Source organism: Salmo trutta, chromosome 13 (genome assembly GCF_901001165.1).
Source record: "Salmo trutta chromosome 13, fSalTru1.1, whole genome shotgun sequence".
NCBI classification, from domain to species: Eukaryota; Metazoa; Chordata; class Actinopteri; order Salmoniformes; family Salmonidae; genus Salmo; species Salmo trutta.
The window spans coordinates 70,852,121-70,922,136 of record NC_042969.1 but is presented as its reverse complement, the minus strand read 5'-3'; the positions used below and the strand labels follow the sequence as shown (position 1 = coordinate 70,922,136).

Below are 70,016 nucleotides of genomic sequence, written 5' to 3'. Positions count from 1 at the left end.
ACCAGCCGTGATTGTGAGTCCCATAGGGCGCTGCAAAATTGGCCCAGCGTCGTCTGGGTTTGGCCGGTGTAGGCAGTCATTGTAAATAAGAATTTATTTTTAAGTGGCTTGTTTAGTTAAAAAAAGGTTCAATTAAAAAAACAAAGGAAGCTATATAGGTTAATTATTTTTTTGTTTTTAAACAAAAATCAGAAAGAAAACTTATCAAAGATACCAAAACCTTTGTCTTCATCAGACTCCTCCTCCTTATTCTTCTCCTTTTTTTCTTCCTCTGAAAGAAGAGATGAACAGATTAACATTCAGGAAAAAGTCTAGTCCACATGATGACCGTTCATTTCACAATTGGTCATTTAATTTATTTCCACTAGATGGAAGCAGTGTATAATGTAGCTGGGACGTGTTATTGGCAGGCATTTACCCCACACAGTGAAAACATGGAACCTATTTTAATGACATTCATAATCAAATAACTATTAAAGACCCACAAAACGTTATCAAATTAAGAAATTATGATGCAATTTTTTATGTTATATGTTATTTTAGTAAATCAATAAGACATAAGATATGGTGTTATTACTGTACAGGCCAAACATACTGTTTAAAACCTCTCTGGGATTTGTGGGACACTAGCGTCCCACCTCGATAACAGCCAGTGAAATTGCAGGGTGCCAAATTCAAACAACAGAAATCTGTTAATTAACATTAAAGTATTATACACCATTATAAAGATACATTTCTTGTTAATCCAACCACAGTGTCCGATTTCAAAAAGGCTTTATGGCGAAAGCACACCATGCGATCATCTGAGGACAGCATCCCATCAAACAAACACAGACAATCATATTTCACCCCGCCAGGCACAACACAAAACTGAGAAATAACGATATAATTCATGCCTTACCTTTGAAGATCTTTTGTTGGCACTCCAATATGTCCCATAAACATCACAAATGGTCCTTTTGTTCGATTAATTCCGTCATTATATCTCCACAGCATGATGCTGCCACCACCATGCTTCACTGTGGGGATGGCGTTCTCGGGGTGATGTGTTGATGTGGGGTGGTGAGGTGTTGGGTTTGCACCAGTCATAGCGTTTTCCTTGATGGCTAAAAAGCTACACTTTAGTCTCATCTGACCAGAGTACCTTCTTCCATATGTTTGGGGAGTCTCCCACATGCCTTTTGGCGAACACCAAATGTGTTTGCTTCTTTTTTCTTTAAGCAATGGCTTTTTTTCTGGCAACTCTTCCGTAAAGCCCAGTTCTGTGGAGTGTATGGCTTTAAGTGGTCCTATGCATTGATAATCCAATCTCCGCTGTGGAGCTTTGCAGCTCCTTCAGGGTTATCTTTGGTCTCTATGTTGCCTCTCTGATTAATGCCCTCCTTGCCTGGTCTGTGAGTTTTGGTGGGCGCCCTGTCTTGGCAGGTTTGTTGTGGTGCCATATTCTTTCCATTTTTTAATAATGGATTTAAAGGTGCATCGTGGGATGTTCAAAGTTTCTGATATTTTTTTATAACCCAACTCTGATCTGTACTTCTCCACAACTTTGTCCCTGACCTGTTTGGACAGCTCCTTGGTCTTCATAGTGCTGCTTTCTTGGTGGTGCCCCTTGCTTAGTGGTGTTGCAGACTCTGTGGCCTTTCAGAACATATATATATATATATATATATATATATATATATATATATATATATATATATATATATATATATATATATGTATGTATATGTGACCTCTGAAGGTAATTGGCTGCACCAGATCTTATTTAGGGGCTTCATACCATATGTACGCACCACTTTTCCATTTTTAATTTTTTATAATTCTTTGAAACAAGTTATTTTTTCATTTCACTTCACCAGTTTGGACTATTTTGTGTATGTCCATTTCATGAAATCCAAAGAAAAATCCATTTAAATTACATGTTGCAGTGCAACAAAATAGGAAAAATGCCAAGGGGATGAATACTTTTGTAAGGCACTATATCATATATTGGGCCAGTTTCTCGGCCCCAGATTAAGCCTAGTCCTGGACTAAAATGCGCTTTTAAAACCTCTATGGGACCCCTTCCCGTTGTCATCCCGTTAATGGGATTGAGTTTGACAACAGCCAGTGGAAAATCAGAGCGCCAAATTTAAAACAGCTAAAATCTCATAATTCCATTTTCTCAAACAATCAACTATTTTACACCATTTTAAAGATAAACTTCTCGTTAATCTAACCACATTGTCCGATTTCAAAAAGGCTTTACGGCGAAAGCATAAAATTAGATTATGTTAGGACAGTTCCAACACAAGAAAAACCACACAGCCATTTTCCTAGCAACTAGATGCATCACAAAAATCCAAAACACAGCTAAATGATGCACTAACCTTTGACGATCTTCATCAGATGACACTCCTAGGACATTATGTTAGACAATACATGTTTGTCTTCCTCGATAATGTTCATATTTATATCCAAAAACATCATTTTACATTGGCGCATAATGTTGAGAAATGTTTTCCCTCCAAACCCTCCGGTGAATCAGCACAATGAGCACACATAGTACGTAAATTCTCATCGTAAACATTGATCAATATAGAAGTGTTATGCACAGAATTATAGATACACTTCTCCTAAATGTAATCTCGTTGTCCAATTTCAAAAAAGGTTCACGGTGAAAGCATCATTTGCAATAATCTGAGTACGGCCCAGATGACACTAACAACTAGCAAACAGAAACCCGCCATCTTGGAGTCAATAAAACTAAGAAATTACATAATAAATATTCACTTACCTTTGATTATCTTCAGAAGGCACTCCCAGGTATCCCAGCTCCACAATAAATGTTCGATAAAGTTCATATTTATTTCCAAATAATCCATATTGTTCGCGCGTTAGGTTCACTATCCAAATCCACTACGCGCGTGCTTACTTAGTCCAGACGAAAAGTCAAAAAAGTTATACTACAGTTTGTAGAAACATGTCAAACAATGTATAGAATCAATCTTTAGGTTGCTTTTATCATATATCTTGAATAAAATTCCAACTGGACCTATCCATTCTCTTTAGGAGTGAATATGAACTCAGCTCGCTCCCAAGTCATTGCGCGTGACTTGAGCCCATGCCTTATAATGGGACACCAGTTTACCACAGCTGATATTCCCTTCAAATTCACCATAGAATCTTCAAACACCGTTCTAAAGACTGCTGACATCTAGTGGAAGCTTTAGGAAGTGCAAAATGAACCTTAACTCACTGTATACAGTCAAGGCAATCACTTGAAAGGACTACAAGCACCAGACTTCCCACTTCCTGCTTGGATTTCTCTCTGTAGGCCTATATCTTGCTAAAGTAGCCAATTAACACGAAAACAAACAACACACAAAAAAGCATGTAATAACACACAACTTTTTGGTGGCATTTACCTGTATTTGAAGCAGGTGATGATCGTTTATTTAGAAAATTACAGACTCATCAGTAATCCTTTCATTTCAAAATGTTCTTTAACACAATCTTATAATTACAATGGAGCAGCTGAGCACACAACATAACAGTATTCTGATTTACCATTAGGCCTTCCCATTGGAGGCAGGCGCAGGGCGCAGAGAGATAGAGAGGCACCAGCAAAGGGCAGCAAGGCACTGCTGAATAATGACAACACTGCCTGAGCCATGTTCCTGATCTAGGGTGGCCTAAACAGAATGTGTAACGTGACAGGTGAGTCACATGTTTTTCTGTCACAGAACATCATATGAAATATCATTCATGATCAGGTTTTATTTGGATTAGACATGAAACTTAGTGGACCAAGACCAGGTTGCACAAGATATGTATCATGTGGTTTTAAGATGTCATATTAAAATCCCCAACAGTAAACATTGTATATCTGCTATGGGTGTGGTTATGAAGCTACTGAGAATGGTTTGTTAGTTAATAGTATTTTGATAAAGTGGAGAAATTTTGTTCCAGTGGTGTAGTTTAATGTGATGACATTTTTATTTTGGTGGCAAGTGGTTAAAAGCAAGCTCCTGTGAGTCTGGTTTGTGCAATGTAAGCTGTGTGCTTAGGGTGTTTGCATACCCACTCTGTCTCATCTGCTTTAGGCTATGGATTGTGAAAGCCCTTAGTGGCAGAAAACATTCTGATTGTGAAGACATCAGAGGCACGACTGTGGGCTTTGTTCTTAGTTCTTACACATAAGCACTACACGTGCACTACAGTTTAAGGTCAATGAAACGCCTATGAAACTGAATGTAGAAACACAGTAATTTTATAACCGCCACCTCTGACAGACCATGAGAGAACTTTTACCCATAGGGATAGATTAGTAGACAAACCAGACAACCCACCACTACCCTCCGTATTATCGGCCAACATGCAATCATTGGAAAACAAACTGGACGATCTATGATTAAGACTATCCTTCCAATGGGGCATTAAAAACTATAATATCTTATAAATCTCCGAGACGTGGCTGAATGACGACACAGATAATAAATAGCTGGCTGGCTTTTCTGTGCATCTGAAGGACAGAGCAGCTACATTTGCTAAGACGAGGGATGGGGGTGTGTGTCTATTTGTCAATAACTGCTGGTGCACAATGTCTAATATTAAAGAAGTCTCAAAGTATTACTCGACTGAGGTAGAATACCTCATGATAAGCTGTAGACAACACTATCTACAAAGAGAGTTCTCATCCATATTATTCGTAGCCGTCTATTTACCACCAAAAACCGATGCTGGCACTAAGAAGGCACTCAACGAGCTGTATAAGGCCATAGGCAAACAAGAAAATGCTCATCCAGAAGCGGGGCTCCTAGTGGCCGTGGATTTTAATAATGCAGGTTGTCACATGTGCAACCAGAGGATAAAAACTCCAGACCACCTTTACACCACACACAGAGACACATACAAAGCTCTCCCTCGCACTCCACTTGGCAAATTTAACCATAATTCTATATTCCTGATTCCTGCTTACAATCAAAAACTAAAGCAGAAGTACCAGTGACTCGCTCAATACGGAAGTGGTCAGATGACACGAATGCTACGCTACAGGACTGTTTTGCAATGATACAGACTGGAATATGTTCCGGGATTCATCCAATGGCATTGAGAAGTATACCACCTCAGTCACCGGCTTCATCAATAAGTGCATCGATTTTACATTTTACATTTTTAGTAATTTAGCAGACGCTCTTATCCAGAGCGACTTACAGTAGTGAATGCATACATTTCAAGCATTTAAAAAAAAAAATTGTACTGGCCCCCCACGGGAATCAAACCCACAACCCTGGCGTTGCACACACCATGCTGGCATTGCAAACACCATGCTCTACCAACTGAGCCACAGAACGGGACCACCGAGAGCTGAAGCATGGAGCATGTAAAAATTGTCTGTCCTCGTTTGCAACACACTTCTGAGGGCCAAACTGCCTCTGGAAGTAACGTCAGCACAAAAACTGTTCATCGGAACCTTCATGAAATGGGTTTTCGTGGCCAAGCAGCCGGACACAAGCCTAAGATCACCATTCTCAATGCCAAGTGATGGTTGGAGTGGTGTTAAGCTCACCACCATTGGACTCTGGATCATTGGACTCTGGAGTGATGAATCACACTTCACCATCTGGCAGTCCGACGGACTAATCTGCGTTTGTCGGATGCCAGGACAACGCTATCTGCCTGAATGCATAGTTCAACTGTAAAGTTTGGTTGAAGAGGAATAATGGTCTGGGGCTGTTTTTCATGGTTCGTGCTAGGCCCCTTAGTTCCAGTGTAGGGAAGTCTTAATGCTTCAGCATACAATAGCATTGTAGATGATTCTGTGCTTCCAACTTTGGGGAAAGCCCTTTGCTGTTTCAGCATGACAATGCCCCGTGCACAAAGCGAGGTCCATACAGAAATGGCTTGTCGAGCTCGTTGTGAAATAGCTTAACTGGCCTGAAAATAGCCCTGACCTCAACCCCATTGAACACCTTTGGATGAATTAATACTCCAACTGCGAGCCAGGCCAAATCGCACAACATCAGTGCTCAACCTCACTAATGCTCTTGTGGCTGAATGTAAGCAAGTCCTCGCAGCAATGTTCATACATCTAGTGGAAAGCCTTCCCAGAAGAGTGGAAGCTGTTATTACATTTTGTATTTTTTATTTAACCTTTATTTAACTAGGCAAGTCAGTTAAGAACAAATTCTTATTGCAATGACGGCCTACACCAGCCAAACACGGACCACACAGGGCCAATTGTGCGCCGCCCTATCGGACTCCCAATCACAGCCGGTTTCGAACCAGGGTGTTTGTAGTGACGCCTCTAGCACTGAGATGCAGTGCCTCACACCGCTGCGCCACTCGGGAGCCATGTTGTACAGTAGGTGCAATGGGGGACCAACTCTATATTAATGCCCATGATTTTTGGAATGAGACGTTCGATGAGTAGGTGTCCACATACTTTTGATCATGTAGTTATTTTAAAGTGTATGTTTTTTAAATATAAAACCCAATCAATACAGAAATCATGCACTTATGCATTCTGCTGTCCTGCCATGGCAGCCTGGTCACATAGACCAGACGTAACATAGTAAATGGCAATCCATTTGGTATGTTTACATAAGACAGATGATTAAAAGTAGGGTGGTGGGCGTATAATGTGAGTGTCTGTCAACCCAATGGTTGCGAGTTCGAATGTTGTTGGGGACAATTTTAGCTAATTAGCAACTTTTCAACTACTTAAAACATTTTATCTACTTTGCAGTTACTTAGCATGTTAGCTAACCCTTCCCCTAACCCTAACCTTAACCCTTTTCGCTAACCCAAAGGCTGCGAGTTTGAATCTCATCATGGACAACTTTAGCATTTTAGCCACCTAGCTATAATCCGTAACATAGCATACATTTTGCAAATGTTTAACTTATTGTACGTTTTGCAAATTCTTAACATATTGTACATTTTGCAAATGTTGTAACATATAATACAAAATGGGTGACGGACATCCACACATTAATACATACTATACGAAACATAACATATCATACTAAATGGAGTGTCTCAGATTTACGTACAGAATAATACAAAATGCTTTGTGATCAGGTTGGCCACAGAGGGCAAAGAAAAATCCATGTAGGTAGAACGAGGATGTTGCCTGGCAGTGGAGTGTTGCTGATGCTCTAAAGCTCAGCTCAGACGGACCCAATCAAGCCTAATTGTAGCCTGAATTTGCCATGGCATCACTCAACCTACTGCAGGCATTCTGGTAGGCGGCCATATTCTTTTTTGAAGGCCCAAAGCCTACCACAGCTGCAACAGTTACAATTACAGGCAGTTTGAGTTGCTTTTTAGATGCTCTTTCATAGAACAGAGTTACATAGATTTGCTAAATCAGGGCAACAATTAACTTTAAAATTTATTTTTGGAGACACTGGACTTCGTTCGTTGACAGTACAGCTATTATAGTACCTATGAAGGTTAATAATTTCATTGTAGAAGAATTGCATTTTCTGTCTACTGGCAAATACATTCAGCAGATCAAAGGCTAATTGTGAAAACATCGGTTTTGTTCACTAATGCAGCAGTTTCATAATTTCTCTGGGGTTATCTCTGGGTTAGCTATTTATTACCCAAACTGTTGACATAAATGTTGGTCATAGGGACTTATCCACGTCACAACTTCAGCACAGTCATGGACATAGCTTGACAGAGATTATCCTCAAGGCCCAATCATGTGGTCAAAGTTAATGAAAACACTCCCATTTCTATCAATTTCAAAGGCCCAAGGGGAAAATATAACTTATGATTGATTATATGATATACATATTTCAATGAAATATTGCATTTGCCTTAATTTTTTATGCATTTTTTTATCTCCCTTTACTCCAACTAATCCCCTACCTAATTCCATACTGCTGTTCGAGGCTTTCTTGGCTTTGGCAGAGTCAGTACGACTCAAAACAACCAGTTTATTAACCAGCTTTCCCATTAACCAGGACTTGCTACTCTATGCAACCTAGCCCCACTTCAACCCTGTATGGTTACTATTAGAAATGCATCTTCTGTTCTGTTGGACCTGTGTTCTGGTCTTGGTTCTAACTGGTCCATGTTCTACAGCTCCTACAGCTATTCCTGAAGAAGAGGTTACTGCATTCCTCACAGGACAGACCCACAATAATCTGAAGCTGGCCACTGTAAGTGTACTGAATTCATTCAATTACAAAAGTATAGAAAATTGACAGTGACTGCATGTTACATTGTTTACAGTACATAAAAATGCAATTTTAAATAACATGTTACGTTTTTCTGAACTTATGACTGCGGATACGAAAAAACGTAGAGTAATCAAAAAAGGGTGCTTGCTATCAAGCTGTGTACTGTAACTGCACTGTGTGAGATATTGAGATAATCTCTTTTTATCCTTTTTATTGTCGTGGGCGAGGGTTGGAGGTAAACACAATTACCTCAGAATGTATGTTCCCTCACAATCAAGTACAGTATATGTTCCAAGTTTATGTCAAGGCAAGGCTCCTAAAAATAATTAAAACATTTAGATTGTGTAACGCTTGGACATCATGGGTGTGGAGTCAGGCACAGGAGGCAGAAAACATTTGGTACAATGCTTCTTTAATAAGTACCACAAAAGAGAATATGCCCAAAACAACAGGGCGTAACAAAACCCAAAGTCCAAAACACGATCCATTACTCAAATACAGTGAAACTGAACGTAACAAGCCCACACACAAAACAGGTGGGGAGACAGGCTTAAATAACACAACTAATCACCTAATTGACACAGGTGCAACTAATAAAGGCATAACCAACAGAAAAAGGGGATCGGTGGCAGCTAGTAGGCCGGTGACAACGACCGCCGAGCGCCACCCGAACAGGGAGAGGAGCCACCCTCGGTAGGAGTCGTGACAGATTGTAAATGTGATATGCTATCAGTGTCAGTATAGTGGAGGTGAGGAATAGAGTCAACCGCAGGACACCAAACTGAGTAAAATAACATAATTTACTCTAGAAAAACTCATAAGTCAAAATCCATGCAGGGATAAACAATTCTGACGAAACACAACTAACACAACAAACAGGAAATCAATAACGTACAAAACATCATGAGAACCAGAGGGTTTAAATAGGGAAATAATCATAACGAGATGGGAACCAGGTGTGAACAATCAAGACATAATAAATGGACAAAGAAACATGGATCGGTGGTAGCTAGAAAGCCGGTGACGATGATCGCCAAATGCCGCCCAAACAAGGAGAGGCACCAACTTCGGCGGAAGTCGTGACATATGCACTTTTGGACCATGCTGTAGGATAATTGTGATTATTTCAATGTTGCGTCTGAACACACCCTATCATTATTTGATGAGTTCGAGCAAACAATGCATTATTTGTGAACCACAGATGTAAATTATGCTTGAACATGAATGGTTCTGCTATGCCAAGTCTCATACTCTTATGTCTCTGTGGAGCACCAGTTGTGATGGAATCACAAACACCAGAAAGAAGTTAGAATGGGGAAAATATTATGAAGCCTTTGCCTCCAATTTCCTACAAAGTTAATCATTTATACAGGGTATCCACATGTCTAGTGTTTCCAACAAGAAGTTGTTACAAAGTGATTGAGTCATTGCTCAGTCAGCATAATATTGATTTATGATGTTACATTATATGATAGTGAGACACTACAGAAGCTTTCTTCTGTTCTCAGGAGTACCTCCGGCTTTATTACAACCTGAAGAAAGAGTAACCTTTGGGTCGGAGCAAGAGGTACCTGCCCTCGTTCACCTCCAAGGTGAAGGACATGAAGAGCTTCTTTGGCCTCGACACCACAGGTAGTCTGGACTCTGAGACCCTGGAGGTGATGAGGACCCCTCGCTGTGGGGTCTCTAATGTGGAGGACTACAGTCACAACAACCGAGTTAACCGCTGGAACAAGAACGTCATCACCTACAGGTAACAGTTATCCCTTTGAAATTAGATCCAAGGCAACTGGAAGGCATGATATCATCAGAGGATTTGTGTATTAGCTCACTTGGAGGCTGTGGTAGGTAGCCTAGTGGTTAAGAGCGTTAGGCCAGTAATCAAAAGGTTCCTGGTTCAAATCCTGAGCCAACTAGATGAAAAATATGTCTGTGCCCTTGAGCAAGGCACTTAACTCTAATTGCTCCTGTAAGTCACTCTGGATAAGAGTGTCTGCTAAATTAGTCACATGTAATTGTTTGATGTTGTAGTAATGAGAGGTACACCAGTGATTTGGCTCACAGCACTGTAGACTCTCTGATTGAGTCAGCGCTCAGTGCCAGGGCCAGCCCACAGAGGGATGACATCATGCTGGAGTTTGCTACCTTTGGTGGGTAACACCTGTTGGGGTCTTTCTGAGTAATACTTTACGTTAAGGTATACATTATAATGGGTTTATATACTTTATTGACTGTTTATAGATGGTTGGTTTACAGATAGTTATGAATCAATTATAAACAGTTAATTTACTGTTTGCTGCTCCTAATGCTCAGTTCCTAAACAAGGGAGTAGCAAAAAATAACTGCTTTAACTCTTGACAGTTTGTTGGAGTGTTTTCTCTGACTTCTGGGACATAAAGATAATGGTGATGCCTACCCGTTTGATGGGTCTAAGGGCACTTTGGCACATGCTTTTGGCCCTGGAGAGGGAATTGGAGGGGATGCCCACTTTGACGACGATGAAACTTGGATTGCAGGGTCAAAAGGTATCCATTTAAATTTTACAGAATCATTAGATTTTTTTATATATTTATTTATCAGTATTTTTGTTGTTTTTAAACAATGGAAAATGACCAAATAAACTGTTCATGCATGTTCCTGTTTATATGATTTCAGGGTTCAACCTGTATCTAGTGGCAGCCCATGAGTTTGGTCATTCTTTAGGCACTGATGTATCTTACATACAAATCCAGTCGCAGTACACAAAACCTGCTCTCCAAAGAAGACAGGTCAACAATCAACTCACTTTATGGTAAGGAGGAGACCATTCAACAAAATCTAATTCTGAATGTAAGATAAGATCATACAGTAATGGCCCATGTAGTGCTCTATAGTGCATAGTGTATACTGTACATACACTCTTAGAAAAAAGGGTTCCAAAAGGGTTCTTCGGCTGTCTCCATAGGAGAACACTTTTGGTTCCAGGTAGTACCTTCTGTGGAAAGGGTCCTCCATGGAACTCAAAAGGGTTCTACCTGGAACCAAAAGGGTTCTACCTGGAAGAAAAAAGGGTTATTCAAAGGATTCTCTCATGGGGAAAGCCGAAGAACCCTTTTACATTCTAGATAGCACCTTTTTTTCTAAGAGTGTAGGGAATTGCCATTTCGGACACAGACTAAATGTTTATTTTGGTGTGCCTTAGGTCCAAAAAACAGTCCTAAAAATATTACTATTCCAGGCATGGCTGGAGTCCACTTTATAACCCCTGGTTCCCTCTGATGATGCAGAATAAATGTTCCCCTGACCTGTCCATTGATGCTGTCTCCACGCTGGGAGACGCCACCTTCTTTTTCACCCTGTCACTTTTTCCACATTTTGTTACATTACAGCCTTATTCTAAAATGGATTAACATAACAAAATGTAGAACATATGAAGTGGTCAGAATACCTTCTGAATGCACTGTTGTATTGTTGAATGAAAAAAAAAGTCATTCAAATGTCCATTTTTTAAATCTTCTGAAGGTATCTATGGATCAAGCACAATCAGCAAAATTATATAAAATAAGGTCCTATCAACAACTTCCTGTCAAAGATTGAATCCAAAGTTGATGATGCCTTCTGGGTCCCTCGGAGATCCACTGCTTAGCTGATTCATGGTACAGACAGATTCCTACCATACTACCCCATCATGGTTAACAGTGTGCAACGAATGTACTAAGACTCATTTTCAGAAAATAAATGAAAGCCAAATGCATCAACTGAGATTGCGGTCACGCCTGCTCCCGCTCTCCCTCTCTGACGCTCGAGGGCACCAGGCTGCCCTTCATTACGCAAACCTGTCACCATCATTAGGCGCAGCAGCGCTCATTGGACTCACCTGGACTCCTTCCCGTTGTTGATTTCCCCGTCTATAACTGTCTGCTCCCCCATTTGTTCCCTGTGTCTGCATTAATGTTGTTATGTGTTCATGTCCAGATGCTGTCCTGTCCTGTCCTATGTCCGTTGATAATGAAATGTTCACTCCCTGTACCTGCATCTCATCTCTACCAGTGTTGTTCCTTACAATTACACTAATTCGATTTTTAAAATTGTATTTCACCTTTATTTAACCAGGTAGGCAAGTTGAGAACAAGTTCTCATTTACAATTGTGACCTGGCCAAGATAAAGCAAAGCTGTTCGACACATACAACAGAGTTACAGATGGAGTAAAACAAACATACAGTCAATAATACAGTAGAAAAATAAGTATATATGTCACGTATCTCAAGGAGCAGGAAATGGGTGAGTCAGGCGCAGGAGACTAAATATCCGTAGAATAAATATTTAATAAAGTCCAGAGTGAATACAACGACTAGGCAGGGTGCAAACCACAACCAAGAGGGAGAACAGCTCCAAACTAAAAAAACACACGGGGCGCAGCCTGGCAACCCTATAGCCTATCAAAAATGTTGTGTAAATAAAACACATAGGAAAAATCATCCAGCCCTTAACGTAACACAGAACAATCCCGCACAAATCCCAAACAAGAAACAGACAAACTAAATACTCTCCCACTAATTACAAACAAGGAACAGGTGCGTACTAAACAGACATAATCAACAGACACATGAAACATGGATCGGTGGCAGCAAGTAGGCCGGCGACGACGACCGGGGAGTGGCGCCACCTTCTGTGGACGTTGTGACACTATAAACAATGTGAGCAAATGAGGTGAGATAAGGGAGGTAAAGGCAAAAAAGGCCATGGTGGCAAAGTAAATACAATGTAGCAAGTAAAACACTGGAATGGTAGATTTGTAGTGGAAGAACGTGCAAAGTAGAAATATAAATAATGGGGTGCAAAGGAGCAAAATAAATAAATACAGTAGAGGAAGAGGTAGTTGTTTGGGCTAAATTATAGATGGGCTATGTACAGGTGCAGTGATCTGTGAGCTGCTCTGACAGTTGGTGCTTAAAGCTAGTGAGGGAGATAAGTGTTTCAGTTTCAGAGATTTTTGTAGTTCGTTCCAGTCATTGGCAGCAGAGAACTGGAAGGAGAGACGGTGAAAGGAGGAATTGGCTTTGGGGGTGACCAGAGAGATATACCTGCTGGAGCGTGTGCTACAGGTGGGTGCTGCTACTGTGACCAGTGAGCTGAGATAAGGGGGGACTTTACCTAGCAGGGTCTTGTAGATGACCTGGAGCCAGTGGGTTTGGCGACAAGTATGAAGCGAGGGCCAGCCAACGAGAGCGTACAGGTCGCAGTGGTGGGTAGTATTTGGGGCTTTGGTGACAAAATGGATGGCACTGTGATAGACTGCATCCAGTTTATTGAGTAGGTTATTGGAGGCTATTTTGTAAATGACATCGTCGAAGTCAAGGATGGGTAGGATGGTCAGTTTTACGAGGGTATGTTTGGCAGCATGAGTGAAGAATGATTTGTTGCAAAATATGAAGCCAATTCTAGATTTAACTTTGGATTGGAGATGTTTGATGTGAGTCTGGAAGGAGAGCTTACAGTCTAACCAGACACCTAGGTATTTGTATTCTAAGTAAGAACCGTCCAGAGTAGTGATGCTGGACGGGCGGGCAGGTGCAGGCAGCGATCGGTTGAAGAGCATGCATTTAGTTTTACTTGTATTTAAGAGCAGTTGGAGGCCACGGAAGGAGAGTTGTATGGCATTGAAGCTCGTCTGGAGGGTTGTTAACACATTGTAAAAAGAAGGGCCAGAAGTATACAGAATGGCTGTCGTCTGCGTAGAGGTGGATCAAACACTCACCAGCAGCAATAGCGACATCATTGATGTATACAGAGAAAAGAGTTGGCCCAAGAATTGAACCCTGTGGCACCACCATAGAGACTACCAGAGGCCCGGACAACAGGCCATCCGATTTGACACATTGAACTTTATCAGAGAAGTAGTTGGTGAACCAGGCGAGGCAATCATTTGAGAAACCAAGGCTATTGAGTCTGCCGATGAGGATGTGGAGATTGACAGAGTCGAAAGCCTTGGGCAGGTCAATGAATACGGCAGCACAGTATTGTTTCTTATCGATGGCGGTTACGATATCGTTTAGGACCTTGAGCGTGGCTGAGGTGCACCCATGACCAGCTCTGAAACCAGATTGCATAGCGGAGAAGGTGCGGCGGGATTCGAAATGGTCGGTAATTTGTTTGTTGACTTGGCTTTCGAAGACCTTAGAAAGGCAGGGAATGATAGATATAGGTCTGTAGCAGTTTGGGTCAAGAGTGTCCCCTCCTTTGAAGAGGGGGATGACAGCAGCTGCTTTCCAATCTTTTGGAATCTCAGACGACACGGAAGAGATGTTGAGCAGGCTAGTAATAGGGGTTGCAACAATTTCGGCAGATCATTTTAGAAAGAAAGGGTCCAGATTGTCTAGCCCGGCTGATTTTGCAGCTCTTTCAGAACATCAGCTGACTGGATTTGGGAGAAGGAGAAACGGGGAAGGCTTGGGCGAGTAGCTGTGGGGGATGCAGTGCTGTTGACCGCGGTAGGGGTAGCCAGGTGGAAAGCATGGCCAGCCTTAGAAAAATGCTTATTGAAATTCTCAATTATAGTGGATTTTTCGGTGGTGACAGAGTTTCCTATCCTCAGTGCAGTGGGCAGCTGGGAGGTGTTCTTATTCTCCATGGACTTTACAGTGTCCCAGAACATTTTGAGTTTGTGTTGCAGGAAGCAAATTTCTGCTTGAAAAAGATAGCCTTGGCTTTTCTATCTGCCTGTGTATATTGGTTTCTGACTTCCCTGAAAAGTTGCATATCACGGGGGCTGTTCGATGCTAATGCAGAACGCCACAGGATGTTTTTGTGTTGGTTAAGGGCAGTCAGGTCTGGAGAGAACCAAGGGCTATATCTGTTCCTGGTTCTAAATTTCTTGAATGGGGCATGCTTATTTAACATGGTGAGGAAGGCATTTAAAAAAAAATAACCAGTCATCCTCTACTGACGGGATGAGGTCAATATCCTTCCAGGATACCCGGGCCAGGTCGATTAGAAAGGCTTGCTCGCTGAAATGTTTCAGGGAGCGTTTGACAGTGATGAGCGGACCACTGACCCATTACGGATGCAGGCAATGAGGCAGTGATCGCTGATATCTTGGTTGAAAACAGCAGAGGTGTATTTAGAGGGCAAGTTGGTTAGGATGATATCTATGAGGGTGCCTGTATTTACGGCTTTGGGGTGGTACCTGGTAGGTTCATTGATAATTTGTGTGAGATTGAGGGCATCAAACTTAGATTGTAGGATGGCTGGGGTGTTAAGCATGTTCCAGTTTAGCTCACCTAGCAGCACGAGCTCTGAAGATAGATGGAAGGCAATCAGTTCACATATGGTGTCCAGGGCACAGCTGGGGGCAGAGGGTGGTCTATAGCAGGCAGCAACGGTGAGAGACTTGTTTTAAGAGAGATGGATTTTTAAAAGTTTTAGTTCAAATTGTTTGGGTACAGACCTGGATAGTAGGACAGAACTCTGCAGGCTATCTCTGTAGTAGATTGCAACACCGCCCCCTTTGGCTGTTCTATCTTGTCTGAAAATGTTGTAGTTAGGGATGAAGATTTCAGAGTTTTTGGTGGACTTCCTAAGCCAGGATTCAGACACGGCTAGGACATTGGCAGAGTGTGCTAAAGCAGTGAATAAAACAAACTTAGGGAGAAGGCTTCTAATGTTAACATGAATGAAACCTAGGCTATTACGGTTACAGAAGTCATCAAAAGAGAGCGCCTGGGGAATAGGAGTGGAGCTAGGCACTGCAGGGCCTGGATTCACCTCTACATCACCAGAGGAACAGAGGAGGACTAGAATAAGGGTACGGCTAAAAGCTATGAGAATTGGTCGTCTATGAGGTCCAGAATAGAGAGTAAAAGGAGCAGGTTTCTGGGGGCGATAAAATAGCTTCAAGGTATAATATACAGACAAAGGTATGGTAGGATGTGAATACAGTGGATGTAAACCTAGGCATTGAGGGATGATGAGAGAGATATGGTCTCTAGAAACATCATTGAAACCAGAAGATGTCATAGCATGTGTGGGTGGTGGAACTGAAAGGTTGGATAAGGTATAATGAGCAGGGCTAGAGGCTTTACAGTGAAATAAGCCAATAAACACTAACCAGAAGAGCAATGGACAAGGCATATTGACATTAAGGAGAGGCATGCTTAGCCGAGTGATCATAAGGGTCCCGTGAGATTCAGACAGCTAGCAGGGCTTTAGGTAGCAAGCTGGCAGAAGATGGAGGGAGGTCTGTTTTTAGCCACCTCATGCGTTTCCGTCTGTAGATTAGTGGGGTTCCGTGTGGTAGAGGGGACCAGTCCAATTGGCAAAATAGTTATAGTTATAGTGGCCCAAGGAAATTGTCCAATAGACCTATTCAGATAGCAGCCGATAAGACAGCTAACGATTAGCAGGACGCAGATGGGCTTTCAGGTTACGTCGCGACAGAGGGGCCAGTTGGATAACTCCCTCGGGCAGATAACGTCGGTAGTCCAGTCGTGAATGCCCGATGGGGCTCCGCATCGGCAGTAAAACGGGTCCGGATAGGTGACTGTAGCCCAGGAGTGGCTGATGGAACTCTTCAGCTGGCTAGCTCCGGAATAATTGATGTTAGCTCCGGGACCGACGTTAGCCAATAGTCACTCGGGTAGCAACTAGCTAGCTGCAAGATCCAGGTGTAAATGTCCAGAGCCTGCGGGAGACATCTGGGGATATGGAGAGAAAATAGGTCCGGTATGCTCTGGTCTGAGTCGCACTGTACAAAACTGCCGATAGCTTTTCGAGTTAAGGGATAGCCGATGACCGCCAACCGTGGCTAGCTGAACTCCAACGTTAGCCAGTGAACTGGCCAACCTCTGGCTAACCTCTGGCTAGCTTCTGTTGAGGATTTCAGATTTCAGGTAAATAATACTTTTTTTAAATTGGTGAGGCGGGTTGCAGGAGTGTTTTGAGGTTGAGTTTTTAGAAAAAAATATATAAAAAGATATGCGAAGAAAAGATGTAAATATATATATACATGGGACACGACAACGAAGGACAAAGACGTCTGACTGCTACGCCATCTTTGATCTTGAGATGCTAGTAATAATCACCCAAATCCTTGTTTGGAAGTCTATTAAGAGGACCATTTCTGCTCAAACATCCTGCTGCTAGTATGCGTTTGCTTCTTTTGCTCCAGACTCCAGCTGTTAGGTTCTGTTTTCCGGCTGGACGATTGGTATAGCTTACCACGCTCACTGCTTGTAACTCAATTTATATATTGACGGTTTGCTTGGGCGGTGAGCTACCCTGAAGGAGCATAGCCTATATAACAAAGACTTGCATTATTCATTCTTGAATACATCATTAAACATATTTCTACATGGTGTTTCCTTTCTGAATTACTACTAACTATGAGCCATCCTCTGTTTGTTCCAGAATCCATGTACTGGATGGTGAAGGGTTCCATTGTGAATGGCAAACCTAAACCCATCAGCAACTTTGGCTTCCCACCATGGGTTCAGGAGGTAGACGCAGCGGTACACATCGTCAAAACGGGACGCACCCTGATCTTCATTTACTACAGGTGAGCTTGAAAAATAGTGTTAAACAAATATAAATTTATTAGATTGCACTCCTTTGCACACTCTTGGCATTCTCATTCAAATCAAATCAAATTTTATTGGTCACATACACATGGTTAGCAGATGTTAATGCGAGTGTAGCGAAATGCTTGTTCTTCTAGTTCAGACAGTACAGTAATACCTAACAAGTAATCTAACAAAATCACAATGACTACCTTATACACACTAATATAAAGGGACGAATAAAAATATGTACAATTAAATATATAGATGAGCGATGGCTGTGCGGCATAGGCAAGATGCAGTAGATGGTATAGAATACAGTATATACATATGAGATGAGTAATGTAGGATATGTAGACATTATTAAAGTTGCGTTATTTAAAGTGACTAGTGAAACATTTATTAAATGCATTTATTAAATTTATTAAAGTGGCCAGAGATTTGAGTCTGTATGTTGGCAGCAGCCTCTATGTTAGTGATGGCTGTTTAATAGTCTGATGGCCTTGAGATAGAAGCTGTTTTTCAGTTTCTCGGTCCCCACTTTGATGCATCTGTACTGACCTCGCCTACTGGATGATAGTGGGGTGAACAGGCAGCGGCTCAGGTGGTTGTTGTCCTTTATGATCTTTCTGACCTTCCTATGACATCGGATGCTGTAGGTGTCCTGGAGGGGAGGTAGTTTGCCGTTGTGCAGACCGCACTACCCTGTGGAGAGCTTTGCGGTTGTGGGTGGAGCAGTTGCCGTACCAGGCGGTGATACAGCCCGACAGGATGCTCTCGATTGTGCATCTGTAAAGGTTTGTGAGTGTTTAACTTCTATGGGCTAGGTGGGACGTTAGCGTCCCACTCTATTCAACAGCCAGTGGAAGAGCGTGGCGTGAAATACAAAAACCTCAAAAATGCTATTAGGAGAGTACATAGACACAAATAACCACACAGCCATTTTTCAAGCAAGCATATATGTCACAAAAACCCAAAACACAGCTAAATGCAGCACTAACCTTTGATGATCTTCATCAGATGACACTCCTAGGACATTATGTTATACAATACATGCATGTTTTGTTCAATCAAGTTCATATTTATATCAAAAAACAGCTTTTTACATTGGCGTGTGATGATCAGAAATTTTATTCCCACCGAAAACTTCCGGTGAATTTACTAAATTACTCACGATAAACGTTGACAAAATACATAACAATTATTTTAAGAATTATAGATACAGAACTCCTTTATGTAATCGCTATGTCAGATTTTAAAATAGCTTTTCGGCGAAAGGACATTTTGCAATATTCTGAGTACATAGCTCAGCCATCACGGCTAGCTAATTTGACACCCGCCAAGTTCGACGCTCACTAAACTCAGAATTAGTATTAGAAAAATTGGATTACCCGTGTTGTTCTTCATCAGAATGCACTCCCAGGACTGCTACTTCCACAACAAATGTTGTTTTTGTTCCAAGTAATCCATAGTTATGTGCAAATACCTCCGTTTTGTTCGTGCGTTCAGGTCACTATCCAAAGGGTAACGAGCGAGCGCATTTCGAGACAAAACATTTCAAAATGTTCCATTACCGTACTTAGAAGCATGTCAAACGCTGTTTAAAATCAATTTTTATGGTATTTTTCTCGTAAAATAGCGATAATATTCCAACCGGACAATGCTGTATTCATTCAAAAAGGAAGAAAAAAAATGGCGAGGTCTCGTGACTCTGCCCGGAGATAGGAGATGCCTCAATCCACTTTCTGAACACTTTAGAGAGCCAACGGAAGCCTTAGAATGTGCTACATAACCCCACGGGCACTGTAGTTTCGATAGAGAAGCAAAGGGAGAACTACAAATTCGCAGACATGCCACTTCCAGCTTGGAATTTTCTCAGGTTTTTGCCTGCCATGTGAGTTCTGTTATACTCACAGACACCATTCAAACAGTTTTAGAAACTTCAGAGTGTTTTCTATCCAAATCTACTAATAATATGCATATTCCCATTTCTGGGAAAGAGTAGTAACCAGTTTAAATCAGGTATGTTTTTTATCCGGCCTTGAAAATACTGCCCCCTAGCCCAGACAGGTTTTAAGGTGACAAGCCAAATTTCTTCAGCCTCCTGAGGTTGAAGAGAAGCTATTGCGCCTTCTTCACCACGCTGTCTGTGTTTGTGGACCATTTCAGTTTGTCTGTGATCTGTACGACGAGGAACTTAAAACTTTCCACCTTCTCCACTACTGTCCCATCGATGTGGATGGGGGATGCTCACTCTGCTGTTTCCTGAAGTCCACCATCATCTCCTTTGTTTTGTTGACGTTGAGTGAGAGGTTATTTTCCTGACACCACACTTTGAGGGCCCTCGCCTCCTCCCTGTAGGACGTCTCGTTGTTGTTGGTAATCAAGCCTACCACTATAGTGTCGTCTGCAAACTTGATGATTGAGTTGGAGGCATGCACGCAGTCATGGGTGAACATGGAGTACAGGAGGGGGGCTGAGAACACACCTTTGTGGAGTGTTGAGGATCAGCGGGGTGGAGATGTTGTTTCCTGTCCTCACCAACTGGGGGTGGCCCGTCAGAAAGTCCAGGACCCAGTTGCACAGGGCGGAATCGAGACCTAGTCTCAAGCTTAATGACGAGTTTGGAGGGTGCTATGGCGTTAAATGCTGAGCTTTAGTTAATGAACAGCATTCTTACATAGGTATTCCTCTTGTCCAGATGGGATAGGGCAGTGTGCAGTCTGATGACGATTGCGTCGTCTGTAGACCTATTGGGGCGGTAAGCAAATTGGAGTAGGTCAAGTGTATCAGGTAGCTTCATGAGGAATGCTTTTCCAACAGTCTTGAAGGAGTTCCCACACATGCTGAGCACTTGTTTGCTGCTTTTCCTTCACTCGGCTGTCCAACTCATCCCAAATTATCTCAATAGGGTTGAGGTCAGGTGATTATGGAGTCCAGGTTATCTGATGCAGCACTCCAACACTCTCCTTCTTGGTCAAATAACCCTTACACAGCCTGGAATTGTGTTTTGGGTCATTGTCTTATTGAAATGCAAATGATAGTCCCAATAAGCGCAAACCAGACGGGATGGCGTGTCACTGCCGAATGCTGTGGTAGCCATGCTGATTAAAACCTCTCTAGGGTAGGTGGGAGGAAATCGTCCTGCACTACTGAACAGCCAGTGGCACATCAGAGCGCCAAATTTAAAACCACAAAATGTCATAATTCAAAGTTCTCAAACATAGGACTATTTTACACCATTTGAAAGATAAGACTCTCGTTAATCTTACCACATTGTCCGATTTCAAAAAGGCTTTACAGCGAAAGCAAAACATTAGATTATGTTAGGAGAGTACCCAGCCAGAAATAACCACACAGCCATTTTTCAAGCAAGCATACATGTCACAAAAACCAAAAACACAGCTAAATGCAGCACTAACCTTTGATGAACGGAACGACTTGATTAGTGTAATGTTAGCTAGTTAGCTACATAGTTGTCTTTGCATCAAGGATAAAGGTGAGGCTAAAGGTGTAGGTGTAGCTTTGAGAAACTAACTTTGAGAAACTAACAAGGTTAGCTAGCCAGCTGGCCAGCTGTATTCGTTCGTTCGCGCCGTTTTCCAAACGGCGTCAACATCACATCACCACAGCCACTGCTAGCTAGCCAACTTTACCAACTAGCGGTACTGTAGAAACTAAATACATTACAACGGAACGATTTGATTAGTGTAACATTAGCTAGCTACATAGTTGTCTTTGAATCAAAGATAAAGGTAAACGCAGCCACTGCTAGCTAGCCAACTCTACCAGCTACCAGCTAGCAGTGCTGTATCATTTTTAGTCGATAAGATTTTTGCAACGTAAGCTTTCGAGTTGTGTAGTCCACTTGTGTAGCTAGCAGGACTGACTTTGTGTTAGCTAGCCAACGTTTAATTACTTCTGTGTTATGAAAGGAACTAGAAACGGACACGAATGGTCCATTGATAGTTTGTTGTAACCAAGTATTGGTGCTAACCGTGTGTTATTGGATGCTAGCATGCTAGTTAGCTACGGCGTCATAAGACACGGTGCACTGGGTGGGTTTCATGGAAGAATACTGTACCAAGTTATCTAGCTGAATAAACTAAGTTTGAGCCTATTCCTGGAAACATTGAACCACTGTAGTTTACATCAATTATAATTTCTAAGTGGAAGTTGGAATAGTTATATTTGAGTGTTTCAGCGAATGGTTAGTGAGGGAGACCCTGCTCTCTTGCTTCCCCAGTTGTTTAGTTCATTTTCTTTCCAATCTCCTTTGCATTAGCGTAGCCTCTCCTGTAGCCTGTCAACTATGTGTCTGTCTATCCCTGTTCTCTCCTCTCTGCACAGGCCACACAAACGCTTCACACAGCATGGCCGCTGCCACTCTAACCTGGTGGTCCCAGGTCGCATGACCCACGTGGAGTTCCAGGTCTCTGGCAGCCTCTGGAACTGCCGGTCTGCGGCCAACAAGGCAGAGTTCATCTCAGCCTATGCTACCCTCTAGTCCCTCGACTTCTTGGCACTAACGGAAACATGGATTACCACAGAAAACACTGCTACTCCTACTGCTCTCTCCTCGTCTGACCACGTGTTCTCGCATACCTCGAGAGCATCTGGTCAGCGGGTTGGCGGGACTGGAATCCTCATCTCTCCCAAGTGGACATTCTCTCTTTCTCCTCCTTTGAATTCCATGCTGTCACAATCACTAGCCCATTCAAGCTTAACCTTTCTGGGCTAGGTGGGACGTTTGCGTCCCACCCTAGTCAACAGCCAGTGGAATCCCGTGGCGCGATATTCAAATACCTTAGAAATGCTATTACTTCAATATCTCAAACATATGACTATTTTACACCATTTTAAAGACAAGACTCTCGTTAATCTAACCACACTGTCCAATTTCAAAAAGGCTTTACAACGAAAGCAAAACATTAGATTATGTCAGCAGAGTACCCAGCCAGAAATAATCAGACACCCATTTTTCAAGCTAGCATATAATGTCACAAAAAACAAAACCACAGCTAAATGCAGCACTAACCTTTGATGATCTTCATCAGATGACACTCCTAGGACATTATGTTATACAATACATGCATGTTTTGTTCAATCAAGTTCATATTTATATCACAAAACAGCATTTTACATTAGCATGTGACTAGCATTCCCACCGAACACTTCCGGTGAATTTACTAAATTACTCATGATAAACGTTCACAAAAAATATAACAATTATTTTAAGAATTATAGATACAGAACTCCTTTATGCAATCGCGGTGTCTGATTTTAAAATAGCTTTTCGGTGAAAGCACATTTTGCAATATTCTGAGTAGATAGCCCGGTCATCACAGGCTAGCTATTTTGACACCCACCAAGTTTGGTACTCACAAAACTCAGATTTACTATAAGAAAAATGTTATTACCTTTGCTGTTCTTCGTCAGAATGCACTCCCAGCACTTCTACTTCAACAACAAATGTTGTTTTGGTTCGAAATAATCCATAGTTATATTGAAATAGCTCCGTTTTGTTCGTGCGTTCAAGACACTATCCGAAGGGTGACGCGCCAGCGCATATCGTGACAAACAAATTCAAAATTTTTCCATGACCGTACTTCGAAGCATGTCAAACGCTGTTTAAAATAAATTTTTATGGGATTTTTCTCGTAAAATAGCGATAATATTGCAACCGGGCTATGTTGTGTTCATTCAAAGACTGAAAGAACAAAATGGAGAATTCACATGAACGTGCATCTCCAGTGTCACTGTCCCCAGGCAGGCCAGTAACAAACTCTGCTGCTGTTCTTCACCCAGAGACTGCAGACATCTCATTACACTTTCTGGCGCCTTCTGAGAGCCAATGGAAGCCTTAGAAAATGTCACGTTACAGCACAGATGCTGCATTTTCGATAGAGAGGCTACAGAAGGACAATAAATTGTCAGACAGGGCACTTCCAGTATGGAATCTTCTCAGGTTTTGGCCTGCCATATGAGTTCTGTTATACTCACAGACACCATTCAAACAGTTTTAGAAACTTTAGAGTGTTTTCTACCAAAATCTACTAATTATATGCATATTCTAGTTTCTGGGCAGGAGTAGTAACCAGATTAAATCGGGTACGTTTTTTATCCGGCCGTGCAAATACTGCCCCCTAGCCCCAACAGGTTTTAAGTGTGCCTTGAATTCTAAATAAATCACTGATAATGTCACCAGCAAAACACCTCCACACCATCACACCTCCTTCTCCATGCTTCACAGTGGGAACCACACATGTGGAGATCATCCGTTCACCTACTCTGCATCTCACAAAGACACGGCGGCTGGAACCAAAAATCTCAAATTTCGACTCATCAGACCAAAGGACAGATTTCCACAGGTCTAATGTCCATTGCTCGTGTTTCTTGGCCTAAGCAAGTCTCTTCTTCCTATTGATGTCTTTAGTAGTGGTTTCTTGGCAGAAATTCATTCATGGTGGCCTGATTCTTTCATTCTCCTCTGAACAGTTGATATTGAGATGTGTCTGTTACTTGAACTCTGTGAATCATTTATTTGGGCAACAATATGAGGTGCAGTTAACTCTAATGAGCGTGTCCTCTGCAGCAGAGGTAACTCTGCATCTTCCTTTCCTATGGCGGTCCTCATGAGAGACAGTTTCATCATAGCACTTGATGGTTTTTGCGACTGCACTTGAAGAAACTTTCAGTTCTTGACATTTTCCTCATTGACTGACCTTCATGTCTTAATAAAGTAATGATGGACTGTTGTTTCTCTTTGCTTATTTGAGTTGTTCTTGCCATATTATGGACTTGGTCTTTTACCAAATAGGGCAATCTTCTGTATACCACACCTACCTTGTCACAACACAACTGATTGGCTCAAACAAATTAAGAAGGAAAGAAATTCCACAAATTAAATATATCAAAACCCTTGAATGAGTAGTTGTATTTGACTGGTACTGTATTTATATATATTTATTTTCAGTTATAATGAAAAACGAAGAGTTATGGATGCTGGATACCCACAGTACATCTCCAATGACTTCCCATGACTCAATACTACTATCGATGCAGCTGTCTAGAAAGATGGTAAGCTACTATTATATCACAACAACAAAGACCATGCCAGCTCAATTTGAACATTTCATTTTGTAAAACTCCTTTTAATTGTTCAGTTTTGGTTTATCCTAGACTTCATCTACTTTTTTGTTGGACCAAAGTTTTTAAGTACGATTATACCCAGAAACAAGTTGTTGGAACTGAGAAAGCAAATACCTGGCTCAGATGCTGAAGGATTTTGATATGAAGTGACCAAAAACATTTAATGGGAAATTAAATGTTTGTGACCATAATGCAATAAAGGCTATGCAAAGCTATATAAAGTTGTTGGCATAATTCTAACATGTTGAGTTCAGTCCAATGTATTGGGTTGCCTGTAAGGAAAACATTTTGGAAATATTTACAGGTTCATGAATCAATACCGTGAGAAAGGAATGTGTTACATAATACCAACATGCTCCCAGCACATCAGGCAGAAATTAGTGGGTGAGTTTCTATGGCTAATTTCATAAACATTTCCTAAATCACATATTTCAGTTCAGACATCTACAAGTACGGTTGAGATTGTAATGAAGATATCAAACCAGCCCGAGAGTATCTATGTTATTGGAGCTGTGTGCCAATTGACACATTACGACTAAGGGAGGACAACACTGCCTATTTGACACGTGCAATTCAACAGGTCAGCCAAATAACTCCAGTATAATAAAGTTATTCCAAATACCTCTAGTCTAATCCAATTGTTGTTTAAAAATCATGGCCAACATAAGGCCATATGTCATTTGGATATTTTAGAAATATTAGAAAGACGATTGACGTGCAAACGTCTAGCCTGCTTGCAGGAAACAATATACTTGGTAACCAAAGTAACAAGCCCAGTGTTGACAGATAGGGCTATAGGACATCCCTTTATCCTGTTTCTCACTCTTAAGACCTGAATTGAGGTAAACAAGATATAGTTCAGGGTTTTCCAAAGAGTAATTATTCTTACCACACACCTCATGGTAATAGCTGCAGGTAGAACTGCTGCAACTGCATGATTGAGGGCTTGGAAACCATGTGATTCACCACAGACCTTAAGCATGCTCTTATCTATAAAGCCATGGGCTGTGAAGAGCTTGTTCGTTTAAAGATGGAGTGGCTCTGGCCCTGGATCCAAGTGCTGTGCTTTCTAGTGCTCACAGACCTGTTGTGGACTTTACCCATCTCTAAGGAACAATGGCCAAGGCTTGAGGACATGGAACTGGCTGAGGTTTGTGTTTTCAGCCACTCTTTAGAAAATCTTCTGGAAAATCCTATCTCTAGAAGAAAAAAAACTGTATTGGAATACATTGATTGTGTTTTGACTACTTGTTCAGGTATTGCAATTCTAGTTATTGTTTGTTTTTCAATGGTAAATATTGAGTACATTTATGAGGTGCACTTTAGAACAACTTAAAGTTAAGACTACTTTAGGTCAAGCAAAATCTGTCATCTTCTGGACAACTAATGGTTGTGCCTACTTTAGGACAAATAAGACTTATTTGTCCTTATAAGAGAAGTGACCTGCTATCAGTGGAAGTTTGGTTAGTAACCAGCTGTATGATAGGGTTACCTGAGGAGGTTCTACCACATGAGCCCCAGCAGTGGCCCCCGGCCCCGCAATAGGAGGGCCACCACCACCACAGCCCTGGGGGAAAAGATCAGGGAGATGCAGGCTTTCTTTAGTCTGAAGCAGACTGGCATATTGGATCTCCAGACACTCTCTGTGATGAGGAAGCATAGGTGTGGAGTGCCTGATGTGGAAAACTACAGCTTTTACCCTGACCAGATCAAGTGGAAGAATCACACCATCACATACAGGTGCATATTATTATCTGTTATCTGTCTAGTATCGGTTGTCGGTCACAATGTCTTCTTCTTTTTGCTGACAATTGTCTTCCATCTGTGTTATCCATCTTGTTGTACCATTTTTGTAATCCCATGCCCCTGCCACACAGGATGCCTTTTGCCTCTAGCCAGGCTGTCATTGTAAATAACAATTTGTTCTAAATAGACCTGACTGGTAAAATAAATATAAAATAAATACATTTTATCTTTTGAGATTTGCTCTATTGATATTCAAAATATCTGTCAGAATATAGATATAACTTCCTAAAACAGACTTTCATATTTTTTAACTGCAGGGAATTACACTAAGTGTAGTACACATTAGGAACACCTGCTCTTTCCATGACATAGACTGACCAGGTGAATCCAGGTGAAAGCTATGATCCCTTATTGATTTCAACTGTTAAATCCACTTCACTCAGAGTAGATGAAGAGGAGGAAACAGGTTAAAGAAGGATTTTAAGCCTTGAGACAAGTGAGACATGGATTTTTATGTGTGCCATTCAAAGGGTGAATGTGCAAGACAAAAGATTTAAGTGCCTTGAACGGGGTATGGTAGTAGGTGCCACGCGCACCAGTTTGAGTGTTTCAAGAACTGCAACACTTCTGGATTATGCTCAACAGTTTCCCATGTGTATCAAGAATAGTCCACCACCCAAAGGACATCCAGCCAACTTGACACAACTGTGGGAAAATTTGGAGTCAACATGGGCCAGCATCCCTGTGAAATGCTTTCGACACCTTGTAGAGTCCACACCCCAATGAATTGAGGCTGTTCTGAGGGAAAAATGGGGTACAACTCAATATTAGGAAGGTGTTCTTGTTTTGTACACTGTGTATAAGAGGAATGACATAATCCCCAAAATTAACCTTGTTTTCATCATAACATCACAGTTTTGTTTCATCACTGAATTGTATAGTGGTTCAAGCGTTGGGCCAGTAACCAAAAGGTTGCTGGATCAAATTCCCGAGCTGGCAAGGTAAAAATCTGTCATTCTGCCCCTGAGCAAGGCAGTTAACCCACTGTTCCCCGGGCGCCGAAGACGTCGATGTCGATTATGGCTGCCCCCCGCATCTCTCTGATTTAGAGGGGTTGGGTTAAATGTGGAAGACAGATTTCAGTTGAATGCATTCAGTTGTTCAACTGACTAGGTACCCCCCTTTCCCTTTTAAAACCAGACATCTGCCAACAGATTACCAGCTCACTAGATCTAACTAGCCCAGTTTTTTATGCTTTCTTTCAGGCTGCTTCATGTTTTTCTGTGTTGTCTGTGTGCCAATGACCTGCAGGATTGATCAGTACACCCCTGACCTTACACAAGAGGAGGTGGATACTTCATTCCGTTTGGCCCTGAAGATCTGGAGTGACGCGGCCCCACTGAAGTTCATCAAGGTCAACCACGACAAGGCAGATATCATCCTCTCCTTCGCAAAAAAAAGTATTCTGACCCTGAATCATTCTCCGTTCAGTTCAGCGTATTTTCTAATAGAGGTGGTAGAGAATGTATGTGGCTGCATGTGAGGTTTTAATTGTGCTATACTTATATACTTATTGGAGCCAGTTTCCAGGTACATGACTGATAATCCATCTCTCTCCATCCATCCATCATAGCTCACGGAGACTTCTTTCCCTTTGACGGCCCCAAGGGTGTTCTGGCCCACGCCTTTGCGCCAGGGGAGGACATGGGGGGAGATGTGCACTTTGACGAGGACGAAATCTGGACGATGGGGCATTCCAAGCTAGGTAGGGCCACTGTTACAAGCATAACATGATCTGAATTTCTTTTATAAAAGACTATGGTTGTAGACAAATAAACATTTTCTTATTGGATGCTGTTTTAGGTTACAACCTGTTCACTGTTGCGGCCCATGAGTTAGGCCACTCCCTAGGCCTCTCCCATTCCAAAGACCCCTCATCTCTCATGTACCCCAACTACAATTATTACAATGGAGCACAGTACACACTGCCACGAGATGATGCACTGGGAATCCAGGCGCTGTATGGTGAGTAGAAATCAGCAATAACATAATTATCACATGGTACATTTTTGGGTGGATTTCTATCTAAACATTGGAGACTTTGCTTTTATTTCCAAGGCAAGCCAGTCAGAAAACAGGATCCACCAAACGTTCCTAAGAAGTGCGATCCCAACTTCTCTGTTGATGCAGTGGCAGTGTTCGGGAAGGAAATTGTGTTCTTTAAAAACAGGTAAAGGAGTTTTGAATTATGCAATATAATTTTTATAGTATATGTTCTTATTTGCCCCAACACAGATGTTTGTTTCCCTCCAGGTACATGTGGTTGAGGACAACATGGACGACATACTGGAACCGTCTGAGAGAGGGCCCCAGCAGCACATACCTCCCCAGCATCAACTCTCCTGTGGATGCGGCCTATGACATCCCTGCCAAAGGCGTGGCATATGTCTTCACTGGTAATGTGAAGACATAGGCCTCACTTAGGCTTTGCAGCATGACAGGGCTAGATTTGAAACAGAACGTTGTTTCAAAGAACCACTGGACCTAAATTATAGCCCTGCGTCAAAATTGTCACACTTCATGCAAGAAACTCACAAAGCTCATTGGCATCTGGCAGTTCTTGTTGTATGTTTTCATAGGGTTCCAAATGCAGTGAAAGTGCTCTTTGTTTCAGGTCCTAAGTACTGGGTGGTTCGACAGCTTAAGGTGAAAAGCCACTTTGGCTCCATATATGACTATGGATTCCCAGCCAGAGTAAGGAACATTGACACTGCTGTTCATATCAGTGAATATGGAAAAACCTTCTTCTTCGTAGGACACGATTACTACAGGTAAACAGCCTCTAACAAAATGTTTTTTTGGTAAATGACAAACAAAGTGAATGGTTATTACAGTATAATACAATATTCTGTTGCAGAAAATATACTGTTTCCAATGTCCACTGTTTAGGTAAGAGCAGTATGTTTTTACTGTAGCAATGTTTTGATGAATAGGCATTCCAGCTCCTGAGAGGCAAAGCCTGCCATCTAGTGTTTAACAATGAGATGTTTTTTTAGAAAGGAACTGCACATAAGCTATCCGTCATTTATTTATAAGTTCAATGTTTATTTGTTGTCTATTGTACAGATACGATGAACACAGACGTAGGATGGATCCAGGATTTCCAAGAAACATCCAAACATACTGGCCAGGTATTGGGAGGAGGGTTGATGCTGCATTTGAGTTACAAGGTAGCCTATAAAACACTTCACCATGTCACCTTGCCATAAATTGCATACATTTTAATATCATGACAAGTTTGTGTTATCTTGATTACTAGGCCCACTTTAACAAAACATTATCATATTTTCTCAACAACAGGTACTATCTATCTCTTCAGTGGAACAAAGGCATACAACTATGACTACAGACGGAACCGGGTGCTGAATCGAATCCTAGCCAATGCATGGCTGGGCTGCTAACATATCTGTCAAAGACACTAGATGTGACCCTACCTACAGACACTCTTATACAGAGCAACTTACATAATTAATTCGATTTAAGTACATTGCTCAAGGGCACATCGACAGATTTGTTTCACCAATTTGGTTCGGGGCTATGAACCAGCGACCTTTTGGTATCTGGCCTAACGCTCTAACCGCTAGGCTACCTGTCTCTGTTACAAAGCTTGTTACCGACCTAGCCCAACTTTGAAAGAACATCTGACAAGAGTGTACCTGCTCAATCAATTGAACATATCCTGAAGTATACCTTAGGGATATGAGTATGCCAGATTTTGTACGTAGCAATCGGTTTAATGTCCCTGCCCAAATACGTCTTTTGTAGCTTTGATGTAAATATTAAGAATTGCTGTTCAAAGTAGTTTTTTTATTTGATATTTTAAATTGGATTAATTGAATCTTGTATTGAGTAAGATTAATATGCAGTATCTAAGTACCTCAGGGCTACCTCACCTAGCATGAACCAAGATAACTCATCAGCTGAATGTTGATGACAGTGTTGCAAGAAGTGAAATTGCATCATCAAGCAAACATCTTCAAGGCCATTTCACTTAAACCCTTGTGGTATCTTACTGTATGGGTACAGAACATAAATTACAAATTGATTAATTGTATTATAATGTAGTAACATGTTATACTTTTGAAATGTCTTTGAATAAAAAAGCATTTTGAAGTTTGATTGTTAATAAATGTGCTTACATTGACTGATCAAAGATATTCAAACTAACCACCGTTTTATCCTTACAATGTTAACTTATGTGTACCTACAGTATGCCTAAACCTCACCCTAACAATCACCCAAAACTACACACCACCTCCAACAATGTTATCAGGAGAACGATCCCTCTTCCTTGAGGATAGGGGTTTGTCCAAAAGTTTACAGGAATGTTCAAGACCACAAAGCTTACCTTGGCATCTCACTCATGTTCTGAACGAAACCATGTACACCCCAGACTGTCAGGGATCATTCAAAAGAGAATGTGGACAGGGCAGAGTGATAGACAGGGAGTCTCCCCTCTGCATTACCACAGGTTTGTAAATTGTCTTTATACGGGTTCTGCAGTCCTGTTTCTGGCCTGTTTTGGGTCTGTGTCATGCTGCCCCCACCAGCGCTCCAGAGGTCCAAACATCACCAGAGGACGACAAGACAGTCGCTGAGGTAATTTATCTGAAGAATTGCATCACATGGCTCAGTATGTTGCTATCCTTATCGTCAGTATTATCTCAGAATAAGGCGGGAAAATACTTGTTAGCCTACTTGTTATGCTTGTCCTGTTTCGCATGAGAGTCCTAATAGGCATGAGAAAACAGATTGTTTAAAATGTTGTCTCTAATCCTCCTCCAACACCAGGACTATCTGTCTCAATACTACACAGATGTGGGGTTGACAAACTCAACTTCCTAGAGTATTATCAAGCCTGACTTCAACAAGAGCCCGGAGGCCATGCAGGCACTCTTTGGCCTGGAGGTCACTGGGGTTCTGGACAAAAACACTCTGGAGGTGATGAAGGTGTCCAGATGTAGAGTGTCTGACATCAGCACTCCACAGGAAACCAAAATGGGAGAAGAACACTGTTACCTACAGGTATAGTGGAAGCTCTAACTGTTGACGAGCACTTTGACTGCTTTTGAAATGCATTAAGTTTGACAGCTATAATCAAGGAAAAGAATATGGTATTCATGGATCATTGTTGATCATCTGCTAAAAATGTCAAATCTGTTGTTGCCCAGCCTGGGTCATTGTGCAATGCCTGCACTGGAGGAGTAAAATGGGTCCCTTTTACTTGTCAGGTAATGTCAATGAGTGAGTGCTGAATGACTTGTGTTTGACAAAATCACTCAGTACACACCAGACCCGAGGCAGTGATGTACGTAGATGCAACTATAGCCCAGGCCTTCTAGATCTACAGCGATGTAATCCCTCTGGACTTCAAACAGATCTACACTGACACTGCCGACATCATGATCCTCTTCAAGGGTGGATGTGAGTATGGACTATGACAATGGTATTGACTCAATACCATCACTATACACTACTGATGAACGTCTTAAATCTTGCTTGTCTAAACACAGATCATACAGACTTATATCCTTTTGATGGGCCAAATGCTGTCTTAGCCCATTCCAACTCACCTGGACAGAACCAAGGTGGGGACACACACTTTGATGACGATGAAACCTGGACACTGAGCCAGAGGGGTGGCCATCTGAACACACAACACTATTTAAGACATAGTGTAGCCCGATTCACTGATTCAACACACTCACATGTAATGTTGTTCTCAGGAGTGAATCTGCTGTTGGTGGTGGCCCATGAGTTTGGTCATCCTCTGGGGCTGAACCACTCCAGGGACAGGAGAGCTCTGATGTTCCCCACCTATCAGTATGTCAACACCAATGGATACACACTGCCTGATGATGACAGACATGGGGTCCAAGCCCTAAATGGTCATCAAACACTGACAGCATTTCAGCATTTCTATAGAATAATTCTGTTCACTCTGTGTTTTTTATTACCATCTTTATGGAATCCTATTGATATGTTTGTGCGATTTGTGTTATCTTAAAGGTATCCGTACACCTGATCCCAAGCTACACCCAAGCCAGAACCCAAACCAGAACACGAGGAGCCAACAGAGAACCCCAAGTTGGATCCCAAACCGGATCCCATGCGAGACCCCAGACCCAACCCCGAAGACAAGCAGTGCAACCGGGACCTGGTGTTTGACGCAGCCTTCTCCATCAGTGAGGACCTGTGGGTGAGTTGGAGCCTTTTGATCATTATCTTGTAAGAACTGATTCTCTGTCATTATAGGTACTATTGGCAGAAGATCAAGGCTGTCCAATGATTTAGACTGACTAAAGTGAGCTCAAGATGGGCTCAGAGGAACTATGTCGATGCTGCCTATGAACTCTCAGCTAAAGATGTGGTGTATCTGTTTTAACGTACAGCAATGACAGGAACGTCAAAAGCACAAAACATGACAGCTAATGATTTGTGTACTCCCACTCTCAAACTCTCTCTCGTACAAACAGTATTTACTTTGCCTCATATTTCCACAGGTGACAAATACTGGGGAATAAGGGCTTATGCAAGGACAATCCTCCCTGGCTATCCAAAGTCAATCTCCAACTTGGGCTTCCACTCATCAGTGACTAAGGGAAAACCTTATTTGTGGGCAACAAATACTGGAGGTGTTTGGAACATGGTTTAATTAGATGCCAATAATTGATATTTCATGCATTTTTCTGTATGTTAATATGCATCTTTAGATTTATATATATATTTTTTTCAATGTATAATTTGATTGATATTATGTTTCAGCTTTGAGGAGGCAAGATCCCAAATGCACTATGGATAGACTCAATCCATAACTCAGGATTTTCTAAGCATTGACTCCAAAGTGGACGCTGTCTTTCAGAACTTTGATGATAATTTACTGTAAAACTATATTTATTATTATTACATACATGAGTTAATGAAGCATTCAGCAAAACTTTTTTGAATAATAAACCATTTTTTTATACTATAGGTTACCCTCTGGAGAGCCTTGCGGTTGAGGGCGGTGCAGTTGAAGTACCAGGCGGTGATACAGCTCGAAAGGATGTCTCAATTGTACATCTATAAAAGTTTGTAAGGGTATTAGGTGACAAGTCAAACTTTTCAGCCTCCTGAGGTTGAGGAGGCGCTGTTGCACCTTCTTCACCACACTGTTTGTGTGGGTGGACCATTTCAGTTTGTCTGTGATGTGTACGCCGAGGAACTTAACTTCCCAAGTTCTCCACTACTTTCCTGTCGATTTGGATGGGGGGTGCTCCATCTGCTATTTCCTGAAGTCCACTATCATCTCCTTTGTTTTGTTGAGTGAGAGGTTGTTTTCCTGATGATTGAGTTGGAGGCGTGCATGGCCACGCAGTCATGGGTGAACAGGGAGTACAGGAGGGGGCTGAGCATGCACCCTTGTGGGGCCCCAGTGTTGAGGATCAGCGATGTGGAGATGTTGTTTCCTACCTTCACCACCTGGGGGCGGCCCATCAGAAAGTCCAGGACCGAATTGCACAAGGCGGGCCTCAAGCTTAATGATGAGCTTGGAGCAGGTATTCCCAACCTGGGGTACGCTTACCACCAGAGGTGGCCGTCTGGGGTAAGCCAAATAAACTTGTGATTCACATTTTTAAAAACTAAAAAACAATATATACAGTAAAATATGTAATATGAGTAAAATGTAATAAAAATTAAAATAAAAAGAATTATAGTTATTGATAATAAGATTTATTTCTATATCAAATCAAAGTTTATTTGTCACATGTGCTGAATACAACAATGAAATGCTTACTTACAGTCTCTAACCACTAGTGCAAAAAAGGTGTTAGATGAACAATAGTAAGTAAAGAAATAAAACAACTTTAAAAAGACAGGCTATATACAGTAGCGAGGCTATAAAAGTAGTGAGGCTACATACAGAAACCGGTTAGTCAGGCTGATTGAGGTAGTATATACATGTAGATATGGTTAAAGTGACTATGCATATATGATGAACAGAGAGTAGCAGTAGCGTAAAAGAGGGGTTGGTGGGTGGGTGGCTGGACACAATGCAGATAGCCCGGTTAGCCAATGTGTGGGAGCACTGGTTGGTCAGCCCAATTGAGGTAGTATGTACAGTGAGGGAAAAAAGTATTTGATCCCCTGCTGATTTTTTAAGTTTGCCCACTGACAAATAAATGATCAGTCTATAATTTTAATGGTAGGTTTATTTGAACAGTGAGAGACAGAATAACAAAAAAAAGTCCACAAAAACGCATGTCAAAAATTGTATAAATTGATTTGCATTTTAATGAGGAAAATAAGTATTTGACCCCTCTGCAAAACATGACTTAGTACTTGGTGGCAAAACCCTTGTTGGCAATCACAGAGGTCAGACGTTTGTTGTAGTTGGCCACCAGGTTTGCACACATCTCAAGAGGGATTTTGTCCCACTCCTCTTTGCAGATCTTCTCCAAGTCATTAAGGTTTCGAGGCTGACGTTTGGCAACTCAAACCTTCAGCTCCCTCCACAGGTTTTCTATGGGATTAAGGTCTGGAGACAGGCAAACATACAAAATCAGCAGGGGATCAAATACTTTTTCACCCTCACTGTACATGAATGTAGAGTTAAAGTGACTATGCATATATGATAAACAGAGAGTAGCAGTAGCGTAAAAAGAGGGTTTGGGGGGCACACAATGCAAATAGTCCAGGTAGCCATTTGATTACCTGTTCAGGAGTGTTATGGCTTGGGAGTAAAAACTGTTGAGAAGCCCTTTTGTCCTGTTCCCACAAACAAATTACAAATTGCAGTATTTCGCAAATTTTCTGTCTTCTTGCTTGTCTATCCCTACAAACGAAGAAAAGTGGTTATAGAGTGTATGTGTCACGGATCCCTCCGGACCTTTCATCACGCACACCTGTCCCCTATTCCCACTGATTAGTATTTGTATGTCACGTCCTGACCAGTATAGAGGATATTTTGTTATTGTAGTTTGGTCAGGACGTGGCAGAGGGTAGTGTATTTATGTATTACGTTTTTTTTTGGTCACTGGTTATGTGTGTTTTCTATGGGTCTGTTCTGGGTTAGTTTTTCTATGTGTAGGTTGGGTGCTGGACTCTCAATTGGAGGCAGGTGTTTCTAGTTGCCTCTGATTGGGAGTCCTATAAGTAGGTGTGTGTTTTGTTTGTTCACTTGTGGGTAGTTGTTTGAGAGCACTGCTTCTGTTGAGCCTGCTTCTCTGTTCCTGTCGGTAGTTTGTTTATTGTTTTTCCGTGGTGTTCGCATTTTGATTAATAAATATGTTGAGCACGCAACCCGCTGCGCTTTGGTCCCATTCTCTCTTCATCGACAGTCGTGACATTGTATATATGTGCCCTTTGTTCACCATGGTGCTGTCCATTATTGTTACAATATCCGTTGGTGCGTGTGATTACCTGTGCTGTGTGTTTTGGGCCTTCATGCCCTTGTGGATTGCGCACTCATTACGGGTCTCGTCCCGTGCGTTAGTCATTGTTCGTGTGTGTATTTATTCGAGGTACTCCTCGCTCTTTTGTTTGGGTTTCAACCCCGTGTTTTTGTTACGCATTACGCATTCCTGCGCATGTCTCCCGAATCATTCATGCCAGCGTGACAGAATAATCGACCATTAAGGGAGACAGCGGGAATGGTCCGTCCGACGCCACTGCTACTGGTCCGACTGACACTGCAGCAAATTCGGCAGCGGCAACTGGCCTCTACAACTACAACACAATTCCGGCAGCGGCATCGGGTCCTGATTGACCCTCACTGCGTTCCTATAATCGTCCTCGAGGCCGTTGTCATTGCGCTGCTGGTGCAGCGCTTCAGAGGGGGGGGGGGGGGGGGTACTGTCATGGATCCCTCCGGAACTTTCATGACACACACCTGGCCCTATTCCCCTGATTGTATTTGTATATACTGTATTTGCCCTTTGGTTCCATTGGATGGTCCATTATTGTTACAATGTCCGTTGGTGCGTGTGAGTACATGTGCTATGTGTTTTGGGCTTTCGTGCCCTTGTGGATTGCGCAGATGATTATGGGTCTCGTCCCATGCGTTAATCATTGTGAGCGTGTGTATTTATTCGAGGTGCTCCTCGTTCTTTTGTTTGGGTTTCTTCACTGTGTTTTTGTTACGTGTTTGTTTGGTCTTCGTCACCGTGCCTTTACACGGTGTGCCGTAATTTGGGGTTTAATTAAAAAAAACTATTACGCATTCCTGCGCCTGTGTCCCGGATCATTCATGCCAGCGTGACAGTATGTCTCCTTATGAAAAAATATTAATATTTTGATGTGTATGGGCTCATCTCTAAAAGTGACCTTGGTCTCAGCGTGACTCAAAATAATGGTTAAATATTATAAATAAGTGATTACTGTCTTTGATTTATATCAAATGATGTTCAAATAACTGTTGGGTATAATAGATAACTGTCGGGTTATTTTTTATTTTTTTAATACAAAATTCTTCACATTTTCAAACAGTCCATTTCTATTTTCCAACGGGTCAATGCATTTGGATTATGTTTTTTTCTCACCTGAGTAGCCTTGTTTCAATGCCAAAAATAAAATGAAACCATCTAGCGTTCAGTGAAATAACAATACAATGTCAAATACAGGTAGCCTAGTCAAATAATTAACATCCAATCACATTAACCGTTACTCTCGGTCCGTATGTAGCCAAACGTAGCTGCTGCTCATTTCGTTTGCTCGATAACTGATAAATGGTTAACAAAAAGTAAGGCCCGCCTCCATAGAGACACATACCAGCTATACTGGTAGTACTGCTACTACCAGTAGTACTACACCTGCACCTGTCAATGACACAAGTTGTTCTGTTTCCACAAGCGCATCCAATGCTAGCATCAGTAATTCTACATTTGTTGTTATCCCAGCTAGCATGGACACTGACAGTTGTGAATCTGATGCAGCCGAAGAGTTACTGCCACCTTACCCGGGAAAGCACCGAACAACAAACATGGACGTTGGACCATCGAAGAGGCACAAATATGATGAGAACTACATTGATTTGGGGTTCACTTATATTGGGAGTAGTGCCTTTCCTCAGCCACAGTGTGTTAAATGTGCAAAGTCTATCTCAGAACTTGATGAAACCTTCACTCTTGCGCAGACATTTAGAAACAAAACTAAGCCAAAAATAAGCCACAGGAGTTTTTGGAGCAAGAATTAAGACTACTTTTGAGTAGTAAGACATGTATAAAAACAACAAATACCATTAATATGAAGGGACTAGAAGAGTCTTATATGGTGAACTACCGAGTGGCAAGGACAGGCAAGCCCCATACTATTGTAGAGGACTTAATTATTCCTGCTGCCGTGGATATGGTTGGGACAATGCTGTGGGCAAAGGCCCACAAAACACTGATTCCTGACGCATCAGTCACATGGCAGGAAATGTTTTGAAACAACTGCTTCGCATACAAGCCAGTGAATTCTATGCGTTACAGCTGGATGAGTCAACAGACGTGGCAGCTCCTGGTATATGTCAGTTATGATTATGGGGGGGTCAATTAAGGAAGACATCCTCCTCTACACATCATTGGAAACCAGGATGACAGGAGAGGATTTTTTTAAAGTACTGAACAGCTTTGTGACATCAAATGGACTTGGTGGTCAAGATGTGTTGGTATCTGTACTGATGGAGCAAAATCCATGAAAGGGAGACATAGTAGAGTTGCTCTCGACGCCACTTGGGTACACTGCAGCATCCACCGAGAGGCTCTTGCTGCAAAAGGAATGCCTGACAGCTTGAAAGACGTTTTGGACACTACAGTGAAAATTTGTAACTTTGTTAACCTGTTACATCTAGGGGGCAGTAATTTCACGGCTGGATAAAAAACGTACCCGATTTAATCTGATTATTAGTCCTGCCCAGAAACTGGAATATGCATATAATTATTAGCTTTGGAGAGAAAACACTCCAAAGTTTCTGAAACTGTTTGAATGGTGTCTGTGAGTATAACAGAACTCCTATGGCAGGCAAAAACCTGAGATGCTTCTGTTCAGGAAGTACCCTGTCTGAACATTTCTTGCCCTTCTTTATTATCTCTGTCGTTTACAAAGGATCTCTGCTCTTACGTGACACTTCTCACGTCAACAATGGAGTCTCACAGCCCGGGAAAAACAGGAATGATGTCATTCAAAGCCCTGGCTGAAGCACACGAGAGCAAATGCTGAGTGGTCAGTCAATGGACTAAGCCTTAGGCGCGTGACACGCCCCGCCCCCGGCTTTTGGTTTTTTCCTCAGTTTACAGACAGGCAGATTCCCGGTCGGAATATTATCGCTTCTCTACGAGATAAATTGCATAAATATTGGTTTTAAACAGCGGTTGACATGCTTCGAAGTACGGTAATGGAATATTTCGAAATTTTTTGTCATATTTTGCGTCATGCTCGTGGCCGAGATTTAGCGTTGGGATAGTGTCTAGAACGCACGAACAAAACGTCGCTGTTTGGATATAACGATGGATTATTTGGGACCAAACCTACATTTGTTATTGAAGTAGAAGTCCTGGCAGTGTATTCTGATGAAGAACAAGCAAGGTAAGAACATTTTTCTTATAGGAAATGTGATTTTGGTGAAGGCTACACTGGGTGGGTGTCTAAATAGCTAGCCCTGTAACGCCGGGCTATGTACTTACATTATTGCAAAATGTGCTTCATCCGAAAAGCTATTTTAAAATCGGACATATCGAGTGCATAGAGGAGTTCTGTATCTATAATTCTTAAAATAATTGTTATGCTTTTTGTGAACGTTTATCGTGAGTAATTTAGTAAAATCACCGGAAGTGTTCGGTGGGAATGCTAGTTCTGAACGTCACATGCTAATGTAAAAAGCTGGTTTTTGATATAAATATGAACTTGATTGAACAGACATGCATGTATTGTATAACACAATGTCCTAGGTGTGTCATCTGATGAAGATCATCAAAGGTTAGTGCTGCATTTAGATATGGTTTGGGTTTATGTGACATGATATGCTAGCTTGAAAAATGGCTGTGTGATTATTCCTGGCTGGGTACTCTGCTGACATAATCTAATGTTTTGCTTTCGCTGTAAAGCCTTTTTGAAATCGGACAGTTTGGTTAGATAAAGGAGAGTCTTGTCTTTAAATAGCTGTAACATAGTCATATGTTTGAAAAGTGTAAGTTTTCGGATTTAGAGGAGTTTGAATTTCGCGCCCCGCCCATCATTGGATATTGGAGCAGACGTTCCGCTAGCGGAACGTGTAGATGTAAGAGGTTAAAGCAAGGTCCCTGAACTTTTGTGTATTTTCTGCACTAATCAGTGACCATATAACGCTTTTACAACATACAGAAGTGCATTGGTTATCAAGTGGCAAAGTATTGACACGTTTTTTTTAATTGACAGACGAGCTTAAAGTTTTCTTTACTGACGATAATTTTCACTTGTGTGACCGCTTGCATGACGACGAGTTTCTCACATGACTGGCCTATCTGGGTGATGTTTTTTCTCACATGAATGATCTGAATCTAGGATTACAGGGACTCTACACAACTATATTCAATGTGCGGGACAAAATTGAGGCTATGATTAGAAGTTGGAGCTCTTCTCGGTCTGCATTATCCCTTTCATGCCCTGCCTCCAGTCCAGTTACCGATATCTGAACAAGAGAGCCTCATCGAAATTGCAACAAGCGGTTGTGTTAAAATTGAATTTAATCAGAAGCTACTAACAGATTTCTGAACTGGGCTGTGGCTCAGAGTATCCTGCCTTGGCAAATTGTGCTGTTAAGACACTGATGCCCTGTCACGACTTCCGCCGAAGTCGAACCCTCAACTTGTTCGGGCGGCATTCGGCGGTCGACGTCACCGGCCTTCTAGCCATCGCCGATCCACTTTTCATTTTCCATTTGTTTTGTCTTTGTTTTACAACCTGGTTTCACTTCCCCAATTACTTGTTCATTATTTAACCCTCTGTTCCCCCATGTTTTTTTTGTGAGTGATTGTTTGTATGTTTTACGGTCTGTTATGTGGGCTTGCTTTATTGCATTGTATTTGCCTATTTTGAGTAAATTACGTTTATTTACTCATATCTGCTGTCCTGCGCCTGACTCCTCTACACAAGCTACACACAACCTCATTACATGCCCTTTGCAACGATGTACCTATGTGAGAGTGGATTCTTGGCCCTCACTAGCATGAACTAAATACAGGTCCAGAGTGTGTGTGTAAAATGATTTACAACTGATACTTTTTCCAATACAACCCAATGATGCAGAGTTATGTTCATCCTTTCAAGTTATCTACTTGCTAAAAATCTCTCGCCTGCGATCATTGATAGATCGATAGTAGTAGCTGTGCATGCACCGTTGCCAATGTCCTAAAACGGGCTACGTTTTTAAACATGCTCTTCTTGTTTTCCCAGGCAGTAGCTATTCTCTGCAAAATTCATCCAGATTACCAGAGTTCTCGGATGTGTGTTTTCATTTTGTTCCAGCCCTCAACGAGCAGAAACCACACCACAAGAACTCCTCTCTCTCACCTATGGACCCACTGAACACACTGTCCAACTTTGAGTCCGAGATGGAGCCGGACAGGGAAACTACTCTCTCTTCCCTGCCTTGGACAACATGGCCAGTCTGAGAGGCGCTGCCGAGGCTCTAGAGAAGTTAAGCAATACCAAATGAACAGCATGCACACACACACATCCTCATTCTGTTGTATGTGGGAGGACAAATAGGCAGCCCCTACACTGGAAATATAGTGTTGGGTCTTTCTGCTTGTACCGGTATAAGGATAAGTCTCATACTTGAATATTTATTTGCCTCGTCTAAAACTATGTCTACATAAATATGAATAAGCCTGTTTATTCTCTTTCCATAGTGAACCACCTAACAATGTTGCAGACAAGCTCAATCTCACATGGATTGATGCTGCACAGGTGGAGTATTTTTTTTAACACAGCACCGTCTGTAGGTTATTGTATATACCATGTTGACATTTAAAATCAGATTGCTGTCTGTCAGTGAAATACAGCTGCAATACAACAGTCTGCGCTTTCCCAGATTGTACTGGAGGGAGCTGGACGCCCAATGCACATCAAGGAGATTAATCAGCAAATCAGTGACAGGGGATTGGTACAGTCCAAGTACTGTACAACACTTTAATAAATTCATAAATCAAACAATTTGAAGCCATCTATGGATATATAATACATTTTAAAGCAAGACAAAATGTATCAACTGCATCCATTCAAAAAAAACATTCCTGATAGATCAACAGCATGATATTCCCAGTATTCATTCCTCAACTGTCCATAACTACATTTACATCCTATTTCTGAACAGTGCGAAGGTGAGCCTTGAGGCTGTCATTTACCGTGAGGTAAGGCTAATGAGTGAGACACTGCAATGGCTGTGATAGGCCCAAAGCTCTTACAGGCTGACTACACCCCTCGCGTCGTGTGCGCGAGCTTTGCAAAATACATTTAGAAATCTATATTATTCAATTATTGCACCCACACTGCTCGCGTGCGCCAACGAGCATCTGCGTTGCCAAGGGCTAAAATAGAAGTAATTTCTATTTGTGACGCAGATCGCGCAGCAAGTCCTGCCTTTCCTATCTCCACATTGGTTTATAGAAGCAGGTACCCACATGCCATCTCCTCATTGGTTATACCCACGTGGGTGACCGAAAGACGAATGAGGTTGGTGGCGGTAATGCACCTAATTTATGAAAATTGCCAATCGCAATATGAAGTCCACAGAAGAAAAAGCCTGGAAGGAGGAGAGATGACTAGAAACGATTCGGTTGACCTTTTATGTGTGGATTAATTGTCGGAGTAGAGGACCTTGTGCATTTCAGGTAAAATAACAATTCAATATTTATATCCCAGGACAAATGAGCTAACAACAGCAAGCTAGCTAAATAGTACAAATTAGCTAGCAAGTGCAAGCTAGATAGCTAAATTGCCATAAATGTTTAATGCTTTTCAACCTATCCCCAAATTAATGTAATTGGTTCAGAGTTTGCTTTGATATTTTAACTTGCGTGTCGTGATCGCGTTTGGTGTGGGGGGACAAAATACATTTATGCACGATGGCGCACAATGGCGTACAATGGCGCACACGCACAGCCGGTTTGGGTTCCGTGTTAGCATTTACATTTTCTTTGCTGTGTTCCAATGGACTCCACACCATGGTCACAATAAATTAAGTCTTTCACATTATTTTCATTATTTGTGCTGTACATTATCGAAGTGGATATTTCCGTAATAGAAATCTAAAATCTATTTCTTTTGTTATTGAAAGACAGGCCATTAGTTGAACGTAGGACAGGTTTGCACATCAAAGGCCTGTACCTTGAACAAGAGAAAATGCAATAGTTCTCTCTCTGCTACAGTGTGCAGGACTAGAACATTCATCATGATGTTCTCAAAGTAGCACTTAACACAGGCTAGATCTTAGTCATTCAAGGTTACAACAGTGAAACCCACCCTTAAGACATGTCAGTTCCCCAAGACATAGCCTTCGCCTCAGTATCCCACTATGTTGCAGACACAGAAAGACAGCAGGAGATTCATGAGCATTGAGAACAGAAATGGGGTCTTTGCTCTCATTATGCAAAGGATATCAGAATAAATTCCTTTAGTTCAATTATATCACTGCTGATCTGACAAATATACACATTTAGGAGAGTGCAGTTGAAGATCAATGTGTTTGGATAATGAACATTCTTATTTTTTCTTTATATAGTCATTGTAGCTATGTTACTTTGCTCTGTCATAATTTTTCTTTTGAGTTGCATCAGTTACTTTTCCAGATATACCTCATCCACATAACATTGTCATTGTATGCACAATCCTTTGATGTGGTCAAGAGTGTGTATTGTGGCCTACATTGCCACTAGTATTTGGATGTGGTGTTATGATGCAATGCCCACTCTATCCATCCACAGACAGATGATGAGGGGCAACAGGCTCTACAGTCCTTCACCACCCAATCTTTCATGGGGTGTCCCCCCCAGTCAAACTTCTCAAGCTTGGGTTCTGCAGCCTCTATGCCTCCCTTCCCCTCCCCCACAGGTCTCTCTGAGACCAGGCCCAAGAATAAAACAGGCCCAAGCTAGAACCCGACCGAAAAATACCGACGAAAGTACCTCAGACTACACAAAGCAGCACGGGCCATGATATTTGTGAGTAAAGTCTACAAACAAAGCAGCAAGGGCCATGATATTTGTGAGTAAAGTCTACATACTAAAGACAATGATTTGAATCAGTATTATTTAAGTCATTTCTGTAACACAATGAATTCAGATGCTACATGCTTCCCCCATTACACTTAGATGCATGGAAGAGAAATGTAGGCGATGTGTAGTAGACTATGATACTATAAGCTGAGGGCTGAAGTCACTAATTGAAGTCACATGGTATGTAACCCACAGGAGAATGCCGCTCTCTGTGATGAAGTTGCACACTTGGAGGAGAAGTTTGTGCGAGTAAAAGAGGAGCACAGGTGAGTACACTCATGGCTGTGCATGTAACCCAATACCTTCCCTCTAACTGCATTGTATTGATGCAAAAACATTTTCACTTTCGGCCACTGATTGACAGGTACTTTGAAAACTGTTTTTGTTGTCTAATCAGTCATCTCTTGTGCTTTATTTTTAAGGTTCTTACTGAAATCGCTGTCGCATTACCAGTCTGTGTCAGAGGGGGAGATGCTTACTGCTGCCAGTACCAGTTCTAACCCCCCTGTGACCTTCAGCTCCAGCCCAACGTGGGGGTCAGTCCTGCCCGGGGGTCATAACCTGGCCCCTAAGCCTGGCCTTCCTAAGAAGCCCAAGAAAGAACGAAAGGAAGGAGGCAGGGAGAATAGAGAAGAAGACCGTGCGTAGAGCCATGTTTATACCAGACTACCTGTAGATTAGACACATTCTTATGTCCTGTGGTGATGGGCAGCACAATGTATTCTCCATAACATATTTTCCTCAGGACCAAAAAGAATGTTGAAAAAGCGGAAGGTTGCTGACAGGGGGTCTCGTAAGCTGGTTTAACTCATCGCTCTGGACTCCTCAGGACGTCCTGTCTTCCCCATAGTACTTGGGGATCTGACTGTGTACAGTCTAGGGGATGTCTGTCTCAACTCATACTTATGCCTCACATTTGCTCTGTATAAACACTCTTCAAATGATCTTACATGGTTTTCTCCATGTCTGTACTTAACAGATTTTCACCATATTGTCCTCCCTTATCATTTTGCTCGGGATCATTATCCATGAAAGGAGACCAGGAGAGGCTATTCAAACACTGTTGGGACACAGCCCATGACTGTTCTCAGATCAGTGGCTAGAGAATAATAAATGATGTCCTTCCCTGTTCCAGATTATCACAGACAGCATGCTATTCCATGACCCGTGTGCCATCTACCCAGTGGGCTTCTGCAACACACGCTTCTTCGCCAGCATGAAGGGCCCTGATCAGCAGTGCCTCTACACCTGCCAGATTAAGGTGGTGGCCCACAGGTACACTCACACTAATTTAGCTATAAAACATTATGAAGTCAAATGCTAAGTAAGTCAAATGGGTGTTGTGAGACAGCTTATGAATGTGCTTGCGAGAAGTGTTTTCCTTATCAAACCATCTCTTTTCCCCCCAGTTTGCGATAGTGCCTGAGGAAGAATCTCAGAATGCCATAGCTGCTTCCTCTGCCCTCACCTGCCATTCCCACCTGCTGAAGGCCATTGGTGCTCTAAGGTACCTGCTTGCTGTTTAGACTGGCTTATAGAATCGGTGGATGCATTTCATTGTAGATTTTTTCTCTCATTATCTTACATTTATGGCCCACATCATGCCTTCAGGAGCAGACTTCTTTGGTTTCTCCCACCCCACCGTCCAGAACCTTATCCAGAGCTTCCCAGGAGCACACAAGTGCAGCAAGTGCGTCTCTAGTACTCAAGTATAATGTCAGATACCGCACAGGAAATGAGTTGAACATTGCACATTATCTTTGTGGAGATTGCAATTGGTGCATTTCCTGAATTCAGAGGAAATAACTTTAATATGCTCTCTCATATCTGCTAAAGTACGTATAGCTGAACGACTTATGTGTTGCTTATTGGTTTGACATGTCCCTGTACAGTTATCTGTGGATCCGTTTCGAGGTGTGTCATCCTGGCCAGGTTCTACACAGCCTGTCGAAGGACAATGCCTCGGTCAACTTTGAGCCCTACCAGAGACACCAGGGCTTTGATGACAGCATGAGGGTGGAGCACAATCTAGTAGGTGAGGCAGAGCAGTTTGGCACGGACTTTCTCTACCTAGCTGTACCCTCTAGGCTATTTATCTACCTACCTGTAGCCCCTAGGCTATTTCTCTACCTAGCTGTACCCTCTAGGCTCTTTCTCTACCTGTACCCCCTGGGCTCTGTATCTACCTACTTGTACCACCTAGGCTCTTTCTCTACATACACTATCGGTTGAAAGTTTTAGAACACCTACTCATTCTGTTCAGCAGAGCAGCACAAGGGAACACGAGCAGACCAGGAAACAGGGACGAATGAACCAATATTTTTATTGTAACACAGGGAGAGATGAAGTGCAGATCCAGGGAAGCTTGGATGAGTTGTAGGAAACCAGATGTGGAGGCTGAGGTTGGAATGAGCTGGGTTGGGACAGGGTTAACAGGTCCGGAGGGGAATCTAAGGGAGTGATGATGAGTTGAATCCAGAACAGGGTAGCAGGGTGGTGAGATGTGGAACAGGAGACAGGAACCAGAGTCAGAGCGGCAAAACTGCAGTGAGAGGAGAAACAGCATCAGGCAAGGAAATAGGCACAGCAGGATACAGGATCTTAAATAACAACAAATAGCTAGAAGCATGACTGACTGAACGGAGATTATGATAGGCAAAGTGGAAGTGGCAAGACTGAGTATTTGTAGAGGTCTTGATTATAGAACGGGTTGCAGCTGGTGGGGAACTGATGACTCAACGCTATACACGTCAGCTACTACAGTAACTGAAATGACTGCGACACTCAACAAAGAGCTGCAGTTAGTTTCAGAGTGGGTGGCAAGGAACTAAAAGCATTGTATTTGGAACAAAACACTCACTAAACCCTAAACTTAAACTAAATATTGTAATAAATCATGTGGAAATTGAGCAAGTTGAGATGACTAAACTGCTTGGAGTAACACTAGATTGTAAACTGTTATGGTCAAAACATATTGATGCAGTAGTAGCTAAGATGGGCAGAAGGCTGTCTATAATAAAGTGATGCTCTGCCTTAACAACACTATCAACAAGGCAGGTCCTACAGGCCCTAGTTTTGTCGCACCTTGACTACTGTTCAGTCGTGTGGTCAGGTGCCACAAAAAGGACAATTGCAATTAGCTCAGAACAGGGCAGCACGGCTGGCCCTTGGATGTACACATAGAGCTAATATTAATAATATGCATGTCAATCTCATGTGGCTGAAAGTGGAGGAGAGATTGACTTCATCACTACTTTTACTTATGACAGGTATTTATGACAGGTATTGCATGTTGAATGCACCGAGCTGTCTGTCGAAACTAATGGCACACAGCTCAGACACCCATTCATACCCCACAAGACATGCCACAAGAGGTCTCTTCACAGTCCCCAAGTCCAGAACAGCCTATGGGAGGCACACAGTACTACACAGAGCCATGACTACATGGAACTCTATTCCACATCAAGTAACTGACACAAGCAGTAAAAATGTATTTAAAAAAACATTAAAAAAACACCTTATGGAACAGCGGGGACTGTGAAGCAACACAAATATTGGCACAGACACATGCATACACACACACACTCACACACACATACGATAACATACACACTAGACATACACATGGATTTAGTACTGTAGCTATGTGGTAGCGGTGGAGTAGGGGCCTGAAGGCACACAGTGTGTTGTGAAATCTGTGAATGTATTGTAATGTTTAAAAATGTTATAATCTGCCTTCATTTTGCTGGACCCCAGGAAGAGTAGCTGCTGCTTTGGCAGCAGCTAATGGGGATCCATAATAAATACAAATACAAATTCTGCAGTATACAACATAGAAGCTTATCATTTTTGGATCATCTTACTATGCTTCTTTACCCAAGATTGGCCCCCGATTGCTAATCAATCAGTTCTTTATTCTCCAGTCTCCGCTTTGCATCAAAATGGATAACCTTGCAATGAGTGACATGTATCCATCTTGATTTTCCCTGGACTTTTACTGCTGACCTCGTTATGAGCAAAACTTGATAAGGACCTTCCCATTTTGGCCCTAATGTGTCTGTTACATATTTTTTTACCATCACCCACTGACCTGGTACTACGTCATGTCTCCCCTCGGGAGTTATTCCCCACGCCTCTTTACCTTACCTTTACCGCTATGCAATCCGGTTTCAGAGCTGGTCATGGGTACACCTCAGCCACACTCAAGGTCCTAAACGACATCATAACCGCCATCGATAAGAGACATTACTGTACAGCCGTATTCATCGACCTGGCCAAGGCTTTCGACTCTGTCAATCACCACATTCTTATTGGCAGACTCGACAGCCTTGGTTTCTCAAATGATTGCCTCGCCTGGTTTACCAACTACGTCTCTGATAGAGTTCAGTGTGTCAAATTGGAGGGCCTGTTGTCCGGACCTCTGGCAGTCTCTATGGGGGTGCCACAGGGTTCAATTCTCGGGCCAACTCTCTTCTCTGTGTACATCAAAACGACACCATTCAGTATACTTCTGGCCCCTCTTTGGACACTGTGTTAACCTCTCTAGGGTAGGTGGGACGATAGCTTCCCACTTGGCTAACATCTGGTGAAAATGTATAGCTTTAAAATTCTAAATACACCATTCGTAATATTAAACATTTATGTAAATACATGTATCTTACATCTTTTAAAAGCTTAACATCTTGTTAATCCAGCCGCTGTGTCAGATTTCAAAAAGGCTTTGCGGCGAAAGCATACATTATAATAATCTGAGGACAGCCTCCCGCACACACAAGCATTAGTAGCATTTTCCAACCAAGCATTAGCATCACTAAAGTCAGAAATAGCAATAAAATAATCAATTACCTTTGAAGATCTTCCTCTGGTGGCAATGCCAAGTGTCCTAACTACTTAGTGAATGTCCGTTTTGTTTGATAAAATCAATTTTTATAGCCTAACACGAAACATTTGTAAATCGCTTGCGTCGTGATTTCCGTCTCGTTCAACTTTGGACGAAACATTCGTGGTAATTACACACACACAACAAACGTTTATCCAGTCATGGTTGGCTTCATTGCAATCCTCTGGTTGTTACTAACACAACTATACTTGATGGTTCTTTTCCCGGGACGTATTGACCGAAACAAACCGATTTGAAGACAGCAATCAATGACCTCAATGCGCACCAATGGTAGGACCGGTCTATCGTTGATTGGCTGTATTTTGGCCCAATGACCACTGATCATCTTGAAATCTAGCTTGGAAGATAGCCAATGAGCTAAGGTAAATGACAATGTGTAATGGTTATACGTTTGAAGACCAGCCTTTGTCGTAAACTCTGGTGTCAAAGAGGTTCATTCGCCATTGCAAATCCTACTTGACAGAGCCACGAGTGTTACGCATAGCAGTACATAATCAATAGTATTTTCAGCAAGTTTATATATTGAAATTATGGCGAATAAATCAGGAAAATCTAAAACAAAGTCTAGGTATACAGATTTAACCCAAATGATAGATGAAATTGATAGAGAAAGTGAGACCGAAATGCTAGAGGAAGATGAATCTTTCAGCGAAGCTAGTTTTGACTCCCAGGCGGAAGACATGTTTCTGCATGGAGAGGATGCCATGCTGGATAAGTGCTAATGCTAATGTCATTGTTTGAAATTAATAATATAAAATATTACTCATTTGAGATTTTTTTTGTTGATTTTCTTATTTTATTTGCAATATATAAAATATCATCAGTAATGAAATGTGTAAAGTACACATTGGCTGTACTGTGTGTGTGTGTGTGTGTGTGTGTGTGTGTGTGTTATATATATTTTTAAAATTGAATTTACATTAACGTGGAATGGAACAACACTTCACCATAGTGATTATGTTCCCTGTATATAATACATATCTGTTTATTTAACGTGTTGATGCAGGACTCATACGTGAAAGTATTCTTACTGATTTTTGTCTTTCGTTCACAGTGGCAGTGATTCTGATTATGAGCCACCAATGTCTAGGTGTCCATCCCCCTCTGAAGCTGGTTCATCCAGCCGGACCCCTGCTGTCTCCGGCTCCACACCTACCCGGCCATCTACAGGTGTGAAGTCAGTGACAAACAATCGGAGGTGGGGAAGAGAGAAACCTGCAGACAGAGGGCCAGAGGGTCGTTGGCACTCTGTGTTAGAAGACGATGTGGAACCAATTCTACCAGTTTTCAGACCCAAAAGGCAGCCAGGAACTCGACATGACCGCAAAGTACAGCCCCTTTCAACTTGTTCAACTGTTTTTCACCTCGTCAATTGTTGATTCCCTGGTGTCGAACACCAATAAGTACGGGGCTAAGAAGCAGGCAGGAAAGAGAGGCATGGAAGCCCATTTCCATGTCAGACCTTTTCTGCTACTTTTCAATGGTCATTTACATGGGGCTGGTGAAGTTGAAAACTCTGGGGGACTACTGGAAGACGTCAGCTCTCCATCAACTGCCTTTCCCCATGACTGTCATGTCTTGTAAAAGGTTTCTGACTATCTCACGGGCGCTTCACATCAGTGACCCAGAAGTTGATGGGGAGAATGACAAGAAGAGAGGCACACCAAGGTTTGATAGGCTCTGCAAGATCAAACCTCTCTACCCCAACATCGTTGAGGCCTGCAAGACCTATTTTCAGCCCGCCCAGAACCTATCCATCGACGAGAGGATGGTAGCCTCAAAGGCCAGAATCAGCCTCAAACAATACATGCGGAACAAACCAACCAAGTGGGGTTACAAACTGTTTGTTTTGGCTGATTCTGTGTGTAATTTTTTTGTTTATGAGGGGAAAAACCAGGGGCGAAAATCTGATATCAACTTTGGAGGGGACAATTACAAGAAATTTTCTCAAGAGCAATTCCTGAGGGGGACACCAAAAGTAGTCCTGTAACACATAGCCTACGTTGTAATATGGTAAATGTATATTGAGGAACCAAAGAAATAAGGTGTTTGCCGTACTCCTAACTACCGGTACCCAAAACTACACAACTAATCACAACAGCAATACCATTGCCTTTAACAAATCTTAGTTCAGTCACCAGTTTAAGTTGAGAGTGGGGGTATCCATGGCATTTTCCAATTATGTTCCTATTTTACAAGTAAAAAAAATGGAGAACCTTTCATAATGTTGCCAAACAAAGACTCAACAAACTAATCTGAGTCTGTCCCTGCCTATCTGTCCCCAACTCTGCTGTCTGTGTGCCATCTGTTACCTGCTCTGCCTAATTACATCATTGTGAAACATTGCCATTTAGCATTTCACTTCTTTCTTATGAACATTTTATCAACTAGTCTGAGATATTTGGCTACTAGGGTTCTTACTTTGCGTTTTGGTGTACTGAAAAATACTCTGATGTCCGTCTTTTTTCTGCCATTTTTCTACCTGGCTGGCTACACACACACAGCGTGTAGGTTATTTACAGTAGGAGATGGGCTTCTATCATCTTCTATCATTCTATATGGGCTTCGATCTAAAAGGTAGCTTAGCAAATGTGAAACGGATTGCAGTGACAACAGTTGACAGCTGTATGAGTTCACCATTTACACAACATATGCTGCAACCTTTTGTCATTTTAATCGTTTGTTTCAAATTGGCTGGCTTCCAACAATAGCTGAATTTGCAAAGCTAGCGAGCACCAATTCCGTTTCAGGGGTGTTTGCTAAAGTCTTTGCTACCCGTATTAAATAAAGGTGAAATAAAATAAATAAATAAAAGTTCCCTTGCGACAATTTAGCATTTGCAACGAGACCATTAAATATATTTAAGACAATGTAGAAGACAGTGTAGTTCTGTTCAGTTTATCCTCTCTAGGGTATGTGGGACCTAGTCAACAGCCAGTGGAATCGAGTGGCGCGATATTCAAATACCTTAGAAATGCTATTACTTAAATTTCTCAAATATATGACTATTTTACACCATTTTAAAGACAAGATTCTCGTTAATCTAACCACACTGTCCGATTTCAAAAAGGCAACGAAAGCAAAACATTAGATTGTCAGGAGAGTACCCAACCAGAAATAATCACACACACATTTTTCAAGCTAGAATATAATGTCACAAAAACCAAAACCACAGCTAAATGCAGCACTAACCTTTGATGATCTTTATCAGATGACACTCCTAGGACATTATGTTATACAATACATGCATGTTTTGTTCAATCAAGTTCATATTTATATCAAAAACCAGCTTTTTACATTAGCATGTATGTTCAGAACTAGCAAACATACTGAAAACTTCCGGTGAATTTACTAAATTACTCACGATAAACGTTCACAAAAAACATAACAATTATTTTAAGAATTATAGATACAGAACTCCTTTATGCAAACGCGGTGTCAGATTTTAAAATAGCTTTCGGCAAAAGCACATTTTGCAATATTCTAAGTAGATAGCTCGCCATCACGGGCTAGCTAATTTGACACCCACCAAGTTTGGCGTTCACTAAACTCAGAATAACTATAAGAAAAATTGGATTACCTTTGCTGTTCTTCGTCAGAATGCACTCCCAGGTAGTCCTGAGGCATGGTCCTAGGGCTCAGGTCCTCAGAGAGAAAGAAAGAAAGAAAGAAAGAAAGAAAGAAAGAAAGAAAGAAAGAAAGAGAGAATTAGAGAGAGCATATTTAAATTCACACAGGACACCGGATAAGACAAGAGAAATACTCCAGATGTAACAGACTGACCCTAGCCCCCCGACACATAAACTACTGCAGCATAAATACTGGAGGCTGAGACAGGAGGGATCAGAAGACACTGTGGCCCCATCCGATGATGGGGCCACAGACACGGTGGCCCAGGTCGAGGCACAGACACGGTCTCAATGGGGATAGCTGAGCTGACTACACTGACTGTGCTACATCTTTCTAGCTGATTTACACGCTGAAGCTATGTTGCTCTTGGTGACCTCTGACTGTTTCATCCTAACATTGTTGGTGCCGACGTGGATAACAATATCTCTATACTCTCTACACTAGCCAGTTTTAGCTTTAGCCAGCACCGTCTTTAGATTAGCCTTAACGTCGGTAGCCCTGCCCCCTGGTAAACAGTGTATGATCGCTGGATGATGATTTTAGTTCTAATACTGCGGATAATGGAGTTGCCAATGACTAGGGTTTTGAATTTGCAGAGCTAATGGTGGGAGGGTTATTATGTAGTATATGGGCAACACATAACCAAACCACAGGTTTGAGTCCATTTGAGGTCGTCAAAGGTTGACCCATGTCATTACCAGGTATGTTAGATTTGAGAAAAGAAGACATTCACTTTATGAGTGACACAATGCTTAACTATTGCATACAACTCTCTAATGCACTAGGGGAAGCAGACAGACAAGGTTTTTTTCACCTTTATTTAACCTGTCTGGGAACCACCCTAGTCAACAGCCAGTGGAATCGCGTCGTGCGAAATACAAATACCTTATAAATGCTATAACTTCAATTTCTCAAACATATGACTATTTTACACCATTTTATAGCTACACCTCTCCTGAATTGAACCACGTTGTCCAATTTCAAAAAGGCTTTACAGCAAAAGCAAAACAGATTATGTTAGGAGAGCACCCAGCCAGAAATAATCACACTGCCATTTTATGCAATTTTTCTCATAAAATAGCGATAATACTCCAACCGGGCAACGTTGTATTCATTCAAAGGCTGAAAGAAAAAAATGGAGTAGTCTCGTGACCGCGCATCTCCAGTCTCACTGTCCCCAGGCTGACCACTTACAAATTCTGCTGCTTTCCTTTGCCCAGAGACAGCAGACACCCCATTCCACTTTCTGGCGGCTTTAGAGAGCCAATGGAAGCCTTAGAAAATGTCACGTTACAGCACAGATGCTGTATTTTCGATAGAGATGCAACAGAAGGACAACAAATTGTCAGACAGGGCGCTTCCTGTATGGAATCTTCTCAGGTTTTGGCCTGCCATATGAGTTCTGTTATACTCACAGACACCATTCAAACTGTTTTAGAAACTTTAGTGTTTTCTATCCAAATCAAAAAATTATAGTGTTTTCTTTCCAAATCTACTAATTATATGCATATTCAAGTTTCTGAGCAGGAGTAGTAACCAGATTAAATCGGGTACGTTTTTTATCCGGCTGTGAAAATACTGCCCCCTATCCCAAAGAAGTTAAGTCTGTGTAGATAGTAGCTTTCTTTCCTTTAGCTTTTTTACATGCTTCTGTCAAAGTCACCAATTCCGCCACCCGTGCTAATGTTCCTGCAGGTAACGTGCCTGTCACTATCATATTGTCCACTGTAGTAACTGCCCAGCCTGCCTTCCTTACACCCCCCTTCACAATGCTTGAACCGTCTGTGTATAAGATAAACTCAGGGTTTTCCAACGAAGGACTCTATAAACCCACCAGAGAGCTGATCCAAAACAACTCATAACAGTCGTGTTCAAGTAATGTGGTATCTGTAGGATACATCAGGGTAGCTGGATTACATGGTGTCTTTTCAACTATACCAATGTCCCATAGATGTTTACTCACTACTTTAGTAGCATCCATAGCTTCCTTGCTAATGGGATATTGTTTTGTACAAGGTGGGGCAACACCTGTCAAGCACACTGGTTCCATATCCAAATTTCCAAAATAGTTTTTATTTGTAGTCCAAATAGCATGGTTTCTGAACTGTAGATCCCTGCAGTTGCCTAATTTGCAACATCACCTTCCCTTCAGAAATGTTCAACTTAGAGTCAAGTTGCATAATAACATCGAGGCCTAAAATAGGCTGTTCAAATGAGCCTATCCACACCCCTGCATCAATCTTCATTGGACCAATAGAAATTGATAATGGTTTGGTCTGTTTCATATCTGTCTCCCCCTCCCACTCCTGTTGCTCTCATCTTCTTGCCCATGTCCTGAGGACATACATGTTTTGCATAAGACATTGCAAATACAGTGACTTCAGCACCCATATCTACTAAAAATCTGTTGCATATATTCCATCTGATTTCATATGTACACCAGCTGAGATGGGACGTAAGAGGGAGTCTATTAGTTTACCTCCACAGCATCCAGCAAACTCTGCTGCAAAGCCGGAGAGAGCTTCTTACATTTCTGCATCAACATTGTTTTATTGGGGCTGTTGTCTTGATTCCAATTTCTCTTAGATGGACCCTGCTTCTCCTGGCGATTCCTCATAAGAACACTTTTTATTTTCCGACATTCTCGTTGCCAGTGACCAGAAATCCAGCAATAATGACATTCACCAGGTTTCTCTTCTGCTGAATAAATAATGTTGTTGGTTTCACTAGGAACCTGCACAACTCTGATAACAGCTGGCTTATTATGTTGATTGATGTCTCTGTCCAGTCGTGACAGTCTGTCGATGATGTCCGCGTAGTTTTGTCTCTCCCAGTCATTAGTTGTGGAAACCAAAGTTTTTTTTTTTCATCAGCTGATGAGTGATTGCCCCATTTTTGGAGGAATTTGGTGTATCTTCATCTTCCATGTCAGGTAACCCATTGTGTCTAACCACCTCTGCTCTAAACCTTTCTTCAAATTCAACAAACGGTTCTTTCGGTTTTTGAACACATTTAGTAATCTCTCCCCAATTGGTGGATGCATTAATCAGACCCTTAAGGAAAACATATATGGCTCTCCATTGATCAGCCACATCTTGCTCTTCACCACCCACAGCTCTATAAACATTTTCTTCAAGTACACCATGTTCACGGTGTAACCCATCATAAGGATGTACTGGGTCACTGTAAAGTCCATGAAGAATAAGAGCACCTCCTCCCAGCTGCCGACTGCACTGAGGCTAGGAAACACCGATAAATCCAGTATAATTGAGAATTTCAATAAGCATTTTTCTACGGCTGGCCATGCATTCCACCTGGCTAACCCTACCCCGGTAAACTGCCCGGCACCCACCACAGCAACTTGCCCAAGCCTCCCCCATTTCCATTTCACCCAAATCCAGATAGCTGATGTTCTGAAAGAGCTGCAAAATCTGGACCCCTACAAATCAGCCGGGCTAGACAATCTGGACCATCTCTTTCTAAAATGATCTGCTGAAATTGTTGCAACCCCTATTACTAGCCTGTTCAACCTCTTTTGTGTCATCGTGTATCATGATAAGGTGTAGTACTGAAACTATCGAGGTTACCTAGCCAGCTACACGTTCAAACAAAGTCAACAACGCAGCCACTGCTAGCTAGCCTACTTCACCAGCCAGCTGTACTGTATCATCTTCGTCATTTTAGTCAATACAATTTTTGCAACGTAAGCTTAACTTTCTGAACATTCGAGAAGTGTAGTCCACTTGTCATTCCAATCTCATTTGCATTAGCGTAGCCTCTTCTGTAGCCTGTCAACTATGTGTCTGTCTATCCCTGTTCTCTCCCCTCTGCACAGGCCACTCAAACGCTTCACACCGCGTGGCCGCTGCCACTCTAACCTGGTGGTCCCAGCACGCACGACCCACGTGGAGTTCCAGGTCTCCGGCAGCCTCTGGAACTGCCGGTCTGCGGCCAAAAAGGCAGAGTTCATCTCAGCCTATGCTACCCTCCAGCACCTCGACTTCTTGGCACTGACGGAAACATGGATTACCACAGAAAACACTGCTACTCCTACTGCTCTCTCCTCGTCTGCCCACGTGTTTTCGCATACCCCGAGAGCATCTGTCCAGCGGGGTGTTGGCACTGGAATCCTCATCTCTCCCAAGTGGACATTCTCTCTTTCTCCCCTGACCCATCTGTCTATCTCCTCATTTGAATTCCATGCTGTCACAGTTACCAGCCCTTTCAAGCTTAACATCCTTATCATTTATTGCCCTCCAGGTTCCCTTGGAGAGTTCATCAATGAGCTTGACGTCTTGATAACTTCCTTTCCTGAGGATGGCTCACAACTCACAGTTCTGGGTGACTTTAACCTCCCCACGTCTACCTTTGACTCATTCCTCTCTGCCTCCTTCTTTCCACCCCTCTCCTCTTTTGACCTCACCCTCTCACCTTCCCCCCCTACTCACAAGGCAGGCAATACGCTTGACCTCATCTTTACTAGATGCTGTTCTTCCACTAATCTCATTGCAACTCCCCTCCAAGTCTCCGACCACTACCTTGTATCCTTTTCCCTCTCGCTCTCATCCAACACTTCTCACTCTGCCCCTACTCGGATGGTATTGCGCCGCCCCAACCTTCGCTCTCTCTCTCCTGCTACTCTCTCCTCTTCCATCCTATCATCTCTTCCCTCTGCTCAAACCTTCTCCAACCTATCCCCTGATTCTGCCTCCTCAACCCTCCTCTCCTCCCTTTCTGCATCCTTTGATTCTCTATGTGCCCTATCCTCCAGGCCGGCTCGGTCCTCCCCTCCTGCTCCGTGGCTCGACGACTCATTGCGAGCTCACAGAACAGGGCTCCGGGCAGCCGAGCGGAAATGGAGGAAAACTCGCCTTCCTGCGGACCTGGCATCCTTTCACTCCCTCCTCTCTACATTTTCCTCTTCTGTCTCTGCTGCTAAAGCCACTTTCTACCACTCTAAATTCCAAGCATCTGCCTCTAACCCTAGGAAGCTCTTTACCACCTTCTCCTCCCTCCTGAATCCTCCTCCCCCTCCCCCCTCCTCCCTCTCTGCGGATGACTCCGTCAACCATTTTGAAAAGAAGGTCGACGACATCCGATCCTTGTTTGCTAAGTCAAACGACACCGCTGGTCCTGCTCACACTGCCCTACCCTGTGCTTTGACCTCTTTCTCCCCTCTCTCTCCAGATGAAATCTTGCGTCTTGTGACGGCCGGCCGCCCAACAACCTGCCCGCTTGACCCTATCCCCTCCTCTCTTCTCCAGACCATTCCGGAGACTTTCTCCCTTACCTCACCTCGCTCATCAACTCATCCTTGACCGCTGGCTACGTCCCTTCCGTCTTCAAGAGAGCGAGAGTTGCACCCCTTCTGAAAAAACCTACACTCGATCCCTCCGAAGTCAACAACTACAGACCAGTATCCCTTCTTTCTTTTCTCTCCAAAACTCTTGAACGTGCCGTCCTTGGCCAGCTCTCCTGCTATCTCTCTCAGAATGACCATCTTGATCCAAATCAGTCAGGTTTCAAGACTGGTCATTCAACTGAGACTGCTCTTCTCTGTGTCACGGAGGCTCTCCACACTGATAAAGCTAACTCTCTCTCCTCTGCTCTCATCCTCCTAGACCTATCTGCTGCCTTTGATACGGTGAACCATCAGATCCTCCTCTCCACCCTCTCCGAGTTGGGCATCTCCGGCGCGGCCCACGCTTGGATTGCGTCCTACCTGACAGGTCGCTCCTACCAGGTGGCGTGGCGAGAATCTGTCTCCTCACCACGTGCTCTCACCACTGGTGTCCCCCAGGGCTCTGTTCTAGGCCCTCTCCTATTCTCGCTATACACCAAGTCACTTGGCTCTGTCATATCCTCACATGGTCTCTCCTATCATTGCTATGCAGACGACACACAATTAATCTTTTCCTTTCCCCCTTCTGATAACCAGGTGGCGAATCGCATCTCTGCATGTCTGGCAGACATATCAGTGTGGATGACGGATCACCACCTCAAGCTGAACCTCGGCAAGACGGAGCTGCTCTTCCTCCCGGGAAGGACTGCCCGTTCCATGATCTCGCCATCACGGTTGACAACTCCATTGTGTCCTCCTCCCAGAGTGCTAAGAACCTTGGCGTGACCCTGGACAACACCCTGTCGTTCTCTACTAACATCAGGGCGGTGACCCGATCCTGTAGGTTCATGCTCTACAACATTCGCAGAGTACGACCCTGCCTCACACAGGAAGCGGCGCAGGTCCTAATCCAGGCACTTGTCATCTCCCGTCTGGATTACTGCAACTCGCTGTTGGCTGGGCTCCCTGCCTGTGCCATTAAACCCCTACAACTCATCCAGAACGCCGCAGCCCGTCTGGTGTTCAACCTTCCCAAGTTCTCTCACGTCACCCCGCTCCTCCGCTCTCTCCACTGGCTTCCTGTTGAAGCTCGCATCCGCTACAAGACCATGGTGCTTGCCTATGGAGCTGTGAGGGGAACGGCACCTCCGTACCTTCAGGCTCTGATCAGGCCCTACACCCAAACAAGGGCACGGCGTTCATCCACCTCTGGCCTGCTCGCCTCCCTACCTCGGAGGAAGCACAGTTCCCGCTCAGCCCAGTCAAAACTGTTCGCTGCTCTGGCACCCCAATGGTGGAACAAGCTCCCTCACGACGCCAGGACAGCGGAGTCAATCACCACCTTCCGGAGACACCTGAAACCCCACCTCTTTAAGGAATACCTAGGATAGGATAAAGTAATCCTTCTAACCCCCCCCCCCTTAAAAGATATAGATGTACTATTGTAAAGTGGTTGTTCCACTGGATATCATCAGGTGAATCCACCAATTTGTAAGTCGCTCTGGATAAGAGTGTCTGCTAAATGACTTAAATGTAAATGTAAATCTGAGATTCCCAAAGATTGGAAAGCTGCCGCGATCATCCCCCTCTTCAAAGGGGGAGACACTCTAGACCCAAACTGCTACAGACCTATATCTATCCTATCCTTCCTTTCTAAGGTGTTCAAATTCCAAGTTAACAAATAGATTACCAACCATTTTGAATCCCACCGTACCTTCTCCGCTATGCAATCTGGTTTCAGAGCTGGTTGTGGGTGCACCTCAGCCACGCTCAAGTTCCTAAACGATATCATAACCACCACCGGAATGAGGCATTACTGTGCAGCCGTATTCATCGACCTGGCCAAGGCTTTCGACTCTGTCAATCACCACATTCTTATTGTCAGACTAAATAGCCTTGGTTTCTAAAATGATTGCCTCGCCTGGTTCACCAACTACTTCTCTGAATGAGTTCAGTGTATCAAATCGGAGGGCCTGTTTTCCGGACCTCTGGCAGTCTCTATGGGGGTGCCACAGGATTCAATTCTCATGGTGTCTGTTTCTGACCGTTTGAGCAGACACATGCACATTTGTGGCCTGCTGGAGGTCATTTTGCAGGGCTCTGGCAGTGCTCCTCCTGCTCCTCCTTGCACAAAGGCGGAGGTAGCGGTCCTGCTGCTGGGTTGTTGCCTTCCTACGGCCTCCTCCACGTCTCCTGATGTACTGGCCTGTCTCCTGGTAGCGCCTCCATGCTCTGGACACTACGCTGACAGACACAGCAAACCTTCTTGCCACAGCCCGCATTGATGTGCCATCCTGGATGAGCTGCACTACCTGAGCCACTTGTGTGGGTTGTAGACTCCGTCTCATGCTACCACTAGAGTGAAAGCACCACCAGCATTCAAAAGTTACCAAAACATCAGCCAGGAAGCATAGAAACTGAGAAGTGGTCTGTGGTCACCACCTGCAGAACCACTCCTTTATAGGGGGTGTCTTGCTAATTGCCTATAATTTCCACCTGTTGTCTATTCCATTTGCACAACAGCATGTGAAATGTATTGTCAATCAGTGTTGGTTCCTAAGTGGACAGTTTGATTTCACAGAAGTGTGATTGACTTGGAGTTACATTGTGTTGTTTAAGTGTTTCCTTTATTTTTTGAGCAGTGTATATATATACACACACACACACACACACACACACATATACTACATGGCCAAAAGTATGCTCGTCAACATCTCATCCCAAAACCATGGGCATTAATATGGAGTTGGTCCCCCCCTTTGTTGTGATAACAGCCTCCACTCTTCTGGGAAGACTTTCCAATAGGATGTTGGAACATTGCTACGGGGACTTGCTTCCATTCAGTCACGAGCATTAGTGAGGTTGGGCACTGATGTTGGGCTACTGGGCCTGGCTCGCAGTCTGCGTTCCAATTTATTCGAAAGGTGTTTGATGGGGTTGAGGTCAGGGCTCTATACAGGCCAGTCAAGTTTTTCCACACAGGGTGACAAACCATTTCTGTATGGACCTCGCTTTGTGGGCCTTCCCCAAACTGTTGCCACAAAGTTGGAAGCACAGAATCATCTAGAATGACATTGTATGCTGCAGCATTAAGATGTCCTTTTACTGGAACTAAGGGGCCTAGCCCGAACCATGAAAAACAGCCCCAGACCATTATTCCTCCTCCACCAAACTTTAGCACTATGCATTCAGGCAGGTAGTGTTCTCCTGGCATCCGCAAACCCAGTAGTTCGTCGGAGTGCCAGATGGTGAAGCGGGATTTATCACTCCAGGGAACGCATTTCCACCGCTCCAGAGTCCAATGGCGGCAAGCTTTACACCACACCAGCCGGCACTTGGCATTGTGCATGGTGATCTTAGGCTTTTGTGCGCCTGCTCGGCCATTGAAACCCATTTCATGAAGCTCCCGACGAACAGTTCTTGTTCTGACGTTGCTTCCGGAGGTAGATAGTTTTGGAACCAAGAACATACGATGTTTACATGCTACACGCTTCAGCAATCTGCTGTCCCTTTCTGTGAGCTTTTGTGGCTTACCACTTCGCGGCTGAGCCATTGTTGCTCCTAGACGTTTCCACTTCACAATAACAGCACTTACAGTTGCCTGGGGCAACTAGCAGGGCAGAAATTTGATGACAGTGCCACGTTGAAAGTCATTGAGCTCTTCAGCTCATATGAGAGCTAACGGGACTTCCCCGGCAGCGCTCCCGGCCGACTTGTACTATGGTGCATTAAGTTTGTTGGAACCTCTCCAGCTTGCTGATAACAAAGAATGATTAATTTAAGTTTGACTTTGAGTCCCTGTTGGTAATTTCCATGACATCACCAAGTAAAAAATGAGAAACACAATATTCAGGTGTTTATGTAAGATTTATTTTACATGCTGGCCTTTTGTGAAGACAAATGAACATGCCATGATTTACTAGCATGTATGTAATTAAAATAAAGTTCCCATGCAGCAGAAATTTGTGATGGATGATGGGAAGATAATTGAAAAGATGTTGCCTCAGATGGAGCGATGACTAACGAGAGAGTTACACTTCTTATGTTCAGCTTCATGAAAAGGCTATACACAGGAGTGATTACTTTCCCAGATAATAATGGAGTTTATGTTTAAGACAGTCATTTCACAAAACTGATAAATACCATAATATCAAAGATGTTGTTCTCAATATTTTCAAAGGTGTTGTTCTCCAGAGAGAGAGGTGCTAGTTTACATGTGCCCAGAGAGAGAGGTTGTCACGTCCAGACCATAGAAATATGTTATTTTCTATGGTAGAGTAGGTCAGGGTGTGACAGGTGTCGTTTCTATGTTGTCTATTTCTATGTTGTCAGGTTCTAGTTTTGTATTTCTATGTTGGAGTTTGTTTGGGATTATCTCCAATTAGAGGCAGCTGGTCCTCGTTGTCTCTAATTGGAGATCATACTTAAGTAGTTTTGTTTTCCCACCTGGGTTTGTGGGAGATTGTTTTCAGTTAGTGTATGTTTCACCTCTGCGTCACGGTTTGTTGTTTTTTTGTTCTTTAGTTTATGTGTATGTATTGCATAGGTTCACAGTGAAAATAAAATGTGGAACGACACACACGATGCACTTTGGTCCGCTCCTTCCTACGACAGCCGTGACAGAGGTGCTAGTTTACATGTGTGTCTTAGTTGTCCTCTTGGCACGTCTGCTTCACAAACAACTAGGATATCTGCTGAAGATGTTTTTTTTCTGCTAGCGTTAATTAATTTGTTTACCTTAATGTCCCTGTAGATTGTCAGAGCGCTTCATGCTTGGCCGTTCCCCAACAGACATCTCTGATAATTAGAGTTGCTGTCATATCAAGCCTTATGTCATGTCAGCACACCTGCAAACCACTTCTAACAGTAGAGTTACAAAACAAGTGTCATTCAAATACAGTATAGCCTACCATCACGATAAACAACATACTGTTAAAAGGAGGATATTGTTTTTGATTCTGTATTTAGCCGTACAGTGTCTCCTCAGAGGATTATAAATGTCTGAGACCCTGTGTGTTCTCTTAGACGTCGGTATGTGTACGCATAATTGGATTTTCATTAACAGACAGTCACTTGAATGTATTTCTTTGTCTGAGCCTGACTATAATCTGTCTATTCAGACTGATCTTGTTTTTATACTCCCACACTCTTAGAGATTCTGCAGTGCTAGCACTCACATCTGTGTGTAGGAGGCATGTCCAGATTCAGAATGATGCTTGTACTGTACTGTTCTGTACCATGAGGTGCAAATAATATGCAGACAAAATACAAATCCATTCAGACATGCCTTTTTCATACATTTGTATATGCTTTTCTTATAAAAGAAAATAGCAAATGCACAGTTGCAGACAGTTCTTCCTAAATGTACTTGGTACACGAACATATTTATTTTTCATAAAAATGAAAGCCCCTGGAAACAATAATTGTATACAGTATCTGTTTTATGGAATTTGCATGCAATATCTCTGGCAGATACACTTTATCTGATATGACATTATTTTAGATAATTTTCACTGCAGTCCTGACATCAGAGCTCTGCAGGCAAACACTGTCAGATACCATATGGACAAGAAATGCATTTCCTCCTCTAGCATTTAACATATCTAATACTGCAAGACTGTTAACCATACCTTCCTGTGCATAGAGCTACCCTTTGTCTAATGCTGCATGTCTCTATGGCCAGTCAATGACTGATGATCACCTACCTATGAATAAATATAGGATATCACTTATTTTCCATGTCACACAAATTCATAACTTTAATTAGTGATATAGGGACAACATGTGTAGAATGAATTTTCTGATAGACTAAAAGGAGCGCAGTCGTTGATAATGTCAATCAAAAAAAAAATCTGTGTTACTACAAGAATTCAGGGAGAACACCTCCAGAACAGAAGCAAAGAACATATCTAATGGGCCTCTTGGAGACAGGCCCCTTCTATTCTAATAAAATTGAAAAAAAAAATGTATTTGTCACATGCGCCGAATACAACAGGTGTAGACCTTACAGTGAAATGCTGACTTACAAGCCCCTAACCAACAATGCAGTTTTAAGAAAAATATCTACAAAAATAAAAGTAACAAATAATAAAGAGCAGCAGTAGAATAACAATAATCAAACAAAATTATATTGACTACGTCCGTCCTAGCTCACTCATTAATGTCTTAATCGAAGTTACGGATTGCCTCTTATCTGCTAGTCGTCCACTTATGCCATAGTGTGTACATCTCAATTGTCAGTAGAAACCACATTTGTTTAAACAAGTCAGCAATATCAGCTCTGTTTTTTTTAAAAGGCAGTAACTGAGGCTGAATGAACTGTTTCGCTGCCAGACAAGGCTCCTCTGATAGCCAGGTGTAGCGGTGGTAAGGATACACTCGATGGTGTTGAAAAGAAAGCTCTGCTGTTGGGACAGCTTTATGTAGGCCCTAACAGTTTGTGGGCACCGTTTGTCACCGTTATACTGCAATTAATGTATTGTTTAGTGTTGTATACATTTCCTGGCATGCATACATTTTTTTTATGCCCCATAAAATTTGACATGCTAAAATCACCACTCCACATCATCAACCAATTAGTAGACAATGCCTACTCACAATTTGTTAAAATCACATGATGCACACCGATGATGTCATTGGAAACACTTATCTTCCTCTATCTACAGTATTAGTCAAAAGTTTGGACACACCTACTCATTTTTTCTATATCTTTAGTATTTTCTACATTGTAGAATAGTAGTGAAGACATCAAAACTGTGAAATAACACATATGGAATCATGTAGTAACCAAAGAAGTGATAAACAAATCAAAATATATTTTAGATTTTAGATTGTTCAAAGAAGCCACCCTTTGCCTTGATGACAGCTTTGCACACTCTTGGCGTTCTCTCAACCAGCTTCACCTGGAATGCTTTTCCAACAGTCTCAACCCTTGTGTAGTCTTAACATTCTGTAAATGACCCACCTTCACTAAACCCCTAAAATAAAGTAGCTTAATTGAATTTTAAAACCCAAATCTATTTTGCATGAAGAAACAACCTGTCATTCATCACAAACTTTGTGAATATCTGGGTTTTCCCTCTTCACAAGGCAGAAAGACTGCATTTAATCAGTGGACACCACTCATATTTATTACAACACACCTGTCATAATTGTTTGCTTTACTAAAGTAGAGGTGTATTATTATTATTATTATTGCTAATGGTACTGCATAGGTGTAATCATACATTTTCTAGCAAGAGATAGCACTTGTATAGCTTAAGAAAGTAGCAGATATGTGTAGAAAGTAGTTTTGAGTGCATTTTATTGAAGGGAAACAATAACAGTCTTGAACGTTTTTGGCAACATAGTGATATATTCTTATATACTGTACAATGAGGAATTCAACTACAAAATGCTAGTCTTTTCCCACTTTTTGAACCATTGCCCCCACCCACAAGGTGTATAAACAACAACAATAAATAAGAATAAAATCAGATAATAGATACAAAACAAAAACGTGAAGAACATAAATCAATCAACTCTAATTAGCACATGTAGGACAGTATGCAAGTGTGTGTGCATGGACTTTGCAGATGTATTTCTCACATGTGCAGCACATAGCATTTGTTTTACAGTCCTTCTTTGGGGGGTAGAATTGGCATCTGCTCCTCTTTCCTGCCACAGCTGCAGCCTCAGGTGGATCACGACAATATTCAGCCCCCTGAACAGCTTTCACAAGTGCTACAAAGGCTGTTATGTGGGGGAGGCGCTCCCTTCTTTGAATGTGTGGGGTTACAAGTGCCTTTCCCAGCTGCTCCAGCTGCTCCAGGAACACCCTCCTGCTCCAGGTAGGGTTGATCTTGTTCCATACCACGAAGGCATTGTATGAGGACACATCAATGATGTTATGGAAGATGACCAGGGGCCAGTGGGCAGTCATCCTCCTGCAGCTGTAAGTTCCGATCACCTTGTCCAGGTTGTCAATGCCTCCTTTGTTGTGGTTGCAGTCCAGTATGATGGTTGGCTTCCTGTCCTCACGGTCACTGATCTAAGCCGTTTTTTGCAGTGTGATAAGGAGGACGACATTCTTGTTCCTCTTTGGGAAGTAAGAAACTAGAGTGGTGGTGGTAGGGGTGAAGGCAAACTTTGATGGGAAGGCCTCTCTCCCCCTTGTTGCGAGGAGTGTAGGTGGGAGCTCAGGCTTGTTCTTTCCAACTGTGCAAACCATAGTGATCTTCCTCTTCAGGAGCTGGTGGCTGAGTTCATAGGATGTGAAGAAATTGTCACATGTGACATTCTGCCCCCTCAGTCCATCTGTCACATCAAGCACAACCCGCAACCCCAGGTTCTTCTCTGGGCCTCCACTAGTCGGCTTCCCTGTATAGATTTGCATCTTCCAAGCGTAGCTGGATTGTGCGTCACAGGCCACCCATATCTTGATGCCATACTTTGCTGGCTTGCTGAGCATATACCGCCGGAAAGGACAGCGACCTTTTGACAAAAGAGATTACTGTCAGTAATTAGGGTCAGTGTCACAGAAAACAATCACATAAATCAATGATATTACAGCAATACATAATAAAATTAACTGTGAAAATCACTTACATTACAGATATTAATTTTGTTTTTACCTCTGAATGGAACCAGTTGCTCATCCACTGTTACTTCAGGCCCAGGGTTGTAGAGATATGGCCGACGCTCCACCCACTTCTTCCAGACCTCTCTTATGGTCGCCAGTTTGTCTCTCACACGTCTTGCAGGTCTTGACTCACGGTTAACAAATCGTAGCATTCTTGAGAAAGTGTGAAAGAAATCGCCCTTCCACTTTCTGCATCCCAGAGACTACATGTAACCTTGCCTTGGGACCTATACACACCCGCTAAGATTGGCAGCCCTATGTAGGCACACAGGTCAATCTCGTCCATCCTTTTCCAGTTGTCTCCATATTTATAGAAATAATTTGTCATCAAATTTGTCATCTCCAGGATGATTTTTTCGATGGCTTGTGTGATGAACATGTAGAATGTTGAGACGATGTCCTGGTCATGGGCAACTGCATGTCTTGTGGGCCCAGGGGGTCATTCTTATGATTTTTTGTCCTGCAATCCTGCCCTGGTTGTCATATGGTGACAAGGACAATGTCATTTTGCAGTTTTTTTACAAAAATGTCTCTCTTTCAGCTTGGGGGATTTCTTCTTCATCTGAAGATGATGCATCGTGCTCTGGGTTGTATTCTTCCCGATCTTCCTCTTCAGATACCTCCTCCTCTTCTAAATCATTGTTCTCTTGTTCCTCCTGGACATCTGAAGAAATCAGATCTATGACCTGTTGAGCACTGAAACGTGAACGCATGGCAAAGAGAGAACTGGGGGGATCTGCAGCACCTTTGTCGCCTCTGACTGCATTCCCCATTAGTAAACAATGCTTTCAAGAAATTTTTATTTTGTCAGAAATGTTGTTTATTTTGTCTGTGAACTTGAATCATGTGTGGGGTCGTGGAAGGGATAGGCTGCACATGCACAAGAACGTTTTAGTTTTGTCTGAGTTCAATCAGTAGCACACATAATCTCAATTTCTCACTGTGTGTGTGTGTGTGTGTGTGTGTGTGTGTGTGTGTTGGGGCGTGTGTCTTTGTGGTTTTTGTGGTGTGTAAATTATTTTATAACAGTTTTTTGGCCAAGCAAGTCTCTTCTTCTCATTGGTGTCGTTTAGTAGTGATTTCATTGCCGCAATTCGACCATGAAGGCCTGATTCATGCAGTCTCCTCTGAACAGTTGATGTTGAGATGTGTCTGTTACTTGAACTCTGTGAAGCATTTATTTGGGCTGCAATTTCTGAGGCTGGTAATTCTAGGCTGGTCTTCCTTTCCTGTGACGGTCCTCATGAGAGCCAGTTTCATCATAGCGCTTGATGGGTTTTGATTCTGCACTTGAATAAACTTTCAAAGTTCTTGACATTTTCCGGATTGACTGACCTTCATATCAGTAATGATGGGCTGTCATATCTCTTTGCCTATTTGAGCTGTTCATGACGTAATATGGAATGGTCTTTTACCAAATAATGCTATCTTCTGTATACAACCCCTACCTTGTCACAACATGACAGATTTGGTCAAACGCGTTAAGAAGGAAAGAAATTAGACAAATTAACTTTTAAAGTACTACTTAACTACGGGCTAGGGGGCAGTATTGAGAATTTAGAAAAAAATATGTGCCCCTTTTTAACTGCCTCCTACACCAACTCAGAAGCTAGGATATGCATACTATAACATATTTGGATAGAAAACACTCTGCATTTTCTAAAACTGTTTGAATGGTGTCTGTAAGTATAACAAAACTCATATGGCAGGCAAAAACCTGAGAAAAATACAACCAGGAAGTTTGAGAATTTTGTGGCGGTACTATTTTCGAGTCATTGCTAATAGATCACACAGTGACAAAGGATTAATTTCGCACTTCCTACGGCTTCCACTAGATGTCAACGATATTTATAAAGTTGTTTGAAGCGTCTATGATGAACAGAGACCGTATGACAAGGAAGAGAAGTTGATGTCCCTGGGATGTCGTCACTTCATTATTGCGCGCACCTGCGTGTTCATGTGAGTTCATGTGAGGCGAGACATTTTTCAAAATGTTTTTCAAGACACAGGAGAGGTCGCGTTGAAATATTACTGATGTTTCACGTTAAAAATGGCCCTAAAGATTGATGCTAAACAACGTTTGACATGTTTGAACGAACGTAAATAGATTTTTTTTTTTTACTTTTAGTCGTGACTTTCCCCCCCCGCCCTACTTTTGAGGAGCCTACTGAATGCTAACAACTGGAACAACTTGGAGTTATTTGGACATAAATTATGAACTTTGTCGAAAGAAACCACATTTGTTGTGGATCTGGAATCCTGGAAGTGCCTTCTGATGAAGATAATCAAAGGTAAGGTTTTATTTACAATAGTATTATTGATATTAGATGGTGCTAACCTGTATGTCCTAGCCTATTGTTCTTAGCATGTTCTTAGCATAGCACCCCGTTTATTGCAAAGTGTGATTCCCAGTAAAGTTATTTTGAAATCTGGCAATGCGGTAGCATTTGCGAGATGTTAATCTATAATTCTTTGAATGACAATATTATAATTTACCAATGTTTTCGAATAGTAATTTTGTAAATTGTAACGCTGATTCACCGGAAGCATTTGAAGGGAAAAAAAATCTGAATTTCACCGCTACTGTAAAATGCTGTTTTTGGATATAAATATGAACTTGATGGAACAAAAAATGCATGTATTGTATAAAATAATGTCCTAGGAGTGTCATCTGATGAAGGTTGTCAAAGGATAGTGCATAATTTTAGCTGGTTTTCTGCTTTTGGTGACGCCTGTCTTTGAATTGACAAAACATTACACACAGCTTTTTTCAATGTACTCTCCTAACATAACCTAACTTTATGCTTTCGCCGTAAAGCCTCTTTGAAATCGGACAATGTGGTTGGATTTAGGAGATGTATATCTTTCAAATGGTGAAAAATAGTTGATTGTTTGAGAAATTTTTGCTTGCGTCCCACCTACTCAACAGCCAGTGGAATCCCGTGGCGCGTTATTCAAATACCTTAGAAATGCTATTACTTCAATTTCTCAAACATATGACTATTTTACAGCAATTTAAAGACAAGACTCTCGTTAATCTAACCACACTGTCCGATTTCAAAAAGGCTTTACAACGAAAGCAAAACATTAGATTATGTCAGCAGAGTACCCAGCCAGAAATAATCACACACCCATTTTTCAAGCTAGCATATAATGTCACATTAATCCAAACCACAGCTAAATGCAGCACTAACCTTTGATGATCTTCATCAAATGACACTCCTAGGACATTATGTTATACAATACATGCACGTTTTGTTCAATCAAGTTCATATTTATATCAAAATCCAGCTTCTTACATTAGCATGTGACTAGCATGTGACTAGCATTCCCACCTAACACTTCCGGTGAATTTACGAATTTACTAAATTACTCACGATAAACGTTCACAAAAAACATAACAATTATTTTAAGAATTATAGATACAGAACTCCTTTATGCACTCGCTATGTCCGATTTTAAAATAGCTTTTCGGTGAAAGCACATTTTGCAATATTCTGAGAAGATAGCCCAGCCATCACAGGCTAGCTATTTTGACACCCACAAAGTGTGGTACTCACCAAACTCCGATTTACTATAAGAAAAATGTTATTACCTTTGCTGTCTTCGTCAGAATGCACTCCCAGGACTTCTACTTCAATAA

General features: G+C 42.3%; 1 protein-coding gene, 1 long non-coding RNA gene and 2 pseudogenes across 2 annotated transcripts; all 4 read left to right on the top strand.

The window, feature by feature from the left end:
- Positions 1-8,105: 8,105 nt before the first annotated feature.
- Positions 8,106-10,962, top strand: LOC115206459 (uncharacterized). The gene is made up of 4 exons (XR_003880799.1): positions 8,106-8,156; positions 9,686-9,930; positions 10,539-10,702; positions 10,833-10,962. It is a non-coding gene; the product is annotated as an uncharacterized LOC115206459 (long non-coding RNA).
- Positions 10,963-26,349: 15,387 nt separating this feature from the next.
- mmp20a (matrix metallopeptidase 20a (enamelysin)) lies at positions 26,350-30,772 on the top strand. The gene is made up of 9 exons (XM_029773491.1): positions 26,350-26,603; positions 27,921-28,069; positions 28,243-28,374; positions 28,473-28,634; positions 28,728-28,839; positions 28,923-29,065; positions 29,284-29,440; positions 29,736-29,839; positions 29,970-30,772. The coding sequence occupies exons 1-9, from the start codon at positions 26,374-26,376 to the stop codon at positions 30,068-30,070; spliced, it is 1,290 nt and encodes a 429-aa protein (XP_029629351.1). The 5' UTR covers positions 26,350-26,373; the 3' UTR covers positions 30,071-30,772.
- A 514-nt stretch (positions 30,773-31,286) lies between these two features.
- On the top strand, positions 31,287-33,067 carry LOC115206837 (collagenase 3-like; annotated as a pseudogene).
- An 8,142-nt stretch (positions 33,068-41,209) lies between these two features.
- LOC115206836 (transforming growth factor beta regulator 1-like) lies at positions 41,210-49,978 on the top strand (annotated as a pseudogene).
- The last annotated feature ends 20,038 nt before the right edge of the window (positions 49,979-70,016 follow it).

Bases quoted from the DNA above. Each gene is read 5' to 3' on its own strand.
- mmp20a (XM_029773491.1), top strand. From the start codon at position 26,374: ATGAGCCCCAGCAGTGGCCCCCGGCCCCGCAATAGGAGGGCCACCACC. The intron at 26,604-27,920 runs GTGCATATTATT...AATGACCTGCAG, and splicing joins AATCACACCATCACATACAG to GATTGATCAGTACACCCCTG. The intron at 29,066-29,283 runs GTAATGTGAAGA...TCTTTGTTTCAG, and splicing joins CGTGGCATATGTCTTCACTG to GTCCTAAGTACTGGGTGGTT.